Here is a 72,089-nt window from a genome sequence, read left to right as displayed (position 1 = left end):
ATTCTGAAACATATTTGTAGCCAACATAACTTAACATGAAAAGCCTGCGACTCTGTATAACTGTTACTATAGTCTATGAAGCCTCTAATGGAGTACTGAAACACTGATTGTCTATAAATACTGAAAGACTCTAAAGTAATGATAATGCCCCGAAAGAACTTGGGCTCACCAAATAGCTGATACGAGAATCTTAACACTCTAAATCATCAACCTGTAAATCATTGCCTGCATCGTGAGATGCGGGCCACGGGCAAAAGGGACGTGGGTACATTTGAATTGCACTGATATGTAAAACAACTAAAAAAAACTGTAAATGCTGAAATTGAAACTAAGCTGATAATAGAGAACTGATAATTGATAACTGAAATGATAATTGCTGAAACTGAAATTGCATTGATGACTGATAACTAATAACTGAAATGATAACTGAACAAAGGAAGTAAGAATATGAATACTCCGTCTTCTGAATGATGAACAACCTGTTTATCTGAATAAATTACGGCCTCGGGCCCAATATATATATATACACAAGCTACGGCCTCAGGCCAAAGTATACGTATACATAACTACGGCTTCAGGCCCAAAAATGCATAAAGCATAAACTACGACCTCAGGTCCAAACATGCATAAAGCATAAACTACGACCTTAGGCCCAAGTATGCATAAAACATATAAACTACGGCCTCAGGCCCAAATACAGGTATTCAACATTAAGGGATTTAAAAACAGAAACTGAGAATCGTACTGTAATACATGATACTAAAATATTGAACCATATTGAGTTACATGATACTTGAATGCTGAATAGAACTGAATTGAGACATGTACTCATGAACTGATTATGAGAACTTATGCTTAAACTATTTATGACATGCTGTAATATAGACTGAGACTCATGAGAATTAAACACAAGTCTATATTGATTACGCACTAAGCTCACAACATTCTAAATGAAAGTCATGAAAGAATTATGAAGCTAGGGAATAGAAGTTTTGCAACTATTCAAGGAACTAAACTTAACTATATTTCTGAGGCAATTAGTAACGTTGTAGAAGGAACGTGGTGTAGGGATAATCATTAACATTTTCAAACAGAGAGAGTTAGCCTCACATACCTTAACCTCCTACTCTTGAGCGTAATGCAACATTTGCCAACCCTTTCAATTTTAATCTCTATCAATACAAGTCAAAGGGATTCCATATTAGCAATAATACTCATGTTTTGGCCACTTAGGCCTTTTATCAAACACTTGGTAAGCAAAAAGCTTAGTAGTCCTTATAAATGGTATTTCTAAACCCAACAACCCATTCTTTTGGTCCTAAATAATACTAAAATTTCAAATTGTTATAATCAATACCATTCTTCATCACCCATAAGATAAACAATACCCTTAACCAATAATAAACAATCAACAACCAAAACTTATAACCGTTAATACTTTTCTATCAAACACATCAACTCATATCTCGTGAACTAGAGTTTATAATCATTAATCCAATACTATAATCAAGTAGAGGGTGAAGACATTACTCTTTTGAAGTTCAATCCTCTTGAATTTAAGTTTTAGAGTTTCTTCTCTCAACAATGATGCCCAAATCGAATATCTAATAATTTGGAAGGTTTACCCATATTAATAAGGTGTTGGAGAATTGAAATCAACTTAAGATCATCATTAGAACTTACCTTGGATGGTGGGGGGACCTTTGAGAAGTTAGGTTCTTGAGAGCTTCCCTTTCTAGAGCAAGTTTTTGTATTTTGGGGTGTGGAGGACGAAGTAGGGCTTTAAAAATGACCCCCTCCCCCGGGTGTGCCCCTGTGCACATGATGGCCTGACCACACACATGAATGTACAGAATGGCAGTAGCACCGCCACAAGTGTGCGGCCGCACACGGGACCATCCGGGCGCGCATATTGCGCATTGCTCTGTAAAACATACATAACCTTTTGCACAAAGATCTGTTCGGTCTCCACAATATATTGTTGGAAAGATATCTCAAAGGGATACAACTCTTGTGTTTTACCTTTTCCCAATTTCCTTACAAATTATCACTAAATCTTGCTGGAAGACGGATCTTTTGTAAACTTAGTCGATTTTATCGAATCTTATACACCTCGTTCTCCGTCTTGACTCCAAAATAACTATTTCCACCCATACTCATCCCGATAGGACTTCACATGTCTAAAATATCAAATTAATACCCATTTAACATATCCACACCTAGTCCGAATGTACGAGGTATTATGACTAACTCTAGACCTTAAACGGGTCTGGTGGAAACATAAACTTTCATGAACACTTGCTTACTAAACTTAATGAATACATGATTACTGAACTACTGAGATACATAACTGAATGACTACTGCATTGACTGATTACTGAATGACATGGAGATTATAATATAAGGTCTAAATAAAAAGGTTAGTTACCTTCAATATTTCTCCAAAACACCCTCCAGCTATCATTGCATAAAACAAGCCTCACAGGGCATCATAATGCGCATAACATGAAACATATACATGAATACTGAACTAACATGGATATATGGATATTGAATTGGCACGAATATTTGAGTACTGAACTGACATCAATATACGAGTACTAAGCTGGCATGAATGTATGAGTACTGGACTGACATGAGTATCTGAGTATTGAACTGACATGAGTATCTGAGTATTGGAAACTTGGATGTCATAACATGACACGTGAAGTACTGGGTGTACAACCACTAATTCTGTGGCAACTCCAACTCACAAGCTATTTGCCCGATCTTTTGTAGGATCATATACGACCCGATGTATCTGGGACTTAGCTTTCCTTTCTTTCCAAATCTTATAACACCTTTCATAGGAGAAACTTTCAGAAATACCCAATCATCAACTTGAAACTCTAGGTCTCTATGCCGCACGTTCAAATAGGACTTTTGGTGGCTTTAAGCCGTCTGCAAATGATCTTGAATCAACTTGACTTTCTCCATAGCTGATAGACTAAATTTGGTCCCAACAGCTCTGCTTGGCCAACTTCAAACCAACCAATTGGCAATCTATACCTTCGCCCATACGGAGTCTCGCACAGTACCATCTTGATACTAGAATGTTTGCTGTTATTGTAAGCAAACTCAATGAGTGGTATGCGATTATCCCAATTGGATCATGCTTTCAAAATAAGCAAGATAATCCTGTTATAAAGTCTATATTTACCATCTCCACTCATGAATATATGTAAACTATGGTAAAACACTGGGCTTTCTGTTGCTCAACTTTCATTTGCTGATACTTCGGACACTTGGCCACAAAGTCTGTGGCGTTCTCTTTTTTTTTTTTGGTCATTCCACCAATAAATCTCCTTGAGATTATGATACATCTTTGGGGAACCTGGGTGGATAGAATACCTGGAATTATGGGCTTCTAACATGATCCTCCTCTCTAAGTCCATTTATGTCATAGTTCGTCTTGGTACCTCAAAGTACAATCATCTCGCCCTTATTCAAAAGCCATCGGCTTATACTTGTGAATCGCCTCTTTCAACTACAACAAGTAGGGATCATCAAATTATTTCTTCTTCTCTTCGGCTACTAAGGAGGAATGAGTCCTGTTCTAGACAATAACTCCGTCATATTCGGAGTCCAAAGTCGAACTCCGATCTTGGCTAAGTGGTGAACTTCTTTCACCATAGTCCTCTTGTCTGCCTCAATCATGAGCTATACTTCCCATACTTGATTATCCTTTTAAGGTTCTTCCTGGAAATACTTATAGCATTGTTTCGAGCTAAGTCTTTGACCAGTACTCCAAAATTAGTGTCTCGTGCAATGACACTACCCTCGTGATATATAACTGGACATGATTTTATGGTTTTTATATCCCATTCTAACTAAGTCGGTTTCAAATCTCCAACTGGACTTACTGACAATTTTCACATCTCTCCCTTAGAACAAATGTTAAGGACTTGTACTTGTGGATCCTTGTTTTTTTATTGGGATCCGAACAACTTTTCTTATCTTCTGCAATTCTTTGCACTTTATGTCAATGACGACTCATCTTTTAACTTACTTCTGAGCAATCTTTCTTACCAGGAAAAACTAAACTACTTATATAAATGGAAGGCAATGTATTCACAACTATCAAACACAATCTTAATAATTTAACTCTGCTCACTCTGTCAATCTTGGGAAAACCTCTTTTTGATAACTCTTAAAGGCTATTCTTCTATAGTTTGCACTCTTACTACTAGTTGATTTTCCTTTCTTCCACTGTCACTGTACTTCAGGTTTAACTTAAACTCTTTGGGTTCTAACACGTGTTAGGTATTTCAAATTGTTATCACTCATTAGGGTTAACCTGGCTAAGTGAATCAAATTGTACCTCTACTAGCTCTGCCGAAATTGCTAATTCACTGTATCAACTCAAAACTTACTATTCTTTTACTAACCACCTACTAGAATCATGTTTTCTTGTTCTACTTTGGATAACTAAAGTGAAGTATAAGGTTATTTCTAACTTCCATCACCGTCTGACCATATTCTACGGTCGCATACTATCTTGTTTTTTTGAACTAGGCACATGGATCACACTTAGGGAAGTTTCATCTGTCTTAAATGAAATTGGAATATCAAAGCCCAAACTTTCTATACACTTTAAAATCATATCAGACTATAAACATCTGCGGTAAACAAATAGTCACATAACCTAAGGGGGAATTGTCATATCTTTCATCTTACAATAATAGCCGCTTCTTATAGTAATTTACTAACGTGGTACTTTCTAGTTCTGATTTGTATGAATATGGACAACTTAAAACCATTCCCTGAAATTCAATATAGGTTTCTCTTGGTTCTCATTTCGTACATCATATCTTCTTAGTCATATGCATGAGTCGTACAAAAAAAAAATACTCATTCCGGATTCATTTAATATGTTTTGGCATAAAATTTGAAAATTGAAAAGTTTAAAACTCAAAGTCCGAATCGAGGTGTGAATTGCAATTTCGATGTTATTTGATGTGATTTGAGACCCTGAGTAAGTCCGTATTATGTTACGGGACTTGTTGGGATATTTGGATAAGGTCCCGAGGGGCTCGGGTGAGTTTCGGATAGGCCACAGGATGTTTTGAACTTAGAAACTTTTGCTAGTATAACTGAACCTGTTGCAGGCCTCTGATCTCGCAATTGCGAGATCAGGCATCACAAATGCGAACCAAGCAGGTATGGTAATTGCGAGATTTTTATCGCAATTGCGAAGAAAGCCTAGGCCAGCAGTTCTCACAATTGCGAGTTTATCTTCGCAATTGCGAAGGGCCAATTGTCGCAAATGCGACATAATCTTCGCATTTGCGAAGGCAGCGAGATTGTGAAGGGAGTCGCAATTGCGAGTGTTTCTTCGCATTTGCGAGCTTCGCATTTGCGAAGCTCAGGTCGCAATTGCGACACCTGCAGCTGAACAAAATGACTTTTGGACGGGATTTTTGATTCATTTCCCAAATCTTCAAAACCTAAAACCTCAATAGGCGATTTTGGGCGATTTTTACGGGAAAACATTGGGGTAAGTGTTCCTTATCCTATATTGATTATATTTCATGATTTCATACTCATTTATATCATGAATCCGTGAATTTATGGAAGAAAAATTAGATTTTTCTAAAATCTTCCAAAAACGAAAAATTAAGATTTGAATATCCATTTGATGTCGGAATTGGATAATTTTTTTATGGTTGGACTCATCTCGGAATGGGTGTTCGAATTTCGTAAGTTTTTCCGAGATTTGAGACGTGGGTCCCGCTGCCGAATATTTTAATGAATTTTGGATTTTACCCGAAAAATTTGTAAATTTTTATGGAATTAATTCCTATGATTAGTATTGAATATATCGAATTGTTTGTGAATAGATTTGAAGCTTTTGGAGATAAATTTAAAAGGAAAAGTTGTGGTTGAGTAATTGATTGGAATTTACAAAGCGAGGTAAGTGTCGTGGTTAATCTTGACTTGAGGGAATAGAACCCTTAAGTTATTTGTTATGTGAAATGCATGTGAACGACGTATAGGCGAGGTGACAAATGTTTATACGTCGTCAAATTAATTGTTTGCCTACTTACTTGAAAAGGCATAAATTATTTTAAATCATGAATTAATTGTTATAATAATTGTTTCTCTCCTATTCTTTATCAAATATTAATTCTTGAATTCTTGCATTAATTGTTATATGCTATGTGAATTATGTGTCTTAATTGTTATTTGACATTTAGCATGTTATACATTAAACTGTCTATTTTCTCCCTGATTTCCATAATAACTTGCCATTTGTCATTGTTTGTTTCATAATTAAATCATAATTATTGTATGCTTGTTGTCTTATAATTTTATATTAATTATTGTATTTATTGGGGAAATTTCTTCTAGAAGAATTAGTAAATGAATATATTGGAGGAGCGGGTTACACGCCGCAACAGAATTGATCGAAATGAATAAATTGGAGGATCGGGTTGCACGCCGCAACAGACTTATTAAAAAGTCTATATTGTAGGATCGGGTTGCACGCCGCAACAGACTTATTAAAAAGTCTATATTGGAGGATCGGGTTGCACGCCGCAACAGACTTACTAAAAGTCAATATTTGAGGGATCGGATTGCACGCCGCAATAGACTTATTGAGAAGTCAATATTGGGGTATCGGATTGCACGCCGCAACAGACTTATTTAAAAGTCTAAGTATATACTTGATTGAAATAAATATATGACAGACTTGATTAAAAGGAAAATATTGGGAGAGCGGGTTGCACGCTGCAACAGAATTGAATGTGAATATATTATGAGAGCGGGTTGCACGTTGCAACAGAATTGGTTGAAATAATAATGGATTGTGACTACTGGGTTGGCTTCAATTATTATAAATGAGTTACTTGATTTATTTCTATTATTTGTTGTTGTTATTAATATTGCGTACAGGTTAATGTAAGTGAACCGCCTTAGCCTCGTCACTACTTCGTCGAGGTTAGGTTCAGCACTTACCAGTACATGGGGTCGGTTGTACTGATACTACACTCTGCACTTTTTGTGCAGATTTTGGAGTTGGTCCCATCGGCGTACCATAGAATTGCTCGGATTTCAGCTACCAGAGGAGACTTGAGGTATAACTGCATGGCGTCCGCAGTTCTGAAGTCCCCGTCTATTGTACTTTAGCTGTGTGTTTATTTCCAGACAGCTTTATTTTATTTAGACCTTTATTTGTATTTATTCTAGAAGCTCGTGCACTTGTGACACCAATTCTGGGATGGTATTTAGACACCGTTATTTTTATGGATTATTTCAAAATTACTTCCGCATTTGCTTCCTTGTTATTAATAAATTTAAAATTGTTTTAAAAATGGATAATATTATTCTAACGTTGGCTTGCCTAGCAAGTGAAATGTTAGGCGCCATCACGGTCCGAAGGTGGGAATTTCAGGTCGTGGCAGTCCTTTAGCAACTCCAACGATCTCCTCTACCTCAAATTTAGATCCTTTTGTTTGAACAAGTGTTAAAGACTCTGATGATCCATAAATACCTCACAAGACACACCGTAGAGATAATGCCTCCGAGTCTTCAATGCATGAACAATGGCTGCCAACTCCAAATCATGGATGGGGTAGTTCTTCTCATGAGGCTTCAACTGACGCGAAGCATAAGCGATCACTCTACCCTCCTACATCACGACACACCCAATATCGATCCGAGAAGCATAACAATACACTATATAAAAACCTGAAGCTGAAGGCAAAACTAGAACTGGAGCTATGGTCAAGGTAGTCTTGAGCAGCTGAAAGCTCTCTTCACACTCATCTGACCACCTGAAATAGACAAGAAATAAGTTGGTATTCAACTACGGACCTCCAAATCATAATCCGGACACTCTCCTAAGTCAAAAATCACCCAACGGAGCTAACGAAACCATCAAAACTCTAATCCGGAGTCGTTTACTTATAAGTCAACATCCGGTCAACCTTTTCAACTTAAGCTTCCAACCTTGAGACTAATAGCCTGTTTGACCAAGCTTCTCCAAGTTGAGAAGCAATGTTTTTTCAAATTTGAAGTGTTTGGCCAAGCTTTTATAAGAAAAAAAGTGCTTTTGAGTAGAAGCAGAAGCAGTTTTGGAGAAGTAGAAAAAAGTAGCTTCTTCCCAGAAGCACTTTTTTGAGAAGCACTTTTGAGAAAAATACACTTAGAAGCACAACGCAAATTGCTTCTTAGAAGTGCTTTTCAAATTAATTAGCCAAACAAAAACTGCTTTTCACCAAAAGTAATTTTGAAAAAAATGCTTTTGAAAAAGAAAGCACTTCTCAAAATAAGCTGATTTTTCCAACTTGGCCAAACAGGCTATAAATGTCTCAATTCATTCCGAAACCTCTCAGCACCGGAACCAACTACCCCGACAAGTCATATAAGAACTGTAAAGTACAAAATGAGCATTAAATTGGGGGAATGAGGCTAGAACTCTCAAAATGACCGGCCGAGTCGTTACATCCTCCTCTTCTGAAACAAACGTTCGTCCTCGAATGAGTCTAGAAACGTACCTGGAGTCTCAAATAGGCGTGGATATCTACTCTGCATATCCCGCTCGGTCTCCCAGGTAGCCTCCTCAATTGGTTGACCTCTCCACAACACTTTCACTGAAGATATATTCTTGGACCTCAACTTTCGAACCTGCCAATCCAAAATGGCCACCGGATCCATATAGTAAGTCAAATCACCATCCAACTGAACCGTGCTGAAATCCAAAATATGAGACGGATCGCCGACATACTTACGGAGCATAGAAACATGAAATACTGGATGCACCCTCGACAAACTAGGTGCCAAGGCAAGCTTGAAAGCCACCTATCGAATTCTTTGAAGTACCTCAAATGGCCCAATATACTGAGGGCTCAACTTGCCATTCTTCCCGAATCTCATAACACCCTTCATGGGTGAAACCTTGAGTAGTACCTTCTCTCCAACCATGAAAGCAATATCACGAATCTTTTTATCGGCGTAATACTTCTGTCTGGACTGCGCCGTGCGAATCTACTCCTGAATCAATTTAACCTTGTCTAAAAAATCCTGAACCAAGTCAGTACCCAATAGCCTAGCCTCACTTGGCTCAAACCAGCCCAACGGAGATCGACACCGTCTCCCATACAAAGCCTCATACGGATCCATCTAAATGCTCGGCTGGTAGTTGTTGTTGTAGGCAAACTCTGCGAGTGGCAGAAACTAATTCTAAGAACCCTCTGAAATCTATGACACAAGCGCGTAACATATTCTCCAATATCTGAATAGTGCGCTCGGACTGTCCGTCCATCTGAGGGTGAAATGTTGTACTCAACTCAACCTAGGTGCCCAACTCTCACTGCACGGCTCTCCAAAACTACGATGTAAACTGCGTGCCCCGAGCTGAAATGATGGACACTTGCACACCGTGAAGGCGAACAATCTCGCGGATGTAAATCTCAGCCAACCGCTCTGAAGAATAAGTAGTCCCAACTGGAATGAAGTGCGCGGACTTGGTTAGCCGATCCACAATCACCCAAATAGCATCGAACTTTCTCCAAGTCTATGGGAGCCTAACTACAAAATCCATGGTGATACGCTCCCATTTCCACTCTACAATCTCTAGCCTCTGAAGCAATCCACCCGGTCTCTGATGCTCATACTTCACTTGTTGACAGTTAAGGCACCGAGCTATAAAACCCACTATATCCTTCTGCATTCTCCTCCACCAATAATGCTAACTCAAGTCCTGGTACATCTTCGTGGCACCTGGATGAACGGAATACCGCAAACTGTGGGCCTCCTCAAGAATCAACTCATGTAGCCCATCTACATTAAGCACACAAATCTGACCCTGCATACTCAACACCCCATCATCTCTAATAGTAACATCCCTGGCATCACTGTGTTGAACCGTATCCTCAAGGAAAAGCAAATGGGAATCATCATACTGGCTCTCTCTTATGCGATCATATAAGGAAGACCGAGAAACCACACAAGCTAGAACTCGGCTGGGCTCTGAAACATCTAATCTCATGAACTGGTTGGCCAAGGCCTGAACATCAACTGCAAGTAGTCTCTCGCCAACAAGAATGAATGCAAAGCTACCCATACTCACCGCCTTTTTACTCAAGGCATCGACCACCATATTGGCCTTCCCAGGATGATACCGAATAGTGATATCATAGTCCTTTAGCAGCTCCAACCATCTCCGCTGCCTCAAATTTAGATCCTTTTGTTTAAACAAGTGCTGAAGACTTCGATGATCCATAAATACCTCACAAGACACATTGTAGAGATAATGCCTCCAAATCTTCAATGTATGAACAATGGCTGCCAACTCCAAATCGTGGATGGGGTAGTTCTTCTTTTGAGGCTTCAATTGACGCGAAGCATAAGCGATTACTCTACCCTCCTGCATCAAGACACACCCAATATCGATCCGAGAATCATAACAATACACTATATAAGAACCTGAAGCTGAAGGCTAAACTAGAACTGGAGCTATGTTCAAGGCAGTCTTGAGCTTCTGAAAGCTCTCCTCACACTCATCCGACCACCTGAAATAGACGAGCTTCTGGGTCAATTTGATTAAGGGCGATGCAATAGACGAGAAACCCTCCACGAGACGATAATAACCGGCCAAGCCGAGAAAGCTCCGAATCTCCATAGCTGAGGACGGTCTAGGCTAACTCTAAACTGCCTCTATCTTCTTTAGATCTACCTGAATCCCCTCACTGGACACCACATGCCCCAAGAACGCCACCGAACTAAGACAAAACTCACACTTGAAGAACTTGGCATAAAGTTTCTCCTCCATCAGCCACTGCAGCACAATCCTCAAATGTTGGCATGTTCCTCCTAGCTACGAGAGTACACTAGGATATCATCAATGAATACTATGACAAACGAGTCGAGATAAGGCTGAAATACACTATTTATCAGATACATGAATGATGCTGGGGCGTTGGTCCACCCAAAATACATCACAAAGAACTCATAATGACCATAACGGGTCCTGAATGCTGTCTTTAGAATATCCGAGTCCCGAATCTTCAACTGGTGATACCCAGACCTTAAATCAATCTTAGAGAACACCCTCGCTCCCTGAAGCTGGTCAAATAGATCATCAATGCGCGGCAAAAGATACTTGTTCTTCATTGTAACTTTGTTTAACTACCTATAATAGATGCACATCCGCATAGTGCCATCCTTCTTCTTCACAAATAGAACTGGTGCACCCCAAGGCGTCACACTAGGCCTAATAAACCCCTTATCAAGAAGTTCCTAAAGATGTTCTTTCAATTCCTTCAACTCAGTCGGTGCCATAAGATACGGAGTAATAGAAATGGGTTGTGTGCATGGCACCAAGTCAATTCCAAAGTCAATATCCCTGTCAGGCAGCATGCCCGGCAGGTCTACAGGAAATATATCCGGAAAGTCTCTACCAATGGAACATAATCAATAGTAGGGGTATCAGTACCAACATCCCTCGCAAAGGTCAAATAAGATAAACAACCCTTCCCAACCATCCATTGGGCCTTCAAATATGAAATAACTCTACTGGGAACATAGTTTAGAGAACCACTCCACTCGATCCTTGGCAAACCCAGCATCGCCAACGTCATGGTCTTAGCGTGACAATCCAGCATAGAATGATATGGAGAAAACCAATCTCTACCCAAAATCACGTCGAAATCAACCATACTAAGCAATAAGAGATCAACTCTAGTCTCCAATCCCCCAATAGTCACTACACATGACCGATATACACGATCCACAATAATAGTATCGCCCACTGGCATAGATACATGAACAGATGAGACTAAGGACTCATGGGGCATATCCAGATAATGAGTAAAATACGATGATATATACGAATAAGTGGAACCAGGGTCAAATACAGTAGCATCCTTGTGGCATAGTGAGACAATACATGTGATCACTACATCTGAAGCAACATCATCTGGCCTGTCAGGAATAGCATAGAATCGGGCATGTCTGACACCTGATCGGCCTCCCCCTCTTGGGCGACCCCTAGCTTCCTGAGCCCTACCCCGAGCTGGCTGGGCGGGTGGTGAAGTAACTGGTGCTAAAGTCGTGGCCTGACTCCTCTGCTAAACTTGACCTCCGGTAAGGCGGGGACAGAACCTCTTAACATGACCCAACTCTTCACACTCAAAACATCCCCTCTCAGAAAATGGTGGAAAATATTGAGGCGGACCCCAAGAACTAGAATAACTACCAAAAGAACCTGGTGCAAATGAACCCTGAACTGAAGGTTCACGAGATAAACTCTGAGCTGGGAGGGCATTGAGGGATGGTTGGCTCGGTCTAGCACTGTATGAACCATGGTTAGATGATGCACCATGATGGACTGGACGAGCCATCTGAGTAGGCCTATAAGGACGACCCCTGTGGTGGTAGAACTGACCCCTAAAAGGAACACTACCGAAACCACCTGATCCACGACGCCTCTTGGCCTCCCTCTCCTCGTGCTCCTAACTATGGACCATCTCTAATCGTCAAGCAATATCAACCACCTCATCGAACTGAACACCAGATACACTCTCCCGAGTCATAGAAAAATATAACTGATAGGTGAGGCTATCAATAAACCTTCTAATCCTCTTCCTCTCGGTGGGAACCAACCAAATTGTGTGACAAGCCAACTCTGAAAATCTCATCTCATACTGGGTCACAGACATGTCGTCCTGGCATAGCTGCTCAAACTGCCAGCGCAGCTCCTCCCTACGGGTCGGTTGCACAAACTTCTCCATGAAGAGAGCAGAGAACTCACGCCATGCTAGTGGTGTAGCATCGACTGGCCTTCTTTTCTCATAGGCCTCCCACTATCTGAAGGCAGCCCCAGTGAACTGGAATGTAGTGAATGAGACCCCACTGGTCTCCAGAATACCCGTCGTGTGAAGTATCCGCTGGCACCTATCCAAGAAGTCCTGGGCATCCTCAGACTCAGCCTCACTGAATGATGGAGGTTGGAGTCTACCAAACCTCTCAAGTCTCATCTGCTCATCATCAGTCATAACGGGACCCACCTAGGCCTGAGCAGCTGCAACCGAATGGGATGGCAATATCCCCGGCATCTGAAGTCCATGCATCACCTGCTCTGGAGTACGGGCGATGGGAGTCTGAGTACCTCCCCTGGCCTGAGAAGTGGATAGCGCGGTCTGAATAGAAACTTCCTGAGCAAGGCTAGTGCACACCGTCAAAATCTGAGCCAAAGCCTCCTGAAGGACTGGGATCACAATGGGCACAGCTGGTGCCTGAGCTGGCCCCGCTGGCTCAACCATATATCGAACCTGCTCCTGAGCTGGAGCAACTGGTGGATCTGCATGTGCTGCTCTAGCTGCTGTACGAGCTATACCTCTACCCCTACCATGGCCCCACCGCGACCTTGGCCTCTCGTGGCCCTGGCTACTAGTACTGGTGGCAGTCTGTCCTGTCTAGTAGCACGTGTCCTCACCATCTGTGAGAGAATAAAATAATAGAAGTTTCGATTTCCGGAATCAACAAATTCACACGACAAGAATACAAGAATGTGAAGTTTTCTAAGGGTTCGGCAGTCTCTTGAAGATAAGTACAGACGTCTCCGTACCGATCCGCAAGACTCTACAAAACCTGCTCATGACTCGTGAGACCTATGTAACCTAGGCTCTGATACCAACTTGTCACAACCCAAAACCAACCCGTCGTGATAGTGCCTATAATGGTACTAGGCCAGCCGACTATTCAGACATTTCCAACACTTTAAATCCTTGAAAGATACCGAAATAGTTTAAATAAACGAAAATCTCTTAAAACGGGATAGGAAATAATCACTCAATACATAAATTCTACCCAAAACTGAAGTGTCACTGAGTACATGAGCATCTACGAAATAACAAAGTCTAGTACACTGTCTAGAAGTAAAACTGAGTAAATAAATAGAAAGATAAGGGAGGAGAGTCAAGGTCTGTGAATTCCAAGCAGCTACCTCAATGATCTCCGAAGGTCTGGCCTTTGAAAATCAACAACCGCCGAAACCGGAAGCACCTGGATCAGCACACGAGGTGCAGGGTGTAGTGTGAGTACAAATAACTCAATAAGTAACAAATCTAACCTTTGAACTGAAGTAGTGACAAGTCCAATTATTACGCTCCACTTTCAACATTTAATAGTATGGAAAGTTACAGAAGATATAACAATGATATCTTAGATATTTATATTCTACAAGTGGAGGTACAAGAATTTAGACATGCTTTCAACAAGAACTTAGACATGCTTTCAGATTTCACAACAAAACTTAATACATAACAAGGTAGATCCAGCCCACGTGCAAATAAAACAGGGAAGATCCAACCCAAATGCCATAACTGCTAGTATTGCGCCCACTGTGGATGTGCAGACTCAGGAGGGGCCGATCCATCCCAAGCGCTATAATAAGCCAAATCCTAGCATCAATCAATAAAGCTTGTTGCGGCATGCAGCCCGACCCCTTAACTATCACTCACAATAGGCCATCATCCCCACTCAATCTATAACCTCTCCAGTCTTTCGGGCTCACTAAAAATCATGATAATCAGTCCACAATGATGATATGATATAAAATGTAAAGACAATAGAGACTGAGACATAATATGCAAGTTATAATCGTGACTGAGTACAAATTGACAGATTAAGCAATTAGTCCTACAGCAAAGAATGACCACTATGGGTCCCAATAGTACCATCATATAGCCAAAGCAGGGTTTCTAACATGACTGACACCTCACTAGAACTAGCACATGGTGAAAATACGAGTAATAGCAAGATTTAACAACTATTCAGTTCCATGGAATTGACCAAGTCACAATTCTTACTATTCACGCCTACATGCCCGTCACTTAGCACATGCGTCACCTCAACACCAATCACATAATACGAAATTCGGGGTTTCACACCCTTGGAATCAGTGTTTTAAAAGGCGTTTCGGGGCGAGCCCTGGGGCGAGGTGCACTAAAAACGCCCCGAGGAGATGGTATGGGGAGAAAGTCTCAAGAGGTGTACACCCAGCATTTAGGGGCATACGCCCGAGTGTTTGAGGCGTATTTTTTTAGTGAGGCGTAAGCCCTAGAGACCTTTTCAAATTAAAATAAAATTTGTTGGATAAGTCCTTCATATAATACCCAAATTCCTAAAAGTCAGCTTGGTAATTACTCAAAAGTTTTAAAAAGGAACTAAAATGTATTAAATTTAAAAGTCAAGACCTTTTTTATTGATTGAAGACCTAATTCATAGTCTTTCCCAATTCTTTATCTTGTCCACTAGTTTACTAATATCTCCCAAAAGCAACGAATATTCAATTTTGTTTTTACAAATACAAAGAGAACTTCATTCTCCTTCATAGCAACAAGTTCAAAGTTCAAATTGTAGGTTAGTCATCCTTTTTGTTCCTCCATGTAGAAAACTTTATTCTTTTAGACTCAAGTTACTTGTGCTTATAAGTAGCATATAATAGATTATTTTGACTAGTTTTTGTGGGGATGGAGCACATCTATAGCATATAATAGATTGCTTTGACTAGTTTTTGTGGGGATGGAGCACATCTATATATATACACCACATATTTATAATTTTCTTTAATTTTTATGTAATTTTACATGTTTATAAATATTTACTCTCCGCTTCTGCGATCCCACACGAGCAGGTGTGAGTCCGCACCTGCGAAAATCCTTCTGCATCTGCGCTCCACAACCCCCAGTCCAAACTCCGCTTATGCGCCTCCCAGCTCGCACCTGCGACCAAAGCTCTGCATGTGCGATTACCCCAGCAGACTCCTAGCTTCAGCAATCATCCAAACTCCAAATTCGATCTGTTAACCATCCGAACTCCACCCGAGGCCCCGGGACCTCAACCAATTATACAAATAAAATCCTAAAACACGATACGAACTTAGTCGATCCCTCAAATCACATCAAACAACATCAAAAACACGAATTGCACCCCAATTCAAGCCTATTGAAACTAAGGAAATTCCAACTCTATAAACGCTACCGAAACCTATCAAATCACGTCCGATTGACCTCCAATTTTGTATACAATTCACAAATGATGCCATGAACCTACTCCAACTCCCGGAACCCCAATCCGAGCCTGGTAACCACAAAGTCTAACTCTCAGTCAAACTTCCAAATTTCCAACTTTGCCATTTCAAGCCTAATTCAACTATGGACCTCCAGATCACAATCCAGACACGCTCCTAAGTCCAAAATCACCCGACGGAGCTAATGGAACCATCAAAACTCCAATCTGGAGTCGTTTACACATAAGTCAATATCCGGTAAACCTTTTCAACTTAAGCTTCCAATCTTGAGACTAAGTGTCTTGATTCATTCCGAAACCTCTCCAGACACGAATCAACTATCCCGGAAAGTCATATAAAAACTATAAAGAACAAAATCAGCAGTAAATGGGGGAACGGGGATACAACTCTCAAAAAGACCGGCCGAATCGTTACATGTTACTTTGAGATAAAGTTACTGTCTTGTAAAGACGCACAATCATCATCCTCGAGGAGCTGGTCCTTAACCCTGAGGAGCTGGTTCTTAGAGTGGTTAAGCAGCTAGGTTGAGGACCTGGTTCTTAGAACATTTCATCTGAATAAACTTTGTTAATCATCAAAATCTCAATACTAAACAAATTCCTCCTTTTTGATGATGACAAACTTTGTTCATACTAGAACCAAGTACTCATACCAAATCATGATCATCAAACACATCACATCACACAGACAGACATATCCACACCAACACAACATCCCCAACTCTATATTCCCCCTTTTGGCATCATCGAAAAATAACAAAAAGATGTTAGACATATTAAGCACGCAGTTAATGAAAGATTCATGGCCACTTAGGCTACATCACAAGCTCAATATTTATCAAAGCAAACAAACTAAGTTGATGATCTAACCATGTGCGAAGCATTAAAACATTATAAGAGAAGTCATTTAGCAGTGCCAAAATAAGCCCAGGGCCTTGTCTTAAACTATTAGAACAAAATAAACTAAACATGTTGCAACCAACTCAGACTGGAACAGAAGAAACAAAAACTAAAGCATCACTGGATAACACAAGAAAATAAGGACACTGGAGAAGGACCAGGTTCGTGGGTGAGAGGCAGAGGGGCTCAATGCTTTCACAAGGGTGGCAATCTGTTAGGCATGAGCTTCTCTTTCCCATATGAGCTCTTCCCTAAGCTGCCTGATTTCTTTTTTCAACTCATCATTGTATTCTCGAACCTTGGCATTCTCTTCAACAGCCAACTCCAACCTCTTAGTGAGCTCTGTTGACTTGCTACTACCAGGTAGAATAGAAGAACATGTTAGTCCTCTAGCCTTGATCTCCTCATAGCCACACTGCTTGAGGGTAACATCATCCCAAACATCATTGTGATTTCCAAACTTAAGCTCGTGCAAGGCAATATTGAGCTTCTCAAATAGCTCGGTCAATATGAAGCCATAAGGCATAGCATGCTTAGGCTAGGAAGTGTTTGCAGCTCTTGCCATGTGTTGAATCATCAGACTAGGGAGATGGGTAGGTTTACCAGTGTCAAGCAGTTCCATCACAGCCATATTCAACAGGGTAGCCTTGTGTCTTCTCTCAGACCTCTGCAAAATACAGGAATTGACAAAGTGAAACAACTTGTCGAAGGGGGTCATATCAGTCTTATACACCTTCTGGGGAGCATCCAATTTAAATTTTTAAGAGAACTTCCTTGTGACCACAATTTCTGTGTCCACATCATTATCTATGGCTAGCCACTTTTTCTTCAAGTAATTGTCAAAACCTAAAGAGGGAATATTCAGATGCATCCCCATCCCCTCAGCATCAAACTCCATCTCAAACCCCCTTACATTACTCTTGACCACCGTTCCATCAAACTGGAAGTTTGCATAGAACTCCTCCACAATAGGTACACACACAGGAGGGAAAGCCTTGACAAACATGTGTTTCCAGTTTTTCAACTAGTTGAGCCATCCCTTTTTCATTAGTATTTGCAAGAATCTTCCAATTCAGTACATTTATGTTCCTGAACTCAGTGAGTTTATCAACCACAACAAGCACACTTTTTCTCTTCTTTCCTCTACTGGTACTTGTAGATGGGGTATAAGTCTTTGTAGATTTGACAACCTTTCTCTTTTGTGTTGATGACTTTTCTAGCAGAGCAAAATCAGACTCATCTTCTCCATCCAACTCAACAACAGGTTCCACAACTGAAACTTGCTTCCTTGGTTTCTTGGCACCTCTGGACTCTTTCATGATTTATTCATCAACAAACTTTCTTTTACTCCTTGTGAGATGAGTTCTAGCAGGAGGAGTCATTTCTTTCCTTGCAGGGATAACAGGCTTTGTTGCTTTCACAGGGGTCTTCCTGGTTTTTTTTCCTACTGCATACAAGGGCAATTTATCTTCATCACTACTGACCTCCTCATCTCCAGTGAAAATAGTTAACAAGGGCCCAGTTTCTTCAGTCCTTTTCTCTCCACTTGCTTCCTCTGAAGGGGCTATGACAGTGTTCCCAATAGTCATAGAGCCTTCTGATTCCCCACTTGTATTATCATTCTCTTCCTCACTCTCTTCATCCTCTCCTTCACTCTCACTTTCTTTTTCTTGATCCTCACTTTCACTCTCAGAATCACCTTCTTCCTCACTATTCTTTTCTTCCTCTCCAGAATCATCCACTTGTTCATCTATCTTATCTTCTGTCTCACTCTCCTTCTCTTTACTAGAATCTCCCTCATTCTCACTCTTTTTCTCTTCATTAGCCATGTCCTGAGTCTGATGTTCCTCATGACTGGCCACTATTCCTCCTGCTTCCTCACCTTCATTATCATCCTCATCCTAAGTCCAGCTGAAAGAAAGACCATCAGATGCATCCTTTTATACTGGTTCTTTACTACCTTCCCCCTGAACCATAAGCATAACATCAGTGGAATCTACCCTTCTTCGGAGTTGCAATGTTCGTTTCTACAGTAGGTTCCTCCACTTGTGATTTATCTCTTTTGGGTGGGACATTATCTAAGGGTACAACATCTATAGCAGATAACACAATATATAACTTTGATGGAGGGAGTTTTACCTGACTTGTTGTAATTGACATTGATTCCCCCTGAACCACATGCTTCATTAACTACTATGTCTACTTTAGCAGCAGCATCAAGCAATACCTTGTCACTCTTTATAGATTTTCTTAGAGTAGTTTTGATCTTGGTTGACTTAGAGGTGTTTTTCGAAGCAAACACATATGCATGGGTGGTTGGTATTAGAAGTGAAGGCCCAGTATAATTAGGAACGGTGAGTGCATCAAGAACAAGGGATGATGGTATAGATACAGTGGAGGATATTGATGGAGAAGGAGCAGGTGTGGGTGCAGGTTCACTTGATGGTTTGACATTTTTCTTTGATTTGGGCTTCATGGTCTTGGATTTGTCTTCAGTCTTGGATGATGATTTTTCTTTAGAAGAGGTTTGGCTGGATTTAGGCATGATGATGAGAGAAGAGAATCGATGAAGGGAAAGAGAGAATTATTTCTTGATTCTTGCTTAGGGTTTGAGAGGAACAGTGAGGTCTGAGAAATTGATCATAATGTGCTTTTAAAGATGTAACTCCTGATTTGACTAGAAGAGAGAGTAACCAAATTTGACTTCTAACGGGACTCTAATAACGGTTACTTTGACTGTTAGGATTTCAGGAGTAATTAAACTCTAATTGCTCTAGGATTCCCCCTTACTCTTTGACTAGATGACAACTAGAAGTGATGCTAACAGGATTAGAAAGTTTAAGCATAGCAGTAATTTAAGGTATTAAGCCTCAATGAATTAAGACAAGATGGCACGTACCTGAGTCAAAGAACCAACTCCCTAGTAACTCCTTAATCATTTCTGCAATAAAGCTTCACCACTACAAGTTAGTATCATACAACGTAGTTATCAGCTAGACTTTTCTAGGCAAGTGTGTGTGCTTAATACAAGCATGAGACTGAATCAAACACATTGTACTTGACTATCTACATCTAATTATACTTTTTATAGACAATCATTGGGGTTCGATCTAGTTGGAAGTATTAGTTAGACCTAGTTCCAGTTCATTCCTTTCAAAGTGATCCCTACTCAAAGCTTTAGTAAATATATCAGTAATTTGGTTTTCAGTTTTATAGAAGTTAATTGAGATATTTCTTTTTTCAACATTGTCTCTGAGAAAGTGATGTCTAATGTAAATGTGCTTGATTCTCTTGTGTTGACAGGGATTTTTAGCAATGTTTATGGCACTAGTGTTGTCACAGAAATTAGGAATACAATCAATAAAAATATGATAGTCTCTTAGTTGTTGTCTTATTCACAGCAACTGAGCACAACAAGATGTTGCTATCATATATTCAGCCTCAGCTGTGGACAAAGCCACCGAGTTCTGCTTTTTTTTGTTTCCCAAGACACCAGACAAGAACCTAGAAAATATGCTATTCCTGAATTGCTTTTCATGTCAACATGAAAACCTGCATAGTCAATATCAACATAACCAACTAGATCAAAGCTATACCCTCTAGGATACCATAGACACATATCTTGACTCCCTTTAAGATATCTAAGTATCCTCTTGATAGCCTTCAGATGCGACTCTTTTGGATTTTTTTGAAATCTTGCACACAGTCCCACACTTAATACAATATCAGGCCTGCTTGTTGTGAGATACAACAGTGACCCAATCATTCCTCTATATAGCTTCTATTCAATACTTTTCCCTTCTTCATTAAGGTCCAGTTTTGTTGCAATGGCAATGAGAGTGTCTATGGACTTAGAGGATTCCATGTTGAATTTCTTCAGTAGTTCCTTGATGTATTTTTGACGATGTATCATGGTTATAGTAGGTGCTTTCTTGATTTGCAACCCCAGAAAGAAGCTCCATTTACCCATTATGCTCATTTCAAACTCATTCCCCATCATCTTAGCAAATTCATTGCACATTGCTTCATTAGTAGCTCCAAAGATAATGTCATCCACATATACTTGTACAATGAGAACATTTTTACCTTTGCTCCTCAGAAATAGTGTGTTGTCCACCTTTCCTCTTACAAAGTTATTAGTTAAGAGGAATTTTGAGAGTCGTCCTACCAAGTTCTTGGAGCCTGTTTTAGTTCATACAGGGCTTTGTCTAACTTGAACATATAGTCAGGAAATTCTTCACTCTCAGACCCAGGAGGTTGTTTAACAAACACTTCCTCCTTCAGATAACCGCTGAAGAATGCACTCTTTACATCCATCTGATACAAGTTGAACTCCATGTGTGTAGAAAAGGCTATTAGCATTCTTATAGCTTCCATTCTAGCTACATGTGCAAATATCTCATCATGGTCAATGCCTTCTTCTTGATATTATCCCTCAACCACTAGTCTAGCCTTGGTCCTTGTGATATTTCCTTATTTATCCAGCTTGTTTCTGAACACCCATCTTGTACCTATGATAGTTCTGTTCTTGGGTCTTTGTACCAAGTGCCAGACCTTGCTTCTTTCAAACTGATTTAGCTCATCTTGCATGGCTATAATCCAATTTTGATCCTTTAGATCTTCCTTTATGTTCTTAGGTTCAACCTGTGAGAGAAATGTTGTGAGTGCACATAGATTTCTCAAAGATGACATGGTTTGCACTCCTGCATTAGGATCAGAGATGATGTTCTCAAGGGGGTATGAACTTTGATGTTTCCATGGCCTAATCTGCATTCCTAGAGATGGTTCACCCAAGGAGTGACCCAAAGGAATAGGGTCAGTAGGTATAGCTTCATCAGACTAGTTAGCAGTCAGAGTAGTTCTCTATTCTTCTTGTTCCTCATGATCACTCTCAACTTCCTTAGGATCTCCGGATCCATCTTCAAGTTGAAGTTTAGGTTCTTTAGGATCTCCTTCATCAATGAGTCCTATGTCATAGTCTTCAACCTACAGACCTTTCTCAGCCAAGTTGTTAGATTCATCAAAAATAACATGAACATTTTTTTCTACACATATATTTCTTTAATTAAAAACTTTGTAGGCATTACTATGTGGAGAGTAACCCAAAATAATTCCCTCATCACTTTTGTCATCAAACTTACCTAGAGCTTCTTTGCCATTATTGTGCACAAAACATTTGCACCCAAATACTCTTAGGTGAGTGATGTTGGGCTTTCTCCCTCGAAGTAACTCATAGGGAGTTTTCTCAAGAATAGGTCTGACCATGCATCTATTTATCAAGTAGCAAGCAGTATTGACTGCCTCATCCTAGAAGCTTTTAGGAAGTCCACTAGCAATCAGCATGGTCCTCCCCATGTGTTCTAGAGAAATATTCTTTCTTTCTACAATACTATTTTGTTGTGGAGTTCTAGGTACAGAGAAGTAATGGTCAATACCATGTGTGTTACAAAACGCAAGGAATTTTGAATTTTTAAACTCAGTTCCATGTTCTATTCTTATACTTAACACATTACAGCCCAATTTCTGTTGGATCATTCTGACAACAGAAAATATCAAAAGTTTCATCTTTAGATCCCAAAAACAAAGTCCATGTATACCTGAAAAAGTCATCTACAATGACAAACACATACCTCTTGCCTCATCTACTCCTCACTATCATTGGTCCACATAGGTCCATGTGAAGGGGTTTCAGAGGTTTGGAGGTGCTGACAACCTTTTTATATTTGAAAGGTAACCTTAAATGTTTCCTCTAACATATGCATCACATACCTTGTCTGAGAAGAAAAATCTTTTAGTAGGCCAAGGACCAGGTCCTTTGCTGCTAACTTGTTAAGTTGAGAAAGACTGTCATGACCAAGTCTTATATGCCATAACAATATATCATCTTACACTATATTTAAGCATGTGTTCTCACTCTTTGTTATGTCTCTTACTTTTTAATACAACTTCATCAGTATCAAGTTTAGTGACAGTGCAGATTTTGGAATTGAATTTTACCTTATTTCCTTTATCACACATTTGAGAAATGCTAAGGAGATTATGTTTCAGGCCTACGACATAATACACATCTTCTATAGTTTGAGAGAGTAACTTACCGACCTTACCAATACCAGTTATCTAGCCTTTTCTCCATTTCCAAATGACACACTCCATCCTTGGAAGGCTGTCAGTGAGAGGAAGTGTTTCTTTTCTCCAATCATATGTCTTGAACATCCACTGTCTAGATACCAGACTTGATTGTTCCCTCTCACTTTAGCCTGCACCAGAAATCACATGTTAGTCTTGAAAACCCAGACAAGCTTGGGTCCTTTTTTATTTGAAAAATGATGAATGAGATCTCTTCTTGCCCAGAAGGGAAGAGGATTAATAGGTGTTTATTTGTTAACCTTAATCCACTTAATTTAGACAAGAGGCTTGCCTTTTGGTTCCTCTTCATTCTTCATATTTTTAGCAAGATAAAAGGTATTCTTAAACTGAGCATGAATTAAGGCAAGGCTGGTATCTCTAAAGTTTCCTACCTTTCCACAATGAGTGCACATTTTGTTATGAGAAATTCCTACATATTTTGGATCAAATTTGGGAATAGGTTTTCTATAGCCAATTCCTGATTTGTTAGTGCTGCAGTTTTCATTCAGCCAATTCAAAGCATCTGAGGATCTATGCCATTTGTTTAGTCTAGATAGTTCATAATTATCCTTTTCTAGATTTTCTTGCATAACTTTATTCCTACATTCAGCATTACAAAGATTATATTTAGCCCTTTTTAGTTCCTTTTCAAGCTTACCTTGCAGATCACTCATTTTTTCCTTACCATGTGTATCAGGTGACTTCTCATTTTTAGAAGTGAGCTCAAGAACCTGGTTCTTAAGGTCTTTGACCCGTCCTTCAAGATCAGCTTTGTCAGATTCAAGTTCTTTGAGATCAAGTTTGACACACAAAAGATTGCTTATTAACTAATCATTTCCAGCACTCACTTTGTCCATTTCACTCATCATGGTCACAATTATAGTCATCAGTTATTTTTTAGACATAGCATGAATGTTTTCTTTCAAGTTAGATATACTTACCTAATTTGTTTCATCTTTAGTCTCTGATTCACTCATGGCCATCATTCTTATCACTTCTTCTGTTTGACTTTCTTCAATTGCCATCAGTTCCACTTCAATGTTTTCATTTCCAAAGTCATATTCCAAGGTCTTCCATATATCATGGGTAGATACAAGAGGACACCTTGTAGAGAATACTTCTGGACAAACTTCTGTAGAGCAAGTCCTTTTCTTTAGCATTTTTTTGAATTAACTGACGATCTTCATCATTATATTCCTCTTCTATCTTGTTACATTTGTTACCTTCACCATCCATTTTGGTCGGGATGATAGGTCCATGACTGACAATTACCCATAGGTCAAAGTCAGTGGCCTGAAGGAACGTTTTCGTACACATCCTCTATTCATCATAGTGATGTCCATCAAATAGAGGAGGTCTTCCGATGTGCATTCCAAGCTGTACTGGAGGTTCTGTCTTCACTGTCTGATGTCAATCAATAATAGCATAAAGACTTATGGCCTCATCCTCCTTCTATTCCTCTTTATCACTTCCAGTGTCCTCATATGCTACTAGAAAGGCCTGCTTAATTGCTTCAGTAAATTCTTTATCTAGGATTTCGTAACGATCCGACCGGTCATTTTGAGCTCTAGTACATTGTTCAGTGGTTTGAGGCCTTGAGTAGTTTCACTTCAGGTATTATGACTTGTGCGTATGGTCAGAATTTAATTTCGGGAAATTCGGAATTGATTTGGAAAGAAAATTTTAATTTCGGAAGCTTTAAGTTGGAAAAATTAACTAAGGTTTGACTTTTAAGCAAAAGACCTCAGAATCGGGATTTGAAGGTTCCAATAGATTCGTATGATGATTTCGGCCGTGGGCGTATGTTCGGGCTAAGTATTGGATCACCCGGGAGCATTTCGGCGCTTATTGAAGAAAGTTGGCATTTTGAAGGTTTTAGAATTTCCTAAGTTTGGTTTGAGGTAAAATTTGGTGTTATTGATTTTTTTGGGGTTTTCGAGCCTTGGAATAGGTTCGTGTCATGATTTATGACTTGTGCGTAAAGTTTGGCATCATTCCGGAAAGTTTAAGTGTAATTCGGACGCGTTCGGCGAAGTTTGAATGTTTGAAAGTTTAAAGAAGGTTTCGATCGTCAGTTCATAATTTTGATGTTTTTTGACGTGGTTCGAGGCATTGACTAAGTCTGTGTCATGTTTTGGGATGTGTTGGTATGTTTGGACGGGGTCCTGGGGGCCTCGGGTGCAAATCGGACTGGAACGGAACGAGTTTGGACTAGGAAAATTGCTGAGGTGCACCAGGTCTGGTGCGACCGCACCTGCGAAGGAATTGGTCGTAGGTGCGAGACCGCAAAAGTAGGCAAGGGGTCGCAGAAGCGGTCCTGAGAGAGCTGGGCAGTGGTCGCAGGTACGAGAAGGATTTATGCATCTGCGAGCCCGCAGATGCGACAAGGCTCCGCAGATGCGGAGTTGGAGAGGTGTGGCTGGCCCCGCAGAAGCCGAAGGGTTTACGCAGGCATGGAAGCATCAAAGCCAGATGAGGGCCACATAAGCGCCCTCATAGGTGCGAGATTTGGGCCGCAGGTGTGGCTGGTCGGGGCCTAAGCGACTTCCGCAGGAGCGGATATTTTTTCGCAGAATCGGAGTCGCAGGTGCGAACACGCTGGGGCGGAATATATGTTGCTCAATCGGGATTTTTGCTCATTTCACTATCTATGGCAAGGTAAGTTATTTCCACCTATTGTAAGTTAAATACATGGATTCTATAAGGATTTGGACATGGAAATTAGTAGAAATTATGGGAGTTGGGTAGAAAGCCTAGAATTTGGTATTTTTAGATTTTGGCAAAGAAATTGGATATGGAATTAGGAATAAATCATATAATTGAGTTAGTATTGTTATGGGTAATATTTATCTTTGAAAAGTTTCGGAATCTGGGCTAGTGGGCCCGAGGGTGGATTTTATTGACTTTTCGAGCGAAGTTGGAAATTGTTATGAATTGATTTATTATGAGTATTAGAGTACATTTTTATTGGTTTGCACATTGTTTGACTAGTTTTGGAGAGACAGACATCGGTTTGAGGTGTTTGAGTGGCGTTGGAGCCGGTTATGGAAACTTCGGAGCGAGGTAAGTCTCATATCTAACCTTGTGAGGGGGAAACTACCCCTTGGTGATATTTATTGTTATGTACAACTAGTTGTGGGTGCTACGTACGCACGAGGTGACCAGAGTCGGTACATATCTAAAGCATGTTTATGTTCGGGTAGACTTAGGACCTTATCATATAATATTTGAATTACTTGAACTCATTCTGCTAGCTTAATTAATTGAAGTTATAATTGAAATTGATTTAGAAATAAATATATGTATACTAGGCCGAGCCTTATCACTTTGAGTTGTGGGAAAGTTATTTGAGAAAGGGTAAAGATTATATTCACTTTGTGCTCATGTATTGTATTGTAAGCATGTGTCTCGTAATTTAGTAACTCCCTTCCTTTCTTGTGGAGTGGGCCAAATGCCTCAGTAGTATAATAGATGCATCTATGGTTCATGCCGCTCGACCCTCGGCAGTGTACATATTATTATGGATCGGGTCGAACGACCTTGACAGAATCATGCGTTATATCGCTAGTAGTCCGAATATTCACGAGATAATCTTTCCACTAATGCCCAGCATTTTATATGGTATTCGTTATTTATTTGATAGTGGCACTTGGTATTTTCTGAGTTGTTAAGGTAGAATACAAGATCAAGAAATTCATACTTAAAAAGAAATATTTGGAAGATTATGTATTTTACATATTTACCCCACTATCGCTGTGCACTTCATATCTGTTATGAATTATTATATTATTTTATTGAACCTCTAGTAAGCGTCGATGTCAACCCCTCGTCACTACTTCTACGGGGTTAGTCTAGATACTTACTGGGTACGCGTTGATTTACGTACTCATGCTGCACTTCTGCACTAAATGTGCAGGATCTGACAGGTTCATTTGGCGATCATCTTGGCGCGTAGGCGCATCTATTGAGGAGACTTTATGTGAGCTTCAATCCAGGCTATGCATCGCAGTCCACCGAGTCTCCATCGTACTATTTATTTTATCTTGTCTTATTTACATTCTGGACAGATGTATTATTATTGTACTCCTTAGAAAATGCACATGCGCTTGTGACACCGGGTTTTGGGGCTATATTAGTTGATGCTTAGGGTTTCGTACATTATTATCGCCTTTCATTTATTTTATAAATTACAAATGTTGTACGTTCCCGTGATTTAGAAGTGTAAATCTCCTTTTCTTATTAAAATTTGTGATTTCGAAAGTAATAAAATGAGTAATCAAATTGGTGAAGCATAGTTGGCTTGCCTGACGGCAGCGTTAGGCGCCATCATGACCAATAGTGGATTGTGGGTCGTGATAGTAGGGTATCAGAGCATTAGGTTCACTTAGGTCTCACGAGTCATGAGCAAGTCTAGTAGAGTCTTGCGGATCAGTACAGAGACGTCTGTACGTATCTTCGAGAGGCTACAGGGTTGTTAGGAGCACTTCCCTCCTTGATTCCTCTTCGTGTAATTTGATCCCATTTGAGCTTATGCCTTTATTTCCTCTCTACTCAATCTTATACAACATGGAGCACTTGTTATCAAGTGGGAATTGAGGAGTTGTAATGGTACTGCAGATGTGGTGCATGATATTTTTCCCTGCGTACTCGAGCGAGTTATTATCGTCGTCTTGTGAAAGGGAGCTATGCCGTTTCATGCCCTGTATCAGTAGTGCCTATGGTTTTGAGGCTATGCACAGGTTGTTGTGATGTTCATGCTTTATTATCGCACAGTATTAGTGTGATGGTAGGGTGCTTATCTATGTGATGAGGCAGTGAATAACTCGAAAGGAGGATTTCTCTAGCGGAGAAAGACAATCGGTCTATGAATTCTTAGGCTTTGGTTGATGGAGTAGCGAGACTTGATATTTTCGAGTGTGGTGGAATTCTCATTTGTGATGAGGTGTCGTCGTCCTTGTTTGAATGCATTAAGGTTCGCCGGTGTTATGGTCTTCTTAAATTTGCCTTTGTGGCAGGATGTTGGGAAGTGGCACCTAAGAAGTGGTTGTCAGAGGTAGCAGTGTGTAGCGGTTCAGAATTGAATTAGTATTTCTAATGTTGATGGCTCGAGAAAGATGATCTTCTAGGAGGTTTAGAGTTGGTAGCAATTTATTAGTTCAGGTGCTACAGAGATGGGTTTTGATTTGAGGCAGCATTTGGACAACGAAGGATGAGGAAGGACATGGTGGGAGGTGTCTCGTGGTGGTTGAATTACTAAAAGGTCAAGTATGAAAAGCATATGTCGAGAAGTTGCTTAAAGAAGATGGCTTAACTGAAGTGGGAGTGGAAGAGTAGCATATGGATTCTGTGGTAGGATAGCCAAATGTTTAGAGCGATTTGGGGATCAAGGTAGACGGTGACTAGGTCTACGGATTTTAGTTGGAATGGTGGCTACTGTATTAAGGAACACTGAATATGGTAGAAAGGAGTTTGCTTGAAATGAAGAAGGGTGGGTGTGAAAACTTGATTATTGTTTGGATGCAACATGACTTCAAGTTTGGAATGTATTGTCGCACTTTTAGTTGATGTCAATGGGGAATGAACGGACTTGTACAGGTGGTGGATGAGCACGGGCTCAGGAGGGTTTACTGATTTCGTGGTAGTTGTACCCAGTGCAGCGTCGTTGGTAGATGTCGGTATGGAATTCCACAGGTGGGCTATCTCTTGTGGACAGGTCAGCGGTTGTGTGATTTTGATAAAGCCTCTTTGAAGAGTTCTACTTACTACGAAGCGGGAAGTCGAGCATACGATTATGGCTGATAATTCGGAATATTCATGAAAATTTAGTAAGAAAATACAAAATATTTGGCGGGTTGACGGTGCGAGATCATGGTAATTGAGAAAGAGGAATCATTGTGGGATCTACATTATGGCAAGCTAGCTTAAAGCTAAGTGGGGGAGCCCCACCATCTACGATTGAATCATGTGGTTGTCTGCTAGTGTGGTTTCTGGTTATCGGTGTATTGGTGGGTTATTATGACTAAGGAAAGAAAACACCAGGGATAATTCGAGGAAAGAAATTGATAAATGTGCACTATATTTCGCCTTATCGATTGATGTGCAGGTTTTGGGAAGACTCAGAGTTTATGCTTCTTGTGGATGTGATGTACAAGGAAAAGAAGTCAATCGGTTGCTTCTTTGAGAGGGTGTTCATGTGCTAGCAGAGGGTTGAATTTTGGTTATATTCGGGATTAAGTTAGAGTGGGTGACTCTTAACAACAGTCCTAGTGGGTTCAAGAAATAAAGTGCAATGCCTAAGGATTTCGGGTCCATTGTGTGGTTAAGGATCGAGTTTTCACAATGGATTACGAACGGGACTTGGAATGTTTTATGTTATCATTGGGTATGCGGTGTAGTATTGGAGGAAAGGAATAAATATCTTCGGATTTGCGGAAGGTCTTGCAGAATGGGTGCACCAATTGTAGATGCTATTGTGCACATAAAGAGAGTATGAGATGGTTCGTGAGTATTGAGATGATATGGTCTCGTGATGCGGGTCACTCGGGATGAGTGAGGAATTGGTTCGTTACACTTCGAAATGGATCTATTATTAGTTCTAAGGCAAGTCGAGAGTAAATTAGAAGAAGTTGGGTCGGCTAGTAATGGCCGAATCAGCATGATTGTGGCAAAGATCAGCTCCTTCAGCGTGTGAAGTTACACATGTGGTTTGTGGTTGTACGTGCGGGCTTGACAGCCACCATAACTTGATTGATTTGGGAGGTATCTGATTCAAATGGCCTTGTGGGTAAATGGATTCCAGAAGAGCCATGGCGGTTTAGATCACGACTTTAGGTTTGTATTTTCTGTGGTTTGGGAATTCAGTTGCGTGTGCATTGGCTCTTCTGAAATGAGCTAAGTGAAAGGTTTCTAGCCAATGAAGTGTTTATTCTACTGGTAGTTCAGGGGTTATGATGAATTCTTGTATTCTCGCATAGCGGCATGATAGGTGCAGTGATCAGCATGGGAATTGAAAAGTTGAGGATCAAGGTTGCAGTTCAGTGTTGACAAAAATGTCACGATCTCGGGTGAGCCGGGAAGAATTTAGATGTTCAGAGTAAGCTGACATTATCCTCGTGTCGCATGGGAGTGGTGTTTTGTGGAAGGAGCATTGTGTATTGACTTGCGGATCCTTGAATTGCTTTACAGATTAGTCCGGTTGGTGGTATGGAGGTACAGACTTTGCTACCTAGTGCGGAGGGTCATGGGAGTGTATCCCATGGGGAAACTTGTATAAGAGAGGTGTGTTAGTCACCTGATTGTTAAAGGGTTGAAACCAAGTACAGAGATTTTTGGTAATATCATTAATGCGAGAGTTTATGCCTGGGAGGCGCTCTTTTCCCTTGGTTGTGAACTGTGGAGTTGGTCCGGAGTGGACGGCTACTCGCGTGTGTCATAAATGGGGCCACTGTGGATCCTTGGAAGGTTATTGGCCCAATATGGTATGATCAGAATCAGTTTGAGGTCCGTTGGTGGGTCTAATGTGAATGTGTGCTCTACGTCAGGTTGGATGTGTTCATTCGTCATAGCATTGCTTATGGAGGATTTGTCGGGCATTAGATGGTATTCTCGTCATCATCTATTCCATGTAAGTCTCTATTGTACCATGTAGGTTGTGAGACGGCTTGATTATTCGCACATGTGTTGAGGTCCCGTGTAGCTTGTGGTGTTATATGAGCAGGATGGCTCTCGAGATGCAGGTCATTTATTGCACCTTAGTTGTACTTGGGTTTCGTAGCATATGGCGCTATCCGTCTCCCCAGGATTTGTATTATGCACTTGGCGTGCTCGTGGTCAATATTTGGGCATTTGGTAAGTATAAGCGTTATGGCTTGATGTGTGTGTTTTCTTCTTGATTGTTATGTGCGGATCGGGTGGCACGCCGCCACGGGTATATTGTTTGGATCGGGTGGCACGCCGCCATGGGCATATTGTGTGGATCGGATTGCATGCCGCAACAGTGTCATATTGGATCGGGTTGCACGCCGCAACAGTGAGATGTTGAGCATAGTTCTTTACACTCATTTTGTGTGTCTTGTTTTCATCCCTGAGGTAGGTTCACAGCATTATTTGGCCGTTTTATTCGTTACGCGGGCTGGGTAGTCTTTTTTTTAGTGTTCGTTTTTCCTTATGTATCACATTCGAGTTCGTAGCTTATTGGCGCATTCTGGGCGTCATATGAGATTTTTGGCAGTGTTTGAGGTGACTTATTGCCTGAGCAGTTTGTATTGGGTGAGACGAGATTATTGGACCTGAAATTAGTGCAATCAGATCTATATAAGGTACATTAAAGAGAAAATATCATTATTCAGTTCAGAATGAGGTAATGGTTCTTGTCAGGAGGAGAGACTCTATGATTTATTGTTTCAGCAGGTGGTTATGAGTTTCTACACATCTCTTTCGTCGTGGCAGTATTGCGAGAATTGGGACAGGGCTCACATGTGTTATGAGGCGTATTGCGGGCATTAGATTCGTGAAATTTCAGTTGTTGTGGTCGGATGATATATTATGGGCATGTGAATTATGCGTTGCATGGTGTGAATTCAGCAAAGGTGTACGATCATGTTTTGGTACAGTGTGTGGTGATTGATATGGTGTTTGTATGTTAGAATCAAGTCTTGTAGAGAAATTCTGAGGTTGGAATTTGGTTTTAAGGCTTATTGCCAAAATAAGAGGGGGGATCTTCAGTCTGACTCGAGCTAATGTGTTCAACTGGGTTGTGGTGGCATGGGTAGGTGCACGAAGTGTTAAACAGTGATTTTGGACGACCCCGCAGCAGTTCTTCGCACGTTCAAGGATGAACGTATGTTTAAGTGGGGGAGAATAAAATGACTCGACCGGTCATTTTGAGCTCTAGCGCGTCGTTCAGCGGTTTGAGGCCTTGAGTAGCTTCACTTCAGGTATTATGATCGGAAATAAATTTCGGAAAGTTCGGAGTTGATTTGGAAAGAAAATTTTAATTTCGGAAGCTTTAAGTTGGAAAAATAGACTAAGGTTTGACTTTTGAGAAAAAGACCTCGGAATCGGGATTTGAAGGTTCCAATAGGTTCGTATGATGATTTCGGACTTAGGCATATGTTCGGATTGAGTATTGGATCACCCGGGAGCATTTCGGCACTTATTGTGGAAAGTTGGCATTTTGAAGGTTTTAGAGTTTCCTAAGTTTGGTTTGAGGTGGACTTTGGTGTTATCGAAGTCTGTTTGGGATTCCGAGACTTGGAATAGGTTTGTGTCATGATTTATGACATATGCGTAAAGTTTGGCGTCATTCCGAAAAGTTTATGTGTAATTCGGACGCGTTCGGCAAAGTTTAAATGTTTAAAAGTTTAAAGAAGGTTTCGATCATCAATTCATAATTTTGACGTTGATTGACGTGGTTCGAGGCTTCGACTAAGTCTATGTCGTGTTTTGGGATGTGTTGGAATGTTTGGACGGGGGCCTCGGGTGCGAATCGGATTGGAACGGATCGAGTTTGGACTAGGAAAACTGTTGAGGTGCACCAGGTATGGTGCGACCGCACATGTGAAGGATTTGGTCGTAGGTGCGAGACCGCAAAAGCAGCCAAGGGGTCGCAGAAGCGGCCAAGGGGTCACATAAGCAGACCTGGGAGAGCTGGGCAGTGGTCGCAGGTGCGTGAAGGATTTACGCATTTGCGAGCCCGCAGATGCGACGAGGCTCCGCAGATGCGTAGTTGGAGAGGTGTGGCTGGCCCAGCAGAAGCGGAATGGGTTATGCAGGCATGGAAGCGCAGAAGCGAGAGGAGGGCCGCAGAAGTGCCCTCGCATGTGCGAGCTTTCGGCCGCAAGTGCGGCTGGTCGGGGCCTAAGTGACTTCCACAGGAACAGACATTTTTCCGCAGAAGCGGAGCCGCAGGTGCGGCTAGGGTGCCCGCAGGTGCGAACACGCCTAGGCAGAATATATGTTGCTCAATCGGGACTTTTGCTCATTTCACTCATTTCTCTCTTGGTTTGGGCGATTTTTGGAGAGCTTAAAGGGGATACTTTCATCATCTATGGCAAGGTAAATTATTCTCACCTATTGTAAGTTAAATACATGGATTCTATAAGGATTTGGACATGGAAATTAGTAAAAATTGTGGGAGATGGGTAGAAAACATAGAAATTGGTATTTTTGAATTTTGGCAACGAAATTGGATATGGAACTGGGAATAAATCATATAATTGAGTTCGTATTGTTATGGGTAATGTTTATCTTCGAATATTTTCAAAATCCGGGCTAGTGGCCCCGAGGGTGGATTTTATTGACTTTTCGAGCGAAGTTGGGAATTGTTATGAATTGATTTATTAAGAGTATTAGAGTACATTTTTATTGGTTTGTCACATTGTTTGACTAGTTTTGGAGAGACGGACATCAGTTTGAGGTGTTTAAGTGGCGTTAGAGCCGGTCATGGAAACTTCGGAGCGAGGTAAGTCTCTTGTCTAATCTTGTGAGGGGGAAACTACCCCCTAGGTGATATTTATTGCTATGTGCAACTAGTTATGGGTGCTATGTACGCACGAGGTGACGAGAGTCCGTACGTAGCTAAAGCATATTTATGTCCGGATAGACTTAGGACTTTATCATGTAATATTTGAATTACTTGAACTCATTCTGTTGGCTTAATTAATTGAAGTTATAATTAAAATTGATTTAGAAATAAATATATGTATACTAGGCCGAGCCTTATCACTTTGAGTTATGGGCGAGTTATTTGAGAACGGTAAAGATTATATTCACTTTGTGCTCATGTACTGTATTGTAGCATTATATCGCTAGTAGTCCGAATATTCACGGGATAATCTTTTCACTGATGCCCAGTATTTTATATGGTATTCCTTATTTATTTGATACTAGTACTTGACATTTTCTGAGTTGTTAAGGTAGAATATAAGATCGAGAAATTCATATTTTTAAAAAACTATTTGGAAGATTATGTAATTTACAGATTTACCCCACTATCGTTGTGCACTTCATATCTGTTATGAATTATTATATTATTTTATTGGACCTCTTGTAAGTGTCGATGTCGACCCTTCATCACTACTTCTCCGGGGTTAGACTAGATACTTACTGGGTACGCGTTGATTTACGTACTCATGCTGCACTTCTACACTAAATATACAGGATCTGACAGGTTCATTTGGCGATCATCTTGGCACGTAGGCGCATCTGTTGAGGAGGCTTTATGTGAGCTGCAATCCAGGCTACGCATTGTAGTCCACCGAGTCTCCATCGTACTATTTATTTTATCCTGTCTTATTTATATTTTGGACAGATGTTGTATTATTATTGTATTCCTTAGAAAATGCCCATGCATTTGTGACACCGGAATTTGGGTTTATACTAGTTGATGCTTAGGGTCTCGTACATTATTATCGCCTTTCATTTCTTTTATAAATTACAAATGGTGTACGTTCCCATGATTTAGAAGTGTAAATCGTATTTTCTTATTAAAATTTATGATTTTGAAAGTAATAAAATGAGTAATAAAATTGGTGAAGCACTGTTGGCTTGCCTGACGGCGGTGATAGGCGCTATCACGACCAATAATGAATTTTGGGTCGTGACAGATTTTTTCTTTGTTGGGACCCTTTTCTCTCATTTTTTCTTGTTTCTCCTTTTCAGCTCGTTCTTTCCTACACTCAATTTTCCATATTGGGCAGTCCTTAACCATGTAGTCTAGCTTGCTACACTTGTAGCGCCCATCATAAGTAGCTTTGTCGATCTGCTTAGGCTTACCGATGGTCTCTGTTAGATGCATTTTTGGAGTTCTTCATGAACTTCTTAAACTTAGAAAACATTGCTAGGTCAGGATCATCACTGTCAGATTCATCTTCCTCAGACACCTTAATGACCAACGTCTTATCCCTCTTTGGTTCTTCCTTGCGCAGTTCTATCTTTCTCATTTCATGAGTCTTTAAGTTTCCAACCAACTCATCAAGTGAGATTTTATCCAGCTCCTTGGCTTCCTGAATAGTTATGACTTTTGATTCCCTTGAAGTTGGAAGGATCCTTAGAACTTTGCTAACCAACTCTTCTGAGGTGAAACACCTTCCTAAGTGACATCAGTTCATTAGTTATTATGGTAAACCTAGTTATCATCTCATGGATGGGCTCAGACTCCTTCATAGAGAAAAGTTTATAGTTTCTCAGAAGTAATTTTATCCTTGATCTCTTCACTTGGTTTGTTCCTTCATGAGCAGTTTGGAGTGCATCCCCGATCTCTTTTGCCTTGGAGCAAGCAGATATTCGGTTGTACTCATCAGGACCAAGCCCACAAATAAGAATTTTCTTAGCCTTTGCATTCTTCTCCATCATTCTGAAATCTGCTACCACAAATTCAAAGGGGTCCCTAGGAACAGTTTCATATTGCGCATTTTGTTTAAGAGTTAATGGACCTTAGTTCACTATGGTCCATAGTTCATAGTCTTTAGCTGTCAAGAAATCTTCCATTCTTACTTTTTACCAACTGTAATATTTTTTATTGAACATGGGTGGCCTTGTAGTTGATTGTCCTTCATTAATTCCAGGTGGAGCACTCATTTTGCTTCCAAGATCTCTCTAGGTGTTAGCCGTGTGTGAGAGAACCCGCTCTGATACCAATTGTTAGTTTGAGTTCTTTTATGGATTACTAAAGAACTTGGTTTTTTACCTTACTCCTTAAACGTGAAGTAAAATAAGCAGTAAAGTAAACACAACAAACTTTACGTGGAAAATCAACCGGCTCAAAAGGTGCAAAAACCATGACCTACTACGTAGGATTTTCAATTTCAACTTCACTAAAATAATGAGCCAAATGTATTGATTATAAAATTGTAACTCAATACTCTCCAGTACTCCTATTTCAACTATTTGATTTACAAGTTACTCTAATTTGTAAAAACAACACTCACTACAACTCAATAATTATTTGTGACACTTTGATTACAACTCGATTTCCTAAAACACATTCACTAGACTGACTCAAGAAGAACACAACACTGGTATACGGCTATAGTGTGTAAAATGTAGTTTGTCAGTTGATGTGCAAGAGGATAATCCCAGCAGTCCAAAAGAATAGTATTTAAATTCCCTGGACTCCGAGATCTTCTAAGAGTCCTATGCGTAGTCAGCTTCTCGTTTGATAAGACTCCTATTCCAAGGATTCCACAAGTCTTGGGACTCTTGTCTCTCACTTATACATGCATATCTTCTTGGGCAACAACCCTCATCAAGTTTAGCAGTCTTCTTCCAACAAACTCGTACCTAGGTAACTTTGAGATAAAGTTACTGTCTTGCAAAGACGCACAATCATCATCCTTGAGGAGATGGTCCTTAACCCTGATGAGCTGGTTCTTAGAGAGGTTAAGCAGCTACGCTGAGGACCTAGTTCTTAGAACATTTCATCTGAACAAACTTTGTTAATCATCAAAATCTCAATACTTAACATATATGTTATGCACTGTTGTTGCTGCTAGAGATCAAATATTGGAAAAAGCTGGAAGAGATAACAAAATTGACAAGCTAGTAGTCTATCATCTGATCAAACCCATTTTTCTTTCCAAAAGGCTGTTAAGATTTCTGGAATCAAACTTGAAAATTTTCGACCTATTCCACCAACAAATTAAAGGCTACTGAGTTTTCCCTATGCCAAGAACGACTACATGGAGAAATTCAAGAAGATATAAAAGCTGAATTAATACCCTTATTCTTGTGTGCAACTATTGGAACTACTTCAACAACTGTTGTTGATCCATTGCAGCCACTTTGTGAAATTGCTAAAGAATATGGAATTTGGGTACATGTTGATGCAGCCTATGCACGAATTGCATGCATTTGCCCAGAATTTTAACATTTTCTTGATGGTGTTGACAATGCAAACTCTTTCAGGTATACCATTTTATTTTTAGGTTACTAATTCTGCTTTTTTTATGGATGTACAGTTAGCTCTAGTTATAATTTAAGTGCATGATTTGCAAGAATTTCCACATTTTCTTGGTGGTGCTGAAAATGCAATTTTCCAGTCTTAATGCACACAAATTGTTATTTTCCACCTTGATTGTTTCTGCCTTTGAGTGAAAATTCCAACTTCTCACTATTAGAAAAGTGCCTAAAACCGTCCAGAAATATCGACCGAAATCGGTCGGAATACTGGAAAAAATGACTGATTTCCGACCGACTTTAATCCGTCGAAATTAAGTTGGTCGATAAAAAGTAGCGACCGAAGTCGGTCGCAATTTTCCGACCGATTTCGGTCGGTAAATTAATTTTCACAAACGACCCAAAAAGAAAAATTTGCAGAAAAAAACGACCGAAGTCGGTCGGTATTTTTAATTATGCACTTAAAAAATGCACCGTCTGGGACTCGAAGCAGGGTCTGTACTATGGCGGGATACTATTCTACTACTAAACTATTGGTATATTTTAGTTTATGACTTTCTTTTAATTTATTTGTATTCTTTAATTGCATTTTCGCGCGAAAATAACCGACCGATTTCGGTCAGTTTTATTAAGAATATAAAATTACCGACCGAAGTCGGTCGGTTTTTTAAAATGACCGACTGAAATAAATGACCGATTTCTATCGATTTTTTGAATATTAATTTTAACTTATTTTATATTAAAAACCGACCGATTTCGATCGGTTTCTTAATAAATAAATTTCGCAGGATGCTAAAATAGTTTTCCGAATTTTTGCGCAAAACAACAACCGACCGAAGTCGGTCGGTTTCGCAAAAAAATAAAAAATAAAATATTTTAGAAAACCGAACGACTTCGGTCGATTTTTAGATCGATTTTTTGACCGACCGAAGTCGGTCGGTTTTGGCCGAATTTCTAGTAGTGTCTCTCTCAAAGGCCTTTTCAACACCACCTGAATACTTAAAAAACAAACCCAGTGACTCCCAACAGGAACAACTGAATTATTTAAATTTGATGGATTCAACCTTAGTCATAGCATTTTTTAAAGGCGAAATGCATAAAGCGCCCATTTAAGTTGTCTTTAACGATCAACTAAACACCTGAACTGGCCCCTTTACCATTTTGACACTTCAAGTAACTATTAAGTATATCAAGCAAACACCCTAGTGCAGCAGACCATATGCGTGAATTACACTTGCCTAATGAACCAATTAAAAAGTAATACGTGTCATTTTGATTTAAAAAAAAACATCTGAACCCTTCCCCGCACTCGCCCAACCTAGCTACCTCAAGACTTAATCAAATTTTAAGGGGTTTTGGGTTTAACTGTACGCATTTCGCAGTAATAAGATCCCGAAACTTCCCTTCTTATTCACCTGAAATTGAAACACAGCAGCAGCAATGGAAGCTGCTAGAGTTTACGGTTCTTAATTGCTTTTGTTCCTCCTCGCTGGCGCCGACAATGATGGAGGAATTCGCTATTTTTTCCTCCCATTCGCTATTTTTTCCTCCCGAAACTTTCTGTTATTGTTAATTTCTTAAATCCTAATGCTTTGAAGCTTTAATATCTTCTTATACTAATTGAGAGAAACTTTTCAGCTCAAAACAAAACCTTTTTTTCATTCTCCACCGTTAATTTCTAATTTTTTTCCTGCTTTCTTGTTCAAATTTTTGTATTCAATTGCAAGTTTTTGAGCAATAAATCCGGAAATATCAACAATCCTCAATATCATCTTCTTCATTGTAGAAACCAAGTTTTGGTTTTTCTGGGTGTTAATGTTTCCTTCTTCTTCTTCAACATCTTTTGGCGTGGGCCACACAAAAATAAGGTATGGACAGCTAGGCCAGGCCATACACAACAGCTCGACCAATGTGCATGTATATTGTTTTAGATTACAAGGGAAGGGAAAATCTAAAACTTAATAAACTGGAAAAATTGAGGTAAGAACTTTCAAATAAGATTTCCATAACATCTTTTGCGCCTAGTGCTAAGGCCTTGAATATATTTGTTCCTCGCCTCACTCCTCCATCAAAGAAACCCAGATTTGATATTGAGAGGAAAAGGAGGCGTGAAAATTGGAGAAGGAGGTGTGAAAATTAGGTTGGGTCACTCGCAGACTGTCACGTGTTGCTAGTACGACTTCGATAAAGGCATGCCCAACGTCAAAGTAATCTCTTAAGAAGTGAAGGGCGGGGCCGATAAAGCTATTGAAGACTAAGGTCGAACTGTCAACAAATATCGAGATCGATGAGTCAGCGAAGATCAGGGTCGTGGTCGAGCACTCATAGTAAAAAGAGTGAATAACGGCTAGTTTTAGGATAAGACATCAGAGGAGAATATTCTAGTGGATATTCTCTATACCTGTACTATTAGGGTATTCTAGGTATATGTTCCCTACAAATAGAAAGAGACAAAAGGATATGGGACATAAGATATTCACTTATAAGAAAATACATTGACTTTATAAAGACAATCTGGCTTTATTGCAAGCACATGAGAAATACCTTTTTACTAAGATTCTTGCATAACTTTTCCACTCGATCCAAGAACTACTTGAATATTCGAAGGCTCATCAACCATTTATCATTGTCAGAAGGAATATCCACAATTCTCACCCATTTTCGGGTGACTCGCATGTTCTTATTTACTTAAATGTCATTCATTACTATTTATTATTATTTAATATTATCTTTCGCCTTTTGGGTCATTGAATATTGTTAGTGTTGTCCACATTTATTATCATCCGGTCAAACATACATATTATCTACTACAAAATCAGTTATCTTGTCTTTTGGATATTAATATTAGCTAAGATTGACTCTACTTTATTTAAATTAATTGGTTGGACCCGGATCTAAATTTTGGGTCAAACAGTTTGGCACCGTCTGTAGGGACTTCTTAGCTAATCTTTTAGTTTCCTTTAGATCTACAACTCACGTGAGTTGCTAACCTAACAAACCACAAGGTTTTTCTCTTTCTCTGCACATAAGGAAACGTACATGGTAGGTAACCAAAGAGATAGGACTAAAGCGATAGGTGACTTCCCTGGCAATCTCATGAATGCTATCAACAAGAGCTATGAAACTCTAGGTGATGACGTGACACCCACTGCCTCCCCTGGGCGAGAGAGGTCGCCTCCCTCCATTGAAGCAAAACAAAATCAAATGGAAAATGGCCTCCACGTCCACAGGAGAAGGAATGCCATCAGCTAATAAAATTCTCCTCGAAGCGTGGTTGACCGACACATTAGTAAGCGTGCTCAATAAACCTGCTCCATACATGACCATAGAGACCGCAAGAGCCCACACAGTGCAACGAGCAGACGAGCAGGGCGACCAACCAGACCCTTCAACACGAGGTATAACTCACAATGTTACTAACAATGCAGGTGACAGCATCCTCGTCGTTGTTCTAAAGAGGATGGAAGAAATGGAGAATGAAAATAAAACACTCAGAGATCAAATAAAAGAACACCAAGAACTAGTCAACAAGATACCGGGCGCCCCTAAGCTACGCCAAAGAGGACACCGACAGATTCATAGAGCAGTCTTATAGCGAGGAAGTAGCCCCACATACCATACCAAAGACCTTTAAAATGCCTTCATATCTCAGGATATATGACGGAACAACTGGCCCCGAAGATCACGTGACTCATTACATCACCGCCGTGAAAGGCAATGACCTCATCAAGGAACAAGTGTCCTCTATTTTGCTGAAGAAATTTGGTGAAACCCTCACCTTAGGAGAGGGACTGGAGGACTTCCTCGCCCGATTCAACATAGTAAGGATAACCCTACCAAACGTGTCTGAAGGGATGGTAGTCACAGCCTTTTAGAACGGGTTGAGTAGAGAGGGTTCAAGAGCGACTAGAAAATTGTTGAGTCGGTTGATGAAATGCCCTCCAGCCACTTGGGATGAAATCTATAATGCTTATTGTGCCGAAGTCCGAGCAGATGATGACGACCTAAACGGACCAACTCAATGGCTCCTCTCGGTACAAGTCGAGTAGGAAAGAAAAAAGATATAACATAAGGAGCGATCACCCGATCTCACGGCCAAACAGGGAACGACGTCAGCCATATATCAGGGGCCCCGCCCCGTCTTCCTTCCGCTATGATGATGGCCCATCTAGGCCGAGGACGGGGACTCACCGAAATGAGAGAGGTATGCCTCCTTGTTATCTGCTCATAACTTTTGTATGTCGCCTATAGAAATAGTCAATGCCCTGGAGAAACTCGGAACGAAGGTGAAGTGGCCGCCAAAGATGAGGTCCGACCAAAGCACCAGAAGATCCGACGCCCTTTTCGAATTCCACCAGGAATACGGACACAAGATTGAAGACTGCATCACCCTCAGGCAAGAGGTTGTGAACATGTTGCAGCAAGAATACCTCAAAGAGTTGCTTAGCGGCAAGGGGAGGAACAACTTCGCCAAAGGTCATGAACGCCAAGGCCCGCCGAAGCCGCCGTCACCAGCTCATACCATCAACATGATCATCGGCGGCAGTGATGATGCCTCCATCAACAACGTTAAATTCAGTGCCACTCACAATCTCAAAAGATCTATCACCCACGAAAGGTATGACGAACTCAAAGAAATTATCATCTTTGATGAGTCAGATGCCGACGTTTTGACTTTCCCTCATAGTGATGCTCTCGTCATTACCTTATGAATTTTAGATATTGATGCCAAATGTATCGTGGTAGACGATGGGAGTAGAGTGTGCATTATCCATCCCCGAGTCCTCGCCCAGAGGAGACTCGAAGACAAGATAGTGGCATGCTACATCACACTAACCAGTTTTAATAATGCAGTTGAATAGACATCGGGTGAAATTACACTCCCCGTCTTGGCTGGCGGCATAACGCTAAAGACAATGTTCCATATCATGGACCAGGACACTGCATATAATGCCATAGTAGGACGACCATGGATACATCCCATGAGAGCCATCCCCTCCAACCTATAAAGTGATCAAGTTCCCAACACCTTGGGGGATATTCAGCATACGGGGAGAACAACGCACATACCGGGAGTGCTACCGCATTGCCTTAGATAGCATGACAACCCAATAGAAGAAAGACAAGGAAAAAGAGGCATAGCAATCAACAGGGTCGAGGTCGATGCAAGAATAGACTAGGGATGTCATCATGGACCCGAAAACGGTCGAAGCCGCTGACCCAACTATAGAGTACCTCGACCCCGTTCAATTAGACCCCAGTGACTCCAGCAAAAAGGACTACATCTGTCACGACCCATTTTCTGAACAAGCCGTGACCGACACCCGGTCAATAAACTTCACCGAGCGAACCATATGCGCTTATCAAATCTATTATAACTTAAACTTTATATGCAATAAAGCAATACTTGAACCAAATAATTTTAATTAATTTAAATATCTAGAATAAACTAACTCCAAAACTTTATTCGTAGTAACGACAGAAATACTGGTAAGTTATTATTAAAAAACTATCTGAATCTTAGCCCATCGACTATGTCTATGAAGCCTCTACTGATAAACTGATACACTGCTTAGGACATGAGATTTCCTGGCCAGTTCTCTAAGTAAACAAAGAAATAGCTAAATAATAACGACTCAACGGAGTACTCCACCAACAAAAGGGGAGCTCACCAATAGCACTAAAAGTGAGGGAAGTCCTAACTTGTAACCTGCTCGCCTGCAAAACCGGTTCTTGCATTGTACCGCAGACCAACGTAGGTTCCCAAAAGAGAATGTTAGTACCATCCATTGTACTCGTGAGTCTCGATGACAGGGGACAAAACTTTAATAAAATATACATTACAAATAAAGATTTTGAATGCATGGAAAACATAAAGCTTCTAAGAACAATTCTAAAATAATTGCATAGTAGCAGTTTATGAATATTCTAAAGGAAATTCCATCTCATTTTCTTTCTTATAAAGAAAAATACTTCACTTTATACTTCGGGAGTTCCAACTATCATGACTTATTTCTGTCTTAGTCACCGTGTGATCGGCAGTGGTCCGATCCCAACTTGATCGAATAGGCCCAATCTACGAGGTGCCACTCGCTTCATGGTTCTCAGTGCTCATGTATCAGACCTTAGCCTGGCTAAGTAATTTCTCAGCAATGAGACCCTCGGCTCGTGTGCTCCATGCTCTAGCACAAGTAGTTTCAGGAAGTCAACACCTTGGTCAGGACCCTCGGCCTTGACGATGACCCCTTCTCAAAATAGAGGATACTCCCAAAAATCTTTTCTTTCTAATACTTCTCCTTGTGAATTTTCAAGTCTAAATCTTTTCTGAAACATCCTATACATACTCATATTTGTATCCTTAAATGTAAAGCATGGCATAAGAATGAAATAAATATTTAAAAGTATTTCTAAAGATTCTTGCTTTTTCATGAATTTTCAACATGAAAATGGAATATAAGAATAACATAACAATCTGAAACTTTTGTGGACATATATCATAATAAATCATCTAAACTTTAGCTAGAACAGTTCTAAGTTAATAAGTACCCACTCGCTCCGATTAAGTACATATTAACTCTTTTAAGCAATTCATCGAACACCTTGTATGCGTGCTTTTGTGAGTTAACCCACTTTAGTAAAGGGTTATATCAACTCACCTCAAAACTCCTCGAGCCAATACGTAGGCCCCATTCAAATTTATACCTGTCAAACAATCGATTCTACAATAACCAGTGCATTTTAATTAATTTCAAAGTTTCACACCTAAACATGGAATCTACTATTGATACAGAGAAAGAAGGGGATTAACTATCTAATTCTTATACTGTAGGATAATTGGAAATAGAAAATTTTATATATCTGCGTTCAAGAACTAGTTATTTGTAATGAAGCCTAAAACTTTCGTTGTTTGCGTGAATAGTCACCGGAACTTGTTGCCTCTGTTTCTGTCCTTAAAAGTCTAATTATTGAATTTGTTGCTTTGTATTCTTTGAAACCCAATCCCTTGTCCCCTTTTCGTCCAAGGCATTTAAGCCTTTTTCCTTGCCCTTACGTACAGACTACTCTATGGGCTTTAGGCCCAATTTTAAGTGTCTTACTTTTTCTTTTTTTTGACTTAACTAGTATTTAATTATACTACTTTTAATAATTAATAATATTAAAATTATTAATATTTCCCTAATTATATATTCAATTATTTATAAATAGAGAAGTAACTCAAAAATCAATCACAGGGGTTTAAATCTGTAATAGAAGTATAATTTAAGATTAGAAAAAATTAAATTCTATGTTGAGCGTGTCTTGAAACTTTTATAGATTTGAGGAGTGTTACAATCTTCCCTCCTTAAAAATATTCGTCCTCTAATGTTGACTCACTTGAACTTATTAAGTTTTCTTAGCACTACTCACTTTCCCAATGGACTCAAAATTTTGGCTAACTCCCTAAATTTTCAAATATTTTGGCAGAGTCTCCCCTGTAAATTGGACTATCCAAAAATTATCCCTGTCACCAATACCACAACTACACCAACAACAACCTAATATACCATATCAGGCCATTCATAGGCACCATACACAGCTCATAAATTAATTACTTATACTCTGGCAAGGAGGTACCACAATAACTAACAAGAATCTAAAGTGATTTAGAAAAAGTAAATCACTTTAATGAATTAAATGTACTCTGGCATTGTACTAAATTATTTAATAACTAAATATACTCTGACAGAAACTAAATTACTTCAACAACTAAGTATAATCTAGTAAGGACATAAATACTTGCTAACTTGTATTTAATAAATGAAATATAAATGTCAAGCCAAACCTAGGTTCACATACCTTGTTCATCAAATAAATAAGGATACTTCTTCTTCATATCTTCCTCGACCTCCCACGTAGCCTCTTTTGAGTTATGATTACTCCACAAAACTTTTACCGATGCTATATCTTTTGTTCTCAACTTTCTTACTTGCCTATCGAGGATTTATATAGGTACCTCTTCATAAGTCAAGCCTTCTTTAATTTCGATGGTATCGGCACGTATTATATGCGACTCATCATGAATGTACTTTCTAAGCATAGACACATGAAAGACGGGATGAACAGAGGACAACTCAACGGGCAATGCTAGCTCATAAGCCACGTTTCCCTTCTTTTCTATAATCTCATAAGGTCCGATAAATCTAGGACTAAGTTTTCCTTTCTTACCAAACCTCATAACTCCTTTCATTGGTGAAACTTTCAAAAATACCTTGTCACCAACCATGAACTCTAAGTCATGATGCCTCTTGTCAGAATAGGACTTTTGACGACTCTGAGCCGTTTTTAGTCTTTCTCTGATTAGCTTGACTTTCTCTAAGGCCTCACAAACAAACTCTGGACCAATCAACGACACCTTTACTAGTTCAAACCAACCGAATGGAGACCTATATCTTCGCCCATATAACGCTTCATAAGGAGCCATACCAATGCTGGCTTGATAAATATTATTGTAAGAAAATTCTATAAGTAGCAAGTGATCATCCCAATTACCTCCAAAATCTATAACACATGCTCGCAGCATATCTTCGAGTGTTTGAATGGTCCTTTCTGCCTGACTATCGGTCTATGGATGGAAAGCGGTGCTCAAATTGACCTTGGTACCTAATCGTTTCTGAAATGCCTGCCAAAAATGCACCGTGAACTGAGGGCCTCTATCAGATATGATTAAAACTAGAGTACCATGCAATCGGACTATTTCTTTGATGTACAATTGTGCATACTGCTCTGCAAAATCTGTCGTCTTTACTGGTAGGAAATGCGCGGACTTTATCAGTCGGTCTATAATAACCCAAATTAAATCATGCTTACGGTATGTGCGAGGCAGACCTACTACGAAATCCATATTAATCATCTCCCATTTCCACTGTGGTATCTCTATATCTTGAGCTAGGCCACCAGGACTCTGATGCTCGGCTTTGACTTGCTGGCAATTCAAACATTTGGCCACATGATCTGCTATTTGCTTCTTCATGCCTTTCCATCAATACAACTCTTTCAAGTCCAGATATATTTTGGTAGCACCTGGGTGGATAGAGTACCTCGAACTGTGAGCTTCTTCCATTATGGCCTTCCTAAGCCCATCTACATTAGGCACACATAACCGATCATTCAACTTCAAAACTCCATCACTTCCTAGAGTGAAAGCAGTGATTTCTTTGTTTCTAACTCCTTTTTTTAACTTCACTAAGTACGAATCTTCGTCTTGCTTAGCCTTAACATGTGCAACTAGAGAGGATTGCACTAAGGCATAAGCAGTTATACCTCCTTCTTCGGTCTCATCCAATCTAATTCCATCATTTGCCAGTTTTTAAATTTATCGACACAAAGTTCACCTTTGTACTGCAAGATGGGCCAAGACACCCATTGACTTCCTACTAAGTGCATCTTCTACCACATTAGCTTTTCCCGGGTGATAAAGGATATTGATGGCATAATCCTTCAATAGTTCGAGCCACCTTCCCTGTCTCAAATTTAATTCTTTCTGCTTGAAAATGTACTGGAGGCTTTTGTGATCTGTAAACACTTCAGAATGCTCGCCATAAAGGTAGCGTCACCATATCTTTAATACAAACACCACTGCTGCAAGCTCCAAGTCGTGTGTGGACTAGTTGTTTTCATGATTCTTTAACTGGCTGGAAGCATAAGCAATAACTTTTCCATTTTGCATCAGAACACAACCGAGACCAACTCTGGAGGCATCACAATATACTGTGAACCCTCCTCTAAGTCAACGGCTATTGGCCTTTCTCCTCTCATGTCTACGGCTCTCCTCTTATGGGTCATTAGACCACTATCATCAGGGGAGACATTATCGTCCTCATCAACCAGCAAAAAGAGTTGAGGCGCAGAAGCAGCAGACGGAGCGGAGACAAGCTCTTGGAATGCGGTAGCCAAGGTAGGGGCCGGTACGGAAGGTGCAGTAGTCGCAACAGGGGAAAAAGCCAAAGGCACAGCACCCTTCCTATGAAAAGAGGTCACCGGTACCCGACTCCTCCAAGAAGAACCCATGTCTGGGAAAGAAACAAAACGTCAAGTTAGTAAAATGAATCGACATACAACGGGAAGTAAAACGACCACAGCCAAATAGAAGAAGTTACATGTCGAAGGAAGAGCCAGTTTGAACTTCTTGAAGAAGCTCGTCCTGTCGCGGATTCCTACTACATGGGGGAGGATTTGCTCGACCCAATCGGAAATGCACGTGACTAAAAGGGGAGGTTGGTTGTTAGTTGCAAGAAAAGGAAAATCCTTTAACTAATTCCGAGCAAGTAAAAGAATGAAAATAGAAACAAGGCACTTACGTGTGTAGTTCCAAGCCTCAGGAAAGCCATTGACATTAGCCACAACGTCCTCAGTTCTGACGCAGAAGAAGTTGAGCCAGAACTGACGACTGGCCTTATCGTCGGTCGTCACCACTAAGCATTTGCCTCCACGGTGGTGAAGGTTCAGCATCGTTCCCCTATAAAAGCTAGCGGTGAATAGATGCACCAAATATTGCAACGCCAGTTCGACCCCGGCCAGCTCGGCAAATTTAGTCAGCATTCTAATAATCTTGCAGACGAATGGCACATGCTGAGCAGTACAAACATCATAGTGACGACAAAATTCTTCCACCAACAGAAGAAGGGGGAACAAATAACCGATGAGGAAGGAGTAGGCGTATAGAGCGCAATATCCAGGGCGATGAACCTACACCACGTCCCCTTCGGCCGGGATCAATTCGACGTGATTTGGAAGTCCGAGCTTGACTATGAATTTTGCCAATTCTTTGAACGTCATCGTCGATAGGAAAATCCTGGGTGCAGTGTCCGGTGATCGGGTAAGATCAAACCTAACGTCGGGGTTACGGGGGATTATTTCCTCCACCGACGGGAAAGCTCCATCCTTAGCAATGGCAAAAACACTCTCCCTATGAGAGTGAAACACAACTGCCAAGGGAGCAACGCGACTCCCTTCACCAGCATCTGAGATTAAGTTTGACATGATTCAAGGTGATGAAGAAGAATAACAAATGGGAGAGAATGGAAAATAATGTAGTGCAATAAAACAAGGAAAGGAGGTTCATAGAAGAAAAATGCAGAGAAGAAGGTTGGTGCTCCAAAACGTTAGAAGAACCAAACTTCAAATTAAGGTCCAAGAACTTCTATTTATATAAATCATGGCACTAAACCCGAAAATGGCTCGTCATAATTGGCACCGTAATCGAAATGGCTAATCTAATCAAGGGTCACGCACAAATAGAAGCAACGCATCGGGAATATGCATTATAATGAAGCATGATGTCATGACATCACTCTAACCCTTGGACAAGGTAACTCCAACAAATTACCCGGGAAACCTGAAGTATTTGAAATATGTGGCCCACAGAGGGCCACGTTGTCTGTTCGCCATGACGACTATGACTTTAGCAGCCTACTCGATAAGCTCGAACACGAACGACATTATCTGCTCATTGAACTCACCTGCGAGGACGACCTCAATAAACGGTAGGACTAATTGTATGGGTCAAAAATTACCCTTGACATGATCAAACTATGTTAAAATTAAAGAGGCACTCGCAGACTGCCACGTGTTGCTAGTACGACTTCGATAAAAGCATGCCCAATGTCGAAGTGATCTCTTAAGAAGTGAAGGGCGGGGCCGATAAAGCTATTAAAGACTAAGGTCGAAGTGTCAACAAATATCGAGATCGATGAGTCAGCAAAGATCAGGGTCGAGGTCGAGCACTCATAGTAAAAAGAGTGAATAACAGCTAGTTTTAGTATAAAACATCATAGGAGAATATTCTAGTGGATATTCTCTATACCTGTACTATTAGGGTATTCTAGGTAAATGTTCCCTATAAATAGAAAGAGACACAAGGATAGGGGACATAAGATATTCACTTATAAGAAAACACATTGACTTTATAGAGAGAATTTCACTTTATTGCAAGCACACGAGAAATACCTTTTTACTAAGATTATTGCATAACTTTTTCACTTGATCCAAGAACTACTTGAATATTCAAATCATTCATCATTGTCAGAAGGAATATCCACAATTCTCACCCCTTTTCGGGTAACTCGCATGTTCTTATTTACTTAAATGTCATTCATTGCTTTTTATTATTTAATGCTATATTCCGCCTTTTGGGCCATTGAATATAGTTACTGTTGTCCATATTTATTGTCATCCGGTCAAATATATATATTATCTACTACAAAATTAGTTATCTTGTCTTTTGGATATTAATATTAGCTAAGATTGATTCTGCTTTATTTAAGTCTAATTGGTTGAACCCGAATCTAAATTTTGGGTCAAACACAAATCTTGATAGATTGTCATTTAGTGGAAGTTTCATTTTTCAATATCCTCCAATTGAGAAAGGATACCTTAAAAATAATTCCTCTACACCACAAACTAGTGCAGGTGTCATTTTTTTGTCTCTTTTGCCTAAAGAAGTACTTTCTTGCAGAGGAACAAGAAAATTCTCCATTAGCATTAAGGTTCCAGAAACACTGGTCATCAGTGCCACTGGAAAAATTTGAATCTGCTCAATATGTCTCTAAAGAATAGGAGAAACAAAACTGAGTAGTTTAGCAGACTCCCATTTCCTCAACTGTATCAATGTCTCATAATCGGCTTAATATTAAAAATAGGCGGATCTGCCTATACCAACAGGTATTGATATCAAAGACTGGAAAATTGCTTTAAGTCGAAGGTTTAGATCATTCAAGTTATGGCTTGTCTTAAGAATTCATGGTGTAGCCAACCTAATTTCATAAGGATCTATATCCAAATGGATAAACAATTTGAAGGAGTTGTAGCTATGGATGAAAGGTTCGAAATTATGGCCCCTGGAAGATTCTCTATGGTGTGTTTTTCACCATTGGCAATGCATAAAAAGCTTAAAATTGTTGATTAAAGACCAAGTGAGAAAGTACAATGCCAAGCTCTTAGAGTCCATTTAGCAATTGGTGCAACTCTCACTGGTTATCAGCATATTGGTATGGCTTGGGACGTTATTCGAAACCATGTGAATGTCATGCTACAGAGTTTAACTTCTGTTTACGCTATTAAATCACCTAAAAAATAATTATATGTGACCGTTCATCAAAAGTGTGATTAACATATTGATAAATAAGACAGGTTACATGTTATACAACATGAAACACATAGTAACCATGCGAATGCCATGCTAGACAAAGATGGATCCATGATACCCGAGTTCTTAATTGTTTTTGACTTTCTTTTGTATGATATGTCATTTTTATCATGTGTACTTTTTAATGCAATATTTGTTATGTTAGGCATATTTTTATATATTTTAATATTACTTTACTCATATTTTAATCACTTTTTGGTACTATTTGATCTTTAAAATATCCAACATGTGTTAATTATTGGTTTTATGACTAATTAAGTTGTGTGTGATGATTTACGATGTTTGGAGTGCAAAAATATGAAGAAAAGGTGCCCCAACTATAGGAGAAGAGGGTAGATGCGTCGCATCCTAACCTAGGAAAAAAGGGTATTTGGTTCATCCTTGGCAGTGAAGTCGGGAGAAGGCAGATGCCTTAGCATCCGCACCTGGGCGCAGCAAAGTTGACAGAACAGAGGGTGGACGCGAAGCATCCACCCCAGCATCCGATGCTGAGAAGTTCAAGCTGAGGTGGACGCGAAGCATCCACCCCAGCATCAATCCCTGAAGCTGATTCGAAATAGGAAAAGTAAAACTTTGGCCCATGACTTTTGTACGCAATATATAAGCAAAAACGCCTCTTTTAGGTCATCTAACATAATTGGAAGCGGAGAAAAGCTATCACAGAGTTTAGAAATCACGGAATTCGTCTTGAGTTCCTACTTTTTTCTTCTTTTATTGATTTGTATGTATTCTTGAGAATTATTTAAGATTGCTACCATGACTATGGGTGGCTGAACTCATTCGTTCTGGGTTATGGTTTTACATGAATGTTGATATTCGAAGATTGATTTGACGAGTTAATTTATCAGATGGGGTTGTTTATTCATATCCTAAGTTTAATTATTTTACTGCCTAGCTAACAGTGAAATACTATATATGAATCTTGAGTTGAACTTGAAAGAGGTAATTATTGATTGCAATAGGATTGAATAGAGCGCGATCTTGAACCTAGTCATTGGGGAATGGATTTGCGAATACGGATAGAAATATACCTATTTGCCGTGCTTAGCCAGTTGTGCAAGAAATCATTAATGCATTCTTTTTATCTATAATCTCGTAGAAATATAGGGTTTAGAATAAATTGAATAGGCGAGTAGAAATTGTCAAATTTCTACGAGTATTATTGCCCTTGCAGGTTAATAACCCAGATAAATTAATAAGTTGAATCGATTGAAGAATTCAACAGGATTGTTAGTCAGCCATAACCCTGGAATATTATTTCTCAGTGAATTAAAACCCTTCGTGCTAAGTGTGCTAGTTCATTAGTTTTTCTTTTACTTGCAATTATAATTATTAGAACTAATCAAACAAAAACCACCTTGAAATTATTTTTGACTCGATAAATTAGAATTCGCTTGATTTAGTTGATAATTAATCACAAGTCCTCGTGGAAACGATACTCTACTCACTCTTTATTACTTGATTGACCGCGTATATTTGAGTGTGAAATTTAGGACAACAAGTTTTTGGCGTCATTGCTGGGGACTTAAAAATTAATTATTTTACTACATTAAGCTTTTACTACTCATCGAGTTTAGTTTTTAATCTTCTTTTTGGATGGGTGTTTGATCTCAGGTACTTTGCTTGAATACTACGGGTTAGAAGCCGGGATAGACTACAGGATTTTGACCCAGAACTTGAGAGAGCACTTTGTAGAAGGTTGAGAGAAGCTCGAGAAGCAAATAATCTACAAGCACTCATTCAACTTCCTATGGAAATGGCGGAAGAACACCCATTGGTAGTACAAGAGGTGGCAATGCCCAGCATTGCTAATGTCACCTCAAGTATCGTTAAACCGAGGATCAGTAGGCATTTAGATCTTAAGCAGAGCATGATCTAGCTACTTCATGCAAATGGACAGTTCATAGGACTGCCACACGAGGATCCCCAATAACATTTTCTAAATTTTCTGGAGATTATTGATACTTATATCACTAAAGGGGTCACATCCGATTATGTCAGGCTCACATTGTTTTCTTTTTCTCTGTTGGGAGAGGCCAGGATATGGTTGAAGTCTAAGCCAGCTAACTCTATTGCATCGAGGAATGATTTGGCTTGCAAATTCTTGGCTAGGTTCTTTCCTTCTAGTAAAACCGCAAAGATAAGAAGTGAGATAGTAGCATTCAAACAGAGAGAAGGTGAATCACTTTTTGCATCCTGGGAGTGATTCAAGGGGATACTAAGAGACTTCTCACACCATAACCAAACCAACGAGGTGCTGGCTCACACTTTTATTGAAGGTCTTCACCCTGAAACAAAAATAGTGGTAGATGCAACAGCTAGTGGTCAAGTATTGGAAAAGAACGTTGATGAAATCTATGTGTTGTTGAACAAGTTTTCCAAAAGCAACCCAGATTGGCACGGGGAAGCAGGTAGACACACAGCCCATAGAGTTATCGGGGTACTTGAATTGGATGTTGTATCAGCACTATCTGCACAGGTAGCATCTTTATCAAATCAAATCAGCACGATGAATGTGATTCAAAACTAGCAACAGTTCCCACCAATGCAACAGGTTCAACCAGTAGAGCAGGTTCAGGTGTTCTGCGAAGTCTGCGGCGAGGGCCATACCAGTGATGCCTGTCCAGCAAATCCAGAGTCAGTTTACTTTGTGGATAATGCTAATAGAGGTCAAGCTAATCATAATCAATATGGTAATACTTATAATCCAAATTGGAGGAACCACCCAAATTTCTCCAGGGTGGAAATCAGGGTGCTTAGAATCAGTTTAAACCACAAGGTCAATATCAGCAGTTTCGCACACAACAAGAAGATCAGTCCACAAATATGATGAGTAATATTGAAGAGATGCTCAAGAAGATTATGGTTGATAATCAGAATCAAGCTACTGCTATTCGAAATTTAGAGCGACAAATAGGGCAACTTGCTAGTGCCTAGAACACCAGACCAGCGGGAGCATTACCTATCGACACTGAGGCAAATCCTAAGGACCCTATTAATGCTGTGTCATTGAGGAATGGGAGAGAATTGGAAGAAGTACCATCGAAAAAGAGAAAGCAAGTGACGTTTAGTGAAAAACAGTCTACCAGAGAAGTCGAATCGGAAACTGCAAAGGAGTCAGAGAAGCCAATTGAAGAGGCCTGGAAAAGCAACCACAACCAATCATTGCGAAGCCACAACCTCCATTCCCTCAGAGATTTCATAAAGTGAAAGATAATGCAGCGTACAAGAAGTTCCTTGATATTTTGAAACATGTGCAGATTAACATCCCATTGGTGGACAATTTGCAAGAAGTGTCGAAGTATGAAAAGTACATCAAGGAAATTGTGGCAAACAAGCGCAAACTAACTGAGTTTGAGATTGTAGCACTCACTGAGGAGTGAAGTTCCAGAATTCAGAATAAGATGCCTCCTAAATTGAAGGACCCAAGAAGCTTCACAATTTAAAATTTTCAATTGGGAAACATGTGGTTGGGCGAGCATTGTGTGATCTTGGGGCGAGCATAAACATAATGTCGTTGTTCGTGTTTCAACAACTTGGGTTGGGATATCCTCGACTGACTACGATGGCATTGCAATTGCCAGATAGATCATTAGCCATCCTCGAGGGCATCATTGAAGGTGTACTGGTTCAAGTGGGCACATTCATATTCCCAGCTGATTTTGTCATCCTTGATTACGAGCCTGATCAGTAAGTCCCATTTATTTTGGGATGACCATTTCTAGCCACAGGACGCGCAATTATTGATGTATTTAAAGGACAAATAACCATGAGAGTGGGTGACAAAGTGGAGGTCTTTAATGTATATCGAGCACTTAAATTTCCAACACACTATGAAGATTTGGCCATGATCATAATTGTGGACAATGAATTGGTAGGCACAACACCATACTTGGTGTCTGAAGATCCTCTAGGAAGAGCTTTAATTGACGAAGAATAAGAGGAGGATGATCTGGTAGAAGCAATTGTACAAGTTTTGAACATGACATGCCAGTATGTCAACGGGTTGAGGAGATTTGAGGAAATCGACAGGCCATTGACATTGACACCACCTAAGACATCGATTGATGAGGCTCCAAAATTAGAGCTCAAGCCTTTTCCTTCTCATCTGCGATACGCTTACTTAGGTGTTTCTGAATCCTTACCTGTGATCATCTCATATTCATTATCACATGTGCAAGAGGACAAGTTGTTGTGGGTTCTGAGGGAACACAAAGAGGCCATTGGTTGGACTATTGCCGATATCAAGGGAATTAGTCCATCATTTTTCATGCATAAAATATTCCTGGAGGATGGACGCAGACCAAGTGTGGAGCAGTAGAGACGATTGAATCCTATTATGAAGGAGGTAGTAAAAAAGAATATTATCAAGTGGCTAGACGCCGGTATCATATTTCCTATTTCTGACAGCAATTGGGTGAGTCCTGTGCAGTGCGTGCCAAAAAAGGGAGGCATGACAGTTGTGGCAAACGAGCAAAATGAATATATACCTACCAGAACGGTGACGGGTTGGAGGGTTTGCAATGATTACAGGAAACTCAATAAGGCTACGCGCAAGGACCACTTCCCTCTTCCTTTCATTGATCAAATGTTGGACAGGCTAGCTGGGCATGAATATTATTGCTTTCTTAATGGTTACTCCGGTTACAACCAGATAGTGATAACACCATAAGATTAGGAAAAGACTACATTTACTTGCCCCTATGGTACCTTCGCCTTTAAAAGGATGTCATTCGGGTTATGCATGCACCAGTGACTTTTCAAAGGTGTATGATGGCCATCTTCACTGACATGGTGGAGAAATTCGTGGAGGTGTTCATGGATGATTTTTCAGTCTTTGGGTCGTCCTATGATAATTGTATGAAGAACTTGGAGTCGGTTCTAGCACGCTATAAGGAAACTAACCCCGGTACTTAATTAGGAGAAGTGCCATTTAAAGGTTCAAGAAGGTATTGTATTGGTATATCAAGTGTCCAAGCAAGGAATTAAAGTCGACAAAGCCAAGGTGGAGGCAGTGAAAAGACTACCACCACCCATCTCTGTTAAGGGCATCCGCAGCTTCTTGAGACATGTAGGTTTTTATAGACGTTTCATTAAAGATTTTTCAAAAATTGCTAATCCATAGTGCAAGTTGCTAAAAAAGGATGTCGCATTCAAGTTTGATGATGCCTGTCTGAAGGCATTCGAGGAGCTGAAATTGAAGTGGGTGTCTGAGCCAATCATTATCGCACCTGACTGGAGTCTGCCCTTTGAGTTGATGTGTGATGCGAGTGATGTAGCAATTGGAGTTGTGCTTGGTCAGAGGAATAACAAAGTGTTTCATTCAATCTACTATGCCAGCAAGACCCTAACTAATGCACAACTCAATTGCACCACGACAGAAAAAGAATTGTTGGCAGTTATCTATGCTTTTGACAAGTTTTGGTCCTACTTAGTAGGAACGCATGTGATCTTGTACACGGATCATGCGGTGATCGGTTATTTAATCTCAAAAAATATGCTAAGCCGAGACTGATTAGATGGATACTTCTTCTACAGGAATTTGACTTGGAAATCCGTGATCAGAAGGCACAGAGGATCAGGTGACTAACCATTTGTCAAGGCTAGAAAATCATGAGCATGTGGAAAAAAGAGGGGTGATTAAGGAGACATTCCAAGATGAGCAACTCTTTGCAGTCACACATGATCCGCCACCATGGTATGTGGATTATGTAAATTTCATAGTGAGTGGAGTACTTCCTCCATAAATGCTACCTGAAGGAAGGAAGTGATTCCTACATGACATAAACTACTATTTTTGGGATGAGCCATTCTTGTATCGGCAATGTGCTGACCAACTGATGAGGAGATGCATTTCGGAAAAGCAGGTGGAGCAGGTTTTGTACGATTGTCACTCCTCACCTTATGGGGGACATCATGGTGGTGATAGAACAGCTGCAAAAGTTTTGGAGTTGAGATTCTATTGGCCGACTCTATTTAAATAGGCCCATTCATTTGTGAAGAAGAGTGATCGATGTCAGAAAACTGGAACAATCACTAGAAAAAATGAGATGCCGCTTATGAAGCATTCTTGAGGTGGAGATTTTCGATGTTTGGGGGATCGATTTTATGGGACCATTCCCATCATTTAGAGGGAACAAATACATTCTTTTAGCAGTAGACTACGTGTCTAAGTGGGTGGAGGCCATTTCCTTACCTACTAACGATGTGAAGGTGGTGGGTAATTTTGTCAAGAACATTTTTACATGTTTCGGGACTCCTCGAGCTCTGATAAGTGATGAAGGTACGCATTTTTGCAATAGAATTTTGAACAACCTTCTAGCTAAATATGGGGTCAAGAACAAAGTTTCCACCGCATATCACCCTCAGACGAGTGGGCAAGCAGAGCTATCGAACAGAGAAATAAAGCAAATTTTGGAGAAAACACTTAGTGCAAATAGGAAAGACTGGGCTGCAAGGTTGGATGACGCTCTGTGGGTGTATAGGACTGCATATAAGACACCTATTGGTACCTCGCCTTACAAGTTGATCTATGGCAAAGCATGTCACCTTCCAGTTGAGCTAGAACGCAAGGCCTTTTGGGCCGTCAAAAAGTTCAATATGGATATGGAGTTAGCGGGTGAGAAGAGATTGCCCCAACTCAATGAGCTAGATGAATTTAGGCTAAATGCATATGAGAACGCCAAGCTATCTAAAGAAAAGACTAAAAGGTGGCATGACAAGCACATCAAGCATCGTTATTTCGAGTCGGGCCAGTTGGTATTGCTATTCAATTCTAGGTTAAAGTTGTTTCCTGGAAAAGCAAAGTCGAGATGGTCTAGACCTTTTGAAATAGTGCGTGTGAAACCATACGAGGCAATAGAGTTAAGAGTGCCAAATTTCAAGAGGACATTCTTGGTCAATGGGCAAAGAATCAAGCGTTATTGAGGTGGTGATGTGGATCGTCACAAGTCCTCAATTGCACTGAAGGATACTTAAGGAGTGGTACCGTCGTGCCGCGACGTTAAATCAAGCACTTCTTGGGAGGCAACCCAAGCATTTTATTTTGCTTTCATATTTTACTAACTTCTCCCTTTTGTTTCTGTAAAAGGTTCCAGGTATGGGAAAACAAGGTGGATGTGTCGCATCCCCCTTAGCACCTAAAAGTTTGAGACACAGTGAACTCTGGCTATCGCAACCAAGGTCGCCTCCCCTCACAAATTTTGGGAGCCAAGGCAGACGCGTCGCGTCCCCTTCAGCGCGTATAGGTAAGTGTTTGTTTAAACAATTTAAACATCGTCTCTCCCATTCTTGCCTTTCCCTTTATGCATAAACCCTACCCTCACCGCAGCCCTCCTCCCTCGCACAAACCACTGCCTCCAACTCCAACGTCGCTAGGTATATAGGTGTCACAATGGTGGCAATGAGTAAAACATCCAAGCAACAAGAAAGAGATAATGACAAGCAACCTCCCAAAAAGCATACCGGAAAGGTAGCAGGTGCTCCAAACCCACCGAACAAAAGAAAGCGGACTGAGAAAGCAAAGGCACAGCCGATTAGGCAGTTAATTGATGAGTCGGATCAAGAACCATTGGTGAGGAGGAATGTAACAAGGAGTACCACAAAAACATCACAAAGACCGCCAAGTAAAGGGATAGAGTTCAGAGAACCTGTGCTGAACCAGACCAAATCCACAACGCAGGTTGATCCAAAAGATAAAGGGAAGCAGAAGTCTACCTCAGAATCTGAGTCTGAGTCTGATTCGGACTATGAGCTCACAAATGTCAACATGATCAATGAAGATGAGGGTGAACCAGTTGACCGAGTTGCTTGGGAGAAGAATTTTGTTAGTGCAAAAGCATTTCGGGCTTATGAGAAAATCCTGGATTCTATGAAATACATTCCAAAAAATCCAATCAACATTGGAGCACTGAAGAAAAATTGCCTAGACCTTTTGAAATCAATCTGAGAGGTGCAACAATGGGGACCTATCTTGAAGGGCCACAGCAAGGCCAACCTTACTATTGTTAGAGAACTTTATGCCAATTAGCGTTATTCATGGGGATGCATTATGAGAGTACAAGGGGTGGATATCAATGTCTCAACTGAGGCTCCGAACGAGTTCTTAGGGATGCCACACACACCAACAGATAGGTATGACTCTATATGTAAAGAGCCTGATTACTCATATGTTCAGTCCGTCTTATGCCCTACCAGGAAATATGCAAATTAGAAGAATGGAAGTGTAGAGTACCATTCTCTAGCCAAAGAGTTCATGAGGGCATTGGCACATGTGGTGCTGAATTTCATATGCAATCGCCTGATGTCATGCCAATATAAAACTCATGTCCCTCGATACCGAGCACTAGTGTTTTGTGCTTTATTGGAAGGGATCTCGCTTAACTTAGGAGCCATCATGCACGATCAAATGCAGTACACCAGGATGAACTACAAGTGGAGGTTGTTCTATGAGAATACCTTATCGACTTACTTGACAGAGATCGGAGTGCTATGGGACAAGGAGAATGATGACATCGAGGCTAAAGCTCCCGGACCATATGATTTTACTATTGTACTGGAACCGAACAAGGGGAGGGCTTCTAATTTCACCATTCAACAGTTGTATGAGCAGATGAGAGCTGATATGCAAGTGAACAGGGCTGAGTTAATCGCAACTCGTGCAGAGTTGAGTGCCACTAGAGGTGAGTTGGTTCAGACTCATGCAGATCTAAGCCGAGTCCAGACTGAGCATGCTACGATGATGAGGTAGGTATCACTACTCCTCCGTGCTTTATTCCAACATACAGATATAGTTATTTCATAGTTTCTTGAACCATCCGCTATTGGACCATCCACTTCTACTCCTCCTATAGTCCCGGGGTCTTCATCCACCATACCCACTAAGACCACCGTGTCGCAGGCTACAGACTCATCTCCACCTGGTGATGATAGGACTGTGACCGAGCCTCCTATTCATGAGGATTCTATTTCTATGCCAGAGGGGGCCATGATAGATGTTGTGGATGCTTCGAGTACTCACTTGGTTGTTTCCACTACTTCCGTCCCGGCTTTCTATAGCACTGCTTCTGATGCTCCTCCACAGACTATGGAGGAGCCCTCCATATCGACTTGAGGGAGTTTCTTCTCACCCTACTCTGCTTAATTTGTGTGCATTGTGGACAACGCACGGTTCTAAGTGTGGGTTGGGGGTTATTCATTTTTTATGTAGATGAATGTACTTAACTATTACAATCTTTGTTGCTTTTGATACTATTGGGGCTGTTTTTTCTACAAGTAGTAACTCTCAGTCTCTTGTTGTTTCTATTTATAGTAAGTAGCCTTATAATAGTTGGTAGATACAGCTATTGAAAATGAAAAAAAAAATATAAAACAGTGGACTTTTCCTGACGACGGACTACCTGGACAGTTTTCTCGAGGGATTAAGGTCCTTGGAAACATACAAAAAGATTTTCATTTGATTCTTGGAATTAGTATTAGTATTAGGAAATTGACAGGAAAAATAAAAAAAAGCACAAAAATATTTTATTTGCTTTAAGTAGTTAGCTTAAGTTTAATATATTAGGCAATAATCCCCCATGGTGTTTATTTTGCCATCGGTTCTTTTCTAAGGGATGAAGTTTTTAACCGGGTATTGCTTTTCTTTTTAGAGTAGTGTAGGATATAAAGATTCAGACTGAATTCAGCATATCTAGTAACTTATCTGATACCAACAGAGTTAGACCGGGGCATGTGGATTATAACTTTGTCCATGAGTTTTGAGAACTATTTGTGTCTTGAAGAGTAGAAAATTTTTTTTGTGACGCTTAGGCTCATTTTCTTGAGTCATGTACTAACTGTTGTGCCTTGTGCATTAAAATTGTGGCTTAACTCTATACTTACTTTGATTGAGGGTTAGAATGTAGCCATCCTAATTGAATCATGTGCTATAGTGTAATGAGATTTTTTGTGTTGTTCCATGTAGTAAATTTGTGTCTAAAATTTGCCATGTATGTGAGTTGAAGCAAAATCCTAGGTTTTGCCCGGTTTGAAATATGATTTTAGACCTTCTTGATCCTTTTTAAATTGTAATGCTACCACAAACAAAATCATCCCTAGTTAGCCATTTTGAGCCTGTAGACCTTTTATTTGGCACCCACAGTATGAGCCTATACCTTTTTGTTCTTAATTAAAACTTTTGATCCTTGTACCTCTTAAAGCACTTTAATTATTAAGTAAGTGCTAAAAGAAGTAAGGAGGGGATTTGGGTAGCTTTTGAGTGGAACCAATGAAAGGGAGAAAGGTGCACTTATTTTGTAAGATAATACACCACTAGCGAAGAAAAAATAGAGAGAAAAATCTGGAAAAAGAAAAAGAACAAAAATATAGATGAATAAATTGTTGTTTTGTTCTTGCTAATGGGGTATAAATTAAAGTAATGCTTAAAGAAAGAGGAAATATTTTTGTGGTGATGCTGTTTGTAATGTTTGAAGTTGGGTTGAAGAAAGTTGTGCTTAAAATGATTACGTGACGTGTTAAAGTGCTTAGCGGGGTTAACCATTATTTCTTGTATATATATCCTCCCCGTCCCTTAGCCCACGTTACAACCATAATAAATTCCTAATTAATTTTAGACTGAGCAGGCCTACATTAGTATAGATTGACAAGACGGGCAAGCCTATGGTACCTTTTGTGCGCATGTGAACTTCTTTGAGAGAGCGAGTGATTTCTTCCATTGTTTGAAGCCCTTAAATTATGTTTGAATTTGAGTGTGTGGACTATCTCTCTTTATTTTGTGGTGAGGGCACATGTTTCATGATGGATAGGTGACTTTATTAAGATCTTCAGTCAGATTAAGTAAGTTGGCCTGAAAGTAGTTATGTTCGGGAGTCAGTTTGTGAGGTTGAGATGTCCCGAATTTGCTATTTGATTATTTTGAACTATTCAATATTGATCTAGGAATATTTTGAACATGGGAAGGTAAGTAAATAATGTATATGCAAAGGGCTAATTGTTGGTATCAACCAAAGCCATGGGTGTGCTTGAGCTTAATTGAAATGTTGTGGCTTGACAGTGATAAGCTTAATTTTGTTCGGTCTACAGGTTGATTTTACTTTGCTCGAGGACGAACAAAGGTTAAAGTGTGGGGTGGTGATGTTGGGCATATTTCTATATGTTTTAATGTTACTTTACTCATATTTTAATTACTTTTTGATGTTATTTGATCTTTAAAATGCCCAACATGTGTTAATTATTGGTTTTATGATTAATGAATTTGTGTGTGATGATTTAGGATGTTTAGAGTGCAAAAATATGAAGAAACGGTTTCCCAGCAATAGGAGAAGAGGGTGGATGCATCACATCCTAACCTAGGAAAAAAGGGTATTTGGTTCATCCTTGGCAATGAAGTCGGGAGAAGGCATCCGCCTTAGCATCCGCACATGGGCGCAGCAAAGTTGAGGGAACAGAGGGTGGACGCGAAGCATCCACCCCAGCATCCAATGCTGAGAAGTTCAAGATGAGGTGGACGCGAAGCATCCACCCCAGCATCAATCCCTGAAGTTGATTCGGAATAGGAAAAGTAAAACTTTGGCCCACGACTTTTGTACGCAATATATATGCCAAAAACGCCTCTTTTAGGTCATCTAACACACTTGGAAGGAGAGAAAAGCCATCACAAGAGTTTGGAAACCACGGAATTCGTCTTGAGTTCCTACTTTTTTTCTTCTTTTATTAATTTGTATGTATTCTTGGGAATTATTTAAGATTGCTACCATGACTATGCATGGCTGAACTAATTCATTCTGGGGTTATGGTTTTACATGAACGTTGATATTCGAATATTGATTTGACGAGTTAATTTATCAGATGGGGTTGTTTATTCATATCCTGAGTTTAATTATTTTACTGACTAGCTAACAGTGAAATACTATATATGAATCTTGAGATGAACTTGAAAGAGGTAATTCTTGATTGCAATAGGATTGAATAGAGTGCGATCTTGAACCTAGTCATTGGGGAATGGATTTGCGAATACGGATAGAAATATACCTATTTGTCATGCTTAGCCAGTTGTGCAAGAAATCGTAAATGTATTCTTTTTATCTCTAATCTCGTAGAAATATAGGGTTTAGAATAAATTGAATAGGCGAGCAGAAGTTGTCAAATTTCTACGAGTATTATTGTCCTTGTAGGTTAATAACCCAGATAAATTAATAAGTCGAGTCGATTGAAGAATTCAACAGAATTGTTAGCCCGCTATAACCCTAGAATATTATTTCTCATTGAATTAAAACCCTCTGTGCTAAGTGTGCTAGTTCATTAGTTTTTCTTTTACTTGCAATAATCATTAGTAGAACTAATCAAACAAAAACCACCTTGGAATTGTTCTTGACTCGATAAATTAGAATTTCCTTGATTTAGTTGATAACTAATCACAAGTCCTCATGGGAACGATACTCTACTCACTCTTTATTACTTGATTGACCACGTATACTTGCGTGTACGATTTAGGGCAACAATTTTCTATCACATCTGACTTTGACTCTACCTATTAGGAGTCGTTTGGCGTTTAGTTTATGATCTACTTATTCAAAAATATAATGCATTGAATGTTTATGTGGTGAATAATAATATTAGATTTGTTATGTGATAAATAACAATGTAAATATTGTTAAGTAGTGAATAATAATACATGGTTCATTACGAGATTGTCTAATTTAATGATATTGTGGTCTTTATCCTTGATTTTTGATAAATGATGAAAAATACATATTTTTGAGTATGTTTGCATATTATTTTTTATGTGAGTTATGGGAGATCACATGCTTATAAACATAAAGTATGCTCATTACGTGTTTATTATGTGTAGGAATGAGTTTGGATGTAAGTTGATGAAAATCGGATGATTTGATGCAAAAAGAAGTTGAGAGGCAAGAGCTGGGAGAGTGCGACAATTGGTGCATTGCATGAAAGGTAGGCACGAAATGGCCTAGGAAGTGAATCAAAACCAGTAAAGTATGGCCCTTTGGCACCAACCCCCAGCATGCGAAAGAAACAAAGAAGTAAAAAACACTGGGAGTGTGCCTAGGGGTTACCCGTTGCACCAACCCCCAACACGCGACTCAACTTCTCCTTTTCGAGATAGGAGTGCTCAAAACCGTCCCATACAAACCCTAATTGATATAAATATATAATAAAATACCCTTTTGAGGGGGAGACATTACTTTACGGTTAGACAGCACCTAAGAAAGCGAAAACACTCTAGGAGCAAGGAGGAAGATTCAACTACGAGTTTTTCCCCTTCTTCTTCCTATTTTTCATTGTTGGTTATGATTTTTAGTATTTTAATTTTGCGTACTATTATAAGTAGCTAATTTATTATCTTGAGTTTTGATGGAACCTTTTGGAAGATGAATTCTTGTTACGTTTTAATATAATTTTGCTTTTGAATATCCTTACTTGTTCAACTACGTGCTTATTTTAGTTAATTGAAGAGCTCTCAATTGACTGTGCATATTTCTTATGTATTGTTTGAGAAAGAGTACATATTTATATTGTTGTCGAACAATGTCACTCCCAAGGTATATGAGAGATCAATACGCCGGGTTTAAAAGAGGGATTAGAGATAACGAAGCTTTGACGTGATCATAGTGAGCGGTAAACAAGTGTGTGCTAGCGTAATTCCAGAGAATATGACTAGTACATTATTGTAGTAACTCGAGAGAGAATTACAACAATTCGAGTGCTCATGATCACTAGAGAATACTTAGGAAAACTTGTAGGAGATGTAACGGGAAAGATTCCGACAATTGGAGAAATCATAACTCTAGGCTTTTCTAATCTTGTCTCTAACCCTTGGTATCTTTAGTTATTAATTTACTACTTTAATTTGTTAGTTAATTGGTAAGACATAAAAATCTTAATATTTATAACTTAGGAATTGTTTGAACTTGTCTTCATAGTGATAGTGAACAGTTGTAGCTAAACCTTAGTCCATGTGGGATTTGACTTTGGACTCTTAGATCGGATTATATTTGCGCTGACCGCTTATCCTTTTTAGAATTAAAGTTGGGCGTGATCAAATTTTGGCGATATTGCCGAGGAACTAACGGTGTAGTTGTACTTGTAAATATTGCTAGGTTTCAAGTTTGAACTTTTATTTTATTTTATTTATATTTTTTATTTAAGAAATATGACATCTTGCAATTATGGGACTTTAGGTGTTGGTAATTCTACTTTTGATCCTTATAAATATTGTGAAGAAACCATCCGTGGTAGAATTATCAAAATAATCCGAGCGAGTTATGTGTACCAACTCAATCTTAAGAGTGTAATGTGAGGTGGTCAAGTTGCTCACTTTTATGACTGTGCTTACATATCATATCCTCCCCCAACCCCTTACTATGATGGTTCTACTTTTTTTTGAGAAGTTAATAGGAATAAAGAACCCGGGGATGATGACCTGAAAGAGATTAAGGATATGTTAAGGTACCTTATGAAAAAACATAATGACACGCAACTGCGGATACAAAGGCAAGAGGCAACTATTTGCAACTTGGAGGCTCAAGTAAGTCAACTAGTTGAAGCTTTTAATGCTCAACAATCTCATATTATGGATAGTAGCCAGGAGCAATGTGCATTAGAGATAGAAATTGAGGTGCCAATGGAGGGGTCCAGAGTATACACCAACAATCTATCCAACTAGAATTTGAGGATGCATATGCTGAATAAGTAATACTAGAGTCAGCCAAGGACATTGAGGATTCAAATTTAGTTGTCTCTAGTGTGATGTATGTTGAGGATGTCGAAAATCTTGAAGTTCGAGTATTTGAGCGTGTTGGACCTCATTCCAAAAACTTCTCTACATTATGTTCGGATAGTGAAATGAGAATTGATCCTTATAAGCATCATAAAAAGAGGTAAAGGGAAGAGGTAGATGAGTCTTATATTTTGAATTTTCAAGATCGTCTGAGCAAAACGAATCTCCTCATCCGAAAGCCAAAACGTGTATAAAGGAATATTTAGTTTTTGGCTTGCATGGATTTGTTCCACCACCCCTAGATCATAGTAGAAAACTTGAAGGAAAATTGGGGGTTCAATTCATAAGCTCGAGGTGGAGGCAGAAAGTGATTCACGTCGTGCGTGCGACGTTAAATCAGGCGTTTGTTGGGAGGCAACCCGACTTTACTGCTTTCTTCTATTTATTTTTTTACTTTTTTTTAATTATTTTTAATTGTATTTTGTTTAGTATTATTTTTAGTTTTGTATAAGTAGAAGCAAAGTCATTGGAAGGAAGCAAAATAAAGCAAGATAGTTAGAACTAAGTGTGGGGTCCCCGCACAAAGGACCATACTCAGGAGAAGTCTGAGTAACCCATGAGGTACTAATGCTTCTGCCTTTGGCCTACCAGGGAGTTTCTTTTACCCTCTTATTATTTATAGTATGGATTAGAGACAATGCAAAATTGTAACTGTGGGGTGAGAAAACTGTCTGGCGATTTTTTGTGATATTTTATGTGTTAAAAAATCAAAAAAAGGATTTTAGGGAGAAATAATCCCCCTTGGTTTTTCTTATGGTAACGGTTCTTTTTCAAGGGATGACTCTTTGAACCGGGTAGTAGTTTTATTTAGGTAGAAGTTTCAAAAAAATCAACTTTTCCCGACAATGGACTTCTTAAACAGGTTTCTTGAGGGTTTTAAGTCTAAAAAAAATCCAAAAAGACTTTTTGTCTTTTTCTTTTTAAACTGATAATGGAATGGGGAGAACTTGAGTATCTATGCTTTTTGACATGTTTTATATCGAGGCTTAGAGTTGGAGCATTTGCGCTGAGTACCTTAATTTCTTCTTGATTCTTGTGACTATATGCCTTGAGAGTATATGTGACTTTGTTGTGTCACATAGGCTCATCTATTGACTCATGTTATTACTTCCCTATGTGTTTGGATTATATAATGACTGTTCTAGTTGCTTTAACTTGAGAGTCGGGTCTAAACCGTCCTGACCGAGTCATATGCATTGTGTGAGGTGAGACTTTGGTTGTACTCTATACCATCCCTTATTAGTCTAGAACTTGCCCCGTGTATGAGTTGAAGCGAAATGATTAAGTCTTGTGAATCGAGGAAATGATATAGGCATTTCTTTGATTGACCCTTGAGCCTATTTATCAACCAGTGATAACATTATTTGTAGTTAACCCTTTTGAGCGTGTAGACCTTTTTCTTTGGCACCCACATTACGAGCCAACCCCTATTTTGTTCTAAATCGTATATTGTTCACCTTTTACCTCCAAAAGAACTTAAGTCACTGAAAGAGTAAAGAAAAATGATTGGGTAGCTTTTGAGTGGAACCATAGGAACGCCGAAGGTGCAATTATGGGTAAAAGCCTTACTAGCCGGAAATACCAAATTAAGGAGAGTGTGGAAAAAAATTGAATGACACCTCTCATATCTTTATCCGGGCTAGTAAGTATCTATATTTTGATGTGCTTAATGAAGAAGGGTTTAAATGTGTATAGTTTCATGGCAAGACATTGAATTGGTCATGATAAGAATATGCTTGAAACTGAAGTGTGGTGTATTAAAAGTACTTTAGAGGGTTAGTCACTATTATCTATACCTATCCTACCCATCCTTAGCCTACACTACAACCCATAAAGTCCTAATTGATCCTAGACTTTGCGAGCTTTAATTCGTAGAAACTTACACTACGAGAAATCTATGGTACGAACTTGGGTGGCATAACCATTTCTTTGCGATAGTGAGTGCATTCTTTCAATATGTGAGTCCTTAAATTATACTTGAATTCATATTTGAGTGTGCGGACTGGTTACTCTCTTTGTGTTATTGGTGAGGGCACATGCTTTACGACGGATTGGTAAGGAACTCGTATCTTTAGTTGGCACAACAAGCGAGTCATTGAGAAAAATATATTAGAGTCACGTTTTGAGGCTAGGATGTTAGAAGAGTCACATAAATATTTTAAATAGTCCTGGTATTTATAATGACCCAACCGGTCATTTTAACTTTTAGAACCCCATTCCCTAAAATACAATTTTCCGTATATGCTTTTAATGATTTATGACTTGCGGGGATGGTTGGTTCGTGATTTGGAAGTGTTTGGGTTGAAACCGGAACACTTGGTTCCTTAAGTTTGCCTTAAAGTGCTAAATTTGACTTCGGTCAATATTTTGAGAAAACGACCTCGGAATAGAATTTTGACGATTCTAACAGCTCCGTATGGTGATTTTGGACTTAGGAGCATGTTAGGAATTTTATTTGGAAGTTCGTAGTTAAATTAGGCTTGAAATATCTAAAATAGGAATTTAAGTTTGGAAGTTTGATCGGGGAGTTGACTTTTTGATATCGGAGTCAAAATCCAGTTTTGAAAATTTTCATAGCTCCGGTATGTCATTTATGAATTGTGTGCACAATTAGAGGTCAATCGGACTTGAATTGATAGGTTTCGGTACATAATGTAGAAGTTGGAAATCTTAAGTTTCATTAAGCTTGAATTGAGGGATGATTCGTGGTTTTAGCGTTGTTTGGTGTGATTTGAGGGTTCGACTAAGTTCGTATGATATTTTGGAACTTGTTGGTATAATTGGTTGAGGTCCCAAGGGGCTCGGGTGAATTTGGGATGACTAGCGGATCACTTTTGACCTTTGGAACACTGCTGATAGCTGCTGGTATTTTCTTCTAGTATCCTTATACGTGATCGCGTAAGTTGGTCTGCGATCGCGTAGAGTAATTTAGGCAGAGGTGGATTAGTTCTACGCGATCGCGTGAATGGGGTTGCGATCGCGTAGGGTTAATATAGGCAGCTAGAAATTTGTTCACTGCGATCGCGTGGATACGCCCGCGATCGCGTAGGATTGGCCAGTGTGTGTATCACGATCGCGTGTCATTGTTTGCGATCGCGTAGAGAGAAATTTGAGAGGAAGCTGGGCCACGCGTTTGTGCTACGCGATCGCGTGAAGAGGGATGCGATCGCGTAGAGTCAGAACCTGTGCATCGCGATCGCGTAGGGTTAATGTTTGGGCAGAAAATTTGTGCTACGCGTGAGGAAGTTCGCGATCGCGTAGAAGAAATCACTGGGCAAAGAGTTTAAGTTCTGAAAATGGGACTTCGTCCCATTTTCTATTTTTAACGATTTGGAGCTCGAATTCAGGCGATTTTGGGAGATTTTTAGAGAAAACAACGGGGTAAGTGTTCTTAACACAATATTGGTTAAATTATCTGAATCCATCACTATTTGTATCATTTAATTGGTGAATTGAATTGAAAAAGTTTGAAAACTCTCTTGGATAGATTTGAGGATTTGAGGGCCGAATTGTTGTCGGAATTTAGTGATTTTGGTATGAGTAGACTCGTGGTTGAGTGGGTGTTCATATTTCGTAACTTTCGCCGGATTCCGAGACGTGGGTCCCATAGACGAATTTTTAATTAATTTTAGAATTTTTATTGAAAATGTAGTATTTTCTTATAGAATTGATTCCTATAATTTTTAGTGATTGTATCGATTATTTTTTGCTAGATTCGAGCCAGACATAGTTGGATAATCGTAGAAAAGGCCTTATAGTGGATTAAATTGGAGCAAGACGAGGTAAGTCTCTTGTCTAATCTTGTGAAGGGGAAATTACCTCATAGGTGATTTAAATTAAATAATTATTGCTAATTGTGGGGGCTACGTATGCAAGAGGTGACGAGAGTCCGTGCATAGCTACTATTAATGCTAAAGTCCGGGTAGTTTAGGACTCAAAGCATGAATTACTTGTGCAAATTGTATTCTTTTTTTAATTAATATTATTTGATATATACATATATTGTGAATTGTTAGATAAAAATATTAAAGGATAAAAATCTCATATACTTGATTTTCTGTTTGAATTAATTAATTATTAAAAGAAATTATTCTTCCTCCTGAATTTATCTTATAATAAATATACTCTCCTTCCGGAGGTACATAAGAAAATGTCCTCCTTTCTTGTGGAGTGGGTCGAACGCCTCGGCAGGATAGATGTATCTATGGATCGCGCCGCACGTCCCTCGGCAGTATACACGACACTCTGGATCGGGCCGTACATCCTCGGCAGAAATCGTGCTTAATAATAATAATTACAGGATATTTTAATAATTTATTTCAGCTTTCGAAGCTAATTGATAAATTGAAAAATCCTTGGAATTTAATGAATTATTATTCTCGCTTGTTAAAGAATTAATTGTTGTTCCTCTAAATGATATTTAATTGATAAATTAGAAATTATTTGAATTGAAGGAATTTGATTATTTCTGCTGATTTAATAAATTATTTTAAATTCTGTAAATTATGCTGATTTAAATATCCTAATTGTAATTCAATTATTATTATTAACCCATAGTGAGTGTCAAAGTCGGCCATCTCGTCTCTACCACTTCGAGATTAGGCTTGATATTTACTGGGTACACGTTGTTTACGTACTCATACTACACTTGTTGCGCTTTTTGTGCAGGAACTGAGGCAAGTACTAGTGGGGGACCTATCGTCTTACACCCACGTTATCCAGGGGCTTAGTGGTGAGCTCTTTCTCTGATCCATTTTGCAGCTACTAGTGTCTCTCTTTGTATTTTTCATTCTGTCTATTTTTATTTCAGACAGTATTTGAGGTTTTGTATAATCTACTAGATGCTCATACACTTGTGACACCAGGTCTTGACACACATATTGGTAGAATTTGGGTTTTGTTATTTGTTTGGTTTTAAATTTTGTTAATGAATGATTAATTTATTAAGTTGGCTTGCCTAGCCGTAGTGTTGGGCGCCATCACGACCTATAGGTAAAATTGGGTCCTGACAACATGGTATCAGAGCACTAGGTTCACTTATGTCTCATAAGTTATGAGCAGGCCTAATAGAGTCTTGTAGATCGGTACAGAGACGTCGGTACTTATCTTCGAGAGGCTACAAGGTGTTAAGAAATTACCTTTCTTCATATTCCATCGTGCAATTAATGTAGTACTAAATATCCTTCTCTTATTCTCTCACATATGGTGAGAACGCGCTCGAATGAAGTTCCAGACCAGGGAAGAGCTAGTCCCCCAGTTGCTAGAGGTCGAGGCCGAGGGAGGGCTCCAGCCCGTGGTAGAGGGCTAGGACATCCCAGGACTATTCCAGTTATGCCGCCAGTGAGTCCAGCGGAGAATCCCATTATTGAGGAGCAGGGTGAGGTGCCTGTGGCAGAGCCAGCTCCGGTGGATTTCACATCTGCACCGGGATTTCAGGATTTCATGGGTCGTATATTGCGGTTCACAGACAATATGACTCAGGCCGATTTATTTCCGGCAGACCGAGCCACATCTCAGGCGGGCGGGGGAGCATAGACCCCTACCGCGCAGGCTCATGGACAGGCAGCTGCTGTATATCAGACCCAGGGTGCACTACCCGTAGGTGGAGCCCAGCCAGTGGCAGCAGCTATACCTAAGCACAGGCCAGCTGTAGCCGCCGATCCTCAGAAACTATTGGACAGATGGACTAGATTACATCCTCCTGTCTTTGGGGGTGAGCGACATGAGGATCCACAGGACTTCATTGATCGTTACAGGGACAAACTGCACAACATGAGGATATTGGAATCTCATGGGGTTGACTTTGCTACTTTTCAGCTAGAGGGCAGAGCCCGTAGATGGTGGCAGTCTTATGCTCTTGGAAGACCATCAGATTCCCCTCCCATGACTTGGGACAGGTTCACCCGTATCTTCCTGGACAGGTATATTCCACCCTTCCAGAGGGAAGATTTGCGATTTCAGTTTGAGCAGCTCCAGCAGGGTCAGATGTTTGTGACTGATTATGAGGCAAGGTTTTTTGAATTATCTCGCCATGAACTTATGATACTCCCTACTGAGGCGGAGAGAGTGCGGAGGTTTGTAGCCAGTTTACATACTGGTATTCAGGCCACTATGGCTCGAGAGGTTGAGATGGGTACTTCTTATGAGCGAGTTGTGGAGATAGCCCGGAGGATTAAGAGTGTGCGTCAGTGGAGCTAAGAGCATATTATGAGAGATAAGTGGTTCAGGTACTCTGGGGACTTCAGGGGTGCTCCGTCTGGGGGCAGAGGTCAGTTTGTAAGGGGGCAGTCCAGCAGACCCCCATATCCAGCACCACCACCTCCTTGAGGTGCTCCAGTGTGACCTTATCTCAGTGCTATACCAGAGAGTTCCTACCGCCCACCAGCTATTCAGGGTCCTCCCAGTGGGTATTTAGTTCCCCAAGGCCAGACACTTAGTCAGCACCCCATCGCACCGTAGAGTTGTTACGAGTGCGGGGATCCCAGTCACATGCGGAGGTTTTGCCCCAGTCTTCGGGGTAGACCAGTATAGCAGGGTCAGCAGCCTATGCTTACCAGACCAGTTGCTCCACCAGTAGTCAGACCACTAAGAGGTGGAGGACAGGTGGGTAGGGGTCATCCTAGAGGTGGAGGTCAGCCTGGCGTAGGCCAGCCAGTTGGTGCTCCAGCTCGGTTCTATGCTTTTCCGGCTAGACCAGATGCAGAGGCCTCAGATGCTGTGATTACAGGTATTATTTCTGTTTGCGGCAAAGATGACTCAGTATTATTTGATCCAGGATCCACGTATTCATATGTGTCATCTCTATTTGCTCCATTCCTGGGTGTTTCTTGTGAGTCCTTGAGTACTCCTATTTATGTGTCCACTCTTGTAGGCGATTCTGTTATTGTGAACCGGATCTATCGGTCTTGTATTATTACATTTTGCGGTTATGAAACTAGAGTAGATCTCTTATTGCTCGAGATGATCGATTTTGAAATTATTCTGGGTATGGGCCGGTTATCTCCATATCATGTCATTCTAGATTGTCATGCCAAAACTGTTACCTTGGCTATTCCATCTTTGCCTAGGCTGGAGTTGAAGGGTTCGTCGATTAGTTCATTTAATCGGGTT

The 72,089-nt window shown here is 39.9% G+C and overlaps 1 protein-coding gene and 1 pseudogene across 1 annotated transcript; one reads left to right on the top strand and one right to left on the bottom strand.

Annotated features, from left to right (window-relative positions):
- Window positions 1–18,299: 18,299 nt before the first annotated feature.
- Window positions 18,300–19,522, bottom strand: LOC138902381 (uncharacterized). The gene is made up of 3 exons (XM_070190241.1): window positions 19,117–19,522; window positions 19,009–19,070; window positions 18,300–18,878 (listed from the first exon to the last, which is right to left on the bottom strand). The coding sequence occupies exons 1-3, from the start codon at window positions 19,520–19,522 to the stop codon at window positions 18,300–18,302; spliced, it is 1,047 nt and encodes a 348-aa protein (XP_070046342.1).
- Window positions 19,523–36,570: 17,048 nt separating this feature from the next.
- On the top strand, window positions 36,571–53,565 carry LOC104100014 (phenylacetaldehyde synthase-like; annotated as a pseudogene).
- Window positions 53,566–72,089: the final 18,524 nt, after the last annotated feature.

The sequence above is a fragment of the Nicotiana tomentosiformis genome, chromosome 12 (assembly GCF_000390325.3).
Source record: "Nicotiana tomentosiformis chromosome 12, ASM39032v3, whole genome shotgun sequence".
Classification (NCBI taxonomy): Eukaryota; Viridiplantae; Streptophyta; class Magnoliopsida; order Solanales; family Solanaceae; genus Nicotiana; species Nicotiana tomentosiformis.
This window is presented reverse-complemented; position numbering and strand designations above follow the sequence as displayed.

Excerpts from the sequence above, each read along its gene's own strand:
- LOC138902381 (XM_070190241.1), bottom strand. The coding sequence starts at position 19,522 with ATGCCTAAATCCAGCCAAACCTCTTCTAAAGAAAAATCATCATCCAAG. Across the intron at positions 19,071-19,116 it reads TGTCAATTACAACAAGTCAG|ATGTTGTACCCTTAGATAAT; the intron begins GTAAAACTCCCT and ends TATCTGCTATAG. Across the intron at positions 18,879-19,008 it reads CACAAGTGGAGGAACCTACT|GATGAGGATGATAATGAAGG; the intron begins GTAGAAACGAAC and ends AGCTGGACTTAG.